The sequence below is a fragment of the Mesoplodon mirus genome (assembly GCF_964341445.2).
Source record: "Mesoplodon mirus genome assembly, chromosome: 5".
Taxonomy (NCBI): domain Eukaryota; kingdom Metazoa; phylum Chordata; class Mammalia; order Artiodactyla; family Ziphiidae; genus Mesoplodon; species Mesoplodon mirus.
The window spans coordinates 23,609,850-23,681,938 of record NC_138980.1 but is presented as its reverse complement, the minus strand read 5'-3'; the positions used below and the strand labels follow the sequence as shown (position 1 = coordinate 23,681,938).

The following is a 72,089-nucleotide window of genomic DNA, read 5'->3' as shown; positions in this document are numbered from 1 at the left end:
ATAGTAATTATATTCATTTTCCATTGTTGCATAACAGATTTCCACCAAATCAGCAGTTTAAAACAACACAAATTTACTATCTTACAGTATTTGTGATCAGAAGTCTAGACACAGATGAACTTGGTTCTCTGCTCAGACTCTCATGAGGCTAAAACTACGACCAGCAAACTACAGTGCTGGACACCCAATGCCAAACAACTAGAAAGACAGGAACACAACCCCCCCATTAGCAGACAGGCTGGCTAAAATCATAATAAGTCCACAGACACCCCAAAACACACCACCAGACTGGACCTGAACACCACAAAGACAAGATCCAGCTTCATCCACCAGAACAAAGGCACTAGTCCCCTCCACCAGGAAGCTTACACAACCTGCTGAACCAACTTTAGCCACTGGGGACAGAACCCAAAACCAACGGGAAATACGAACCTGCAGCCTGCACAAAGGAGACCCCAAACACAGTAAGATAAGCAAAATGAGAAGACAGAAAAACCACAGCAGATGAAGGAGCAAGATAAAAACCCACCAGACCTAACAAATGAAGAGGAAATAGGCAGTCTACCTGAAAAAGAATTCAGAATAATGATAGTATATAAGATCCCAAATCTTGGTAACAGAATAGAGAAAATGCAAGAAGCATTTAACAAGGACCTAGAAGAACTAAAGATGAAACAAGCAATGATGAACAACAAAATAAATGAAATGAAAAATACTCTAGATGGGATCAATAGCAGAATAACTGAGACAGAAGAACGGATAAGTGAGCTGGAAGATAAAAGAGTGGAAATAACTACTTCAGAGCAGAATAAAGAAAAACACAATGAAAAGAACTGAGGACACTGTCAGAGACCTCTGGGACAACACTAAAGGCACCAACATCCGAATTTTAGGGGTTCCAGAAGAAGAAGAGAAAAAGAAAGGGACTGAGAAAATATTTGAAGAGATTATAGTTGAAAACTTCCCTAATATGGGGAAGGAAATAGTTAATCAAGTCCAGGAAGCACAGAGAGTCCCATACAGGATAAATCCAAGGAGAAACCTGCCGAGACATATATTAATCAAACTGTCAAAAATTACATACAAAGAAAACATATTAAAAGCAGCAAGGGAACAACAAATAACACACAAGGGAATCCCCATTAAGTTAACAGCTGTTCTTTCAGCAGAAACTCTGCAAGCCAGAAGGGACTGGCAGGACATATTTAAGGTGATGAAGGAGAAAAAAGTGCAACCAAGATTACTCTACCCAGCAAGGATCTCATTCAGATTTGATGGAGAAATTAAAACCTTTACAGACAAGCAAAAGCTGAGAGAGTTCAGCACCACCAAACCAGCTTCACAACAAATGCTAAAGGATCTTCTCTAGGCAAGAAACACAAGAGAAGGAAAAGACCTATAATAACAAACCCAAAACAATTAAGAAAATGGGAATAGGAACATACATATCGATAATTACCTTAAATGTAAATGGATTAAATGCTCCCACCAAAAGACACAGACTGGCTGAATGGATACAAAAACAAGACCCATATATATGCTGTCTACAAGAGACCCACTTCAGACCCAGAGACACATACAGACTGAAAGTGAGAGAATGGAAAAAAGATATTCCATGCAAATGGAAACCAAAAGAAAGCTGGAGTAGCAATTCTCATATCAGACACAATAGACTTTAAAATAAAGACTATTAGAAGAGACGAAGAAGGACACTACATAATGATCAAGGGATCAATCCAAGAAGAAGATATAAGAATTGTAAATATTTATGCACCCAAAATAGAAGCACCTCAATACATAAGGCAAATACTAACAGCCATAAAAGGGGAAGTCAACAGTAACACATTCATAGTAGGGGACTGTAACACCACACTTTCACCAATGGACAGATCATCCAAAATGAAAATAAATAAGGAAACACAAGCTTTAAATGATACATTAAACAAGGTGGACTTAATTGATATTTATAGGACATTCCATCCAAAAACAACAGAATATACATTTTTCTCAAGTGCTCATGGAACATTCTCCAGGATAGATCATATCTTGGGTCACAAATCAAGCCTTGGTAAATTTAAGAAAATTGAAATTGTATCAAGTATCTTTTCCGACCACAATGCTATAAGACTAGATAACAATTACAGGAAAAACTCTGTAAAAAATACAAACACACACTGGGCTTCCCTGGTGGTGCAGTGGTTGAGAGTCCGCCTGCCGATGCAGGGGATACGGGTTCCTTCCCCGGTCTGGGAAGATCCCACATGCCGCGGAGCGGCTGGGCCCGTGAGCCATGGCCGCTGAGCCTTTGTGTCCGGAGCCTGTGCTCCGCAATGGGAGAGGACACAACAGTGAGAGGCCCCCGTACCGCAAAAAATAAAAAATAAAAAAAATACAAACACATGGAGGCTAAACAATACACTACTTAATAACGAAGTGATCACTGAAGAAGTCAAAGAGGAAATCAAAAAATACCTAGAAACAACTGACAATGGAGACACGACGAGCCAAAACCTATGGGATGCAGCAAAAGCAGCTCTAAGAGGGAAGTTTATAGCAACACAATCCTACCTTAAGAAACAGGAAATATCTCAAATAAACAACCGAAACTTGCACCTAAAGCAATTAGAGAAAGAAGAACAAAAACCCCCAAAGTTAGCAGAAGGAAAGAAATCATAAAAATCAGATCAGAAATAAATGAAAAAGAAATGAAGGAAACGAGAGCAAAGATCAATAAAACTAAAAGCTGGTTCTTTGAGAAGATAAACAAAATTGATAAAGCATTAGCCAGACTCATGAAGAAAAAAAGGGAGAGGACTCAAATCAATAGAATTAGAAATGAAAAGGAGAAGTAAGGACTGACAGTGCAGAAATACAAAAGATCATGAGAGATTACTACAAGCAACTCTATGCTAATAAAATGGACAACCTGGAAGAAATAACAAGTTCTTAGAAATGCACAACCTGCCAAGACTGAATCAGGAAGAAATAGAAAATATGAACAGACGAATCACAAGCACAGAAATTCAAACTGTCATTAAAATCTTCCAACAAACAAAACCCCAGGACCAGATGGCTTCACAGGCGAATTCTATCAAACATTTAGAGAAGAGCTAACAATGATCCTTCTCAAACTCTTTCAAAATATAGAAGAGGGAGGAACACTCCCAAACTCATTCTATGAGGCCACAATCACCCTGATACCAAAACCAGACAAGGATGTCACAAAGAAAGAAAACTATAGGCCAATATCACTGATGAACAGAGATGCAAAAATCCTCAACAAAATACTAGCAAACAGAATCCAACAGCACATTAAAAGGATCATACACCATGATCAAGTGGGGTTTATTCCAGGAATGCAAGGATTCTTCAATATATGCAAATCAATCAACATGATAAACCATATTTACAAATTGAAGGAGAAAAACCATATGATCATCTCAATAGATGCAGAGAAAACATTCGACAAAACTCAACACCTATTTATGATAAAAACCCTGCAGAAAGTAGGCATAGAGGGAACTTTCCTCAATATAATAAAGGGCATATATGACAAATCCACAGCCAACATCGTCGTCAATGGTGAAAAACTGAAAGCATTTCTACTAAGATCAAGAACAAGACGAGGTTGCCCACACTCACCGCTCTTATTCAACATGGTTTTGGAAGTTTTAGCCACAGCAATCAGAGAAGAAAAGGAAATAAAAGGAATCCAAATCAGAAAAGAAGAAGTAAAGCTGTCACTGTTTGCAGATGACATGATACTATACATAGAGAATCCTAAAGATGCTACCAGAAAACGACTAGAGCTAATCAATCAATTTGGTAAAGTAGCAGGATACAAAATTAATGCACAGAAATCTCTGGCATTCCTGTACACTGATGATGAAAAATCTGAAAGTGAAATCAAGAAAACACTCCCATTTACCACTACAACAAAAAGAATAAAATATCTAGGAATAAACCTACCTAAGGAGACAAAAGACCTGTAAGTGGAAAATTATAAGACACTGATGAAAGAAATTAAAGATGATACAAATAGATGGAGAGATATACCATGTTGTTGGATTGGAAGAATCAACATTGTGAAAATGACTCTTCCACCCAAAGCAATCTACAGATTCAATGCAATCCCTATCAAACTACCACTGGCATTTTTCACAGAACTAGAACAAAAAATTTCACAATTTGTATGGAAACACAAAAGACCCCAAATAGCCGAAGCAATCTTGAGAAAGAAAAAGGAACTGGAGGAATAAGGCTCCCTGACTTCAGACTATACTACAAAGCTACAGTAACCAAGACAGTATGGTACTGGCACAAAAACAGAAATCTAGATCAATGAAACAGGATAGAAAGCCCAGAGATAACCCCACGCACATATGGTCACCTTATCTTTGATAAAGGAGGCAGGAATGTACAGTGGAGAAAGGACAGCCTCTTCAATAATTGGTGCTGGGAAAACTGGACAGGTACATGTCAAAGTATGAGATTAGATCACTGCCTAACACCATACACAAAAATAAGCTCAAAATGGATTAAAGACCTAAATGTAAGGCCAGAAACTATCAAACTCTTAGAGGAAAACATAGGCAGAACACTCTATGACATAAATCACAGCAAGATCCTTTTGGACCCACCTCCTAGAGAAATGGAAATAAAACCAAAAATAAACAAATGGGACTGAATGAAACTTCAAAGCTTTTGCACAGCAAAGGAAACCATAAACAAGACCAACACATAACCCTCAGAATGGGAGAAAATATTTGCAAATGAAGCAACTGACAAGGGATTAATCTCCAAAATTTACAAGCAGCTCATGCAACACAATCCAAAAATGGGCAGAAGACCTAAATAGATATTTCTCCAAAGAAGATATACAGACTGCCAACAAACACATGAAAGAATGCTCAACATCATTAATCATTAGAGAAATGCAAATCAAAACTACAATGAGATATCATCTCACACCAGTCAGAATGGCCATCATCAAAACATCTAGAAACAATAAATGCTGGAGAGGGTGTGCAGAAAAGGGAACACTCTTGCACAGCTGGTGGGAATGTAATTTGGTACAGCCACTATGGAGAACAGTATGGAGTTTCCTTTAAAAACTACAAATAGAACTACCATATGACCCAGCAATCCCACTACTGAGCATATACCCTGAGAAAACCATAATTCAAAAAGAGTCATGTACCAAAATGTTCACGGAAGCTCTATTTACAATAGCCCGGAGATGGAAGCAACCTAAGTGTCCATCATCGGATGAATGGATAAAGAAGATGTGGCACATATATACAGTGGAATATTACTCAGCCATAAAAAGAAGTGAAATTGAGTTATTTGTTGTGAGGTGGATGGACCTAGAGTCTGTCATACAGAGTGAAGTAAGTCAGAAAGAGAAAGACAAATACCATATGCTAACACATATATAATGGAATATAAGAAAAAACATGTCATGAAGTACCTAGGGGTAAGAGGGGAATAAAGACACAGACCTACTAGAGAATGGACTTGAGGATATGGGGAGGGGGAAGGGTAAGCTGTAACAAAATGAGAGAGTGGCATGGACATATATGCACTACCAAATGTAAAATAGATAGCTAGTGGGAAGCAGCTGCATGGCACAGAGAGATCAGCTCGGTGCTTTGTGACCACCTGGATGGGTGGGATCGGGAGGGAGATGCAAGAGGGAGGAGATATGGGAACATATGTATATGTATAACTGATTCACTTTGTTATAAAGCAGAAACTAGCGCACCATTGTAAAGCAATTATACTCCAATAAAGATGTTAAGAAAAAAGAAAATAAATGTAAAGTTGTGAGAGGAAAAAAAAACAAAAAAAATAAAAATAAAGTGACAGGGTAAACAAAACAAAACCCCCCCCAAAAAAAAAAAAAGAGAATGGCAGAGAATGACCTGGCACCCAGTTATGGCCAAGTCATTGAACTAACCCAGCATCTGCAGGCTGACTTCCAGGATTCTCAGGTTATGCAAGATAATTCAATGACTGTACTGTTTAAGGACTCACACTTGGGGATTTTGGTACTGACCTTCAAAGACTTACTGACCACCACTTTCCTCTACATTATCTTATTTGCTCATCAGTACACAGGTAGTTGTGACCATCGTATTAGGGAAGAGGAAGCAGGAGCTCAGGAAGTTGAAGAGGTTAGATGCCAGGACTAGTAAATAGTGGGACTGAAACCCCATTTATCATCTACCCCTCTCTGCCTGCTGGTATAAATTCATTCAACTTTCAGATCCCCGAACTTCAGGAGCGATGTTGCAAATCTTCAAAGCTAATGTGTAAAAGTCCAATTCAACAATTCCAAAATATATCTGTGAAAGGAATGTCCCAACAGTTGGCTCATTCGAAACATGCTGCTATTATTATAAAGCTCTCCTAAACTTCTGCCAAATAAAACAAGAAAAAAAAAAAAGAGTGGAGAGATAAAGTGAGCATGCCAGGAAGTAACTATAAACTTCTTTGGTTTGGGAGCCAGGAAATGTCAAGGAAACAAATGTAGCTCTGATTTATACTCCATCTCCAGTTGTGCCATGGGATTCAAAAATTGGCATTTTTATTAAAGCATACACCTTAGAGCAGTCCTGATAAGTGAAAAGCTGCCACAGAGGCCAAAAAAAGCTACATTTGAATCTGGGTTTTATGGTAACTTAACCAATATATATAGTTGATGGTAGGGAAGGAAAGGGCTTGAATTTTACCCTGAGTCTCTGGGTTTTTCTTGTTTTCAAACTGATTGGTCTGGAGAATGGAAGACCAACAGCCAACAATAAATCACTCGTAAGCTGAAAATAGTTTCCTCTGGATACAACTAAATATTTCTTTAATTCTTGCATTAAAATTTTTGCTGTAGTATAGCAGCTATTTTATTTACTCTAAAATTTAAGCTTTTGTAATACTGTAACTATAGGTATAACTAATGGGGGGGTTGATTACCGAGGCAAGCTCTTTAAAGCACTTTAAAAGCATAATATCATATGCTTGTTTTGCATTTATATTTTTGGGTCGTACTGAAGATACTATTGTTAATGACTCTTGCTCAAAAATCTTGCTTTTATTTTCTGAAAACCATTTCTTTATTTTGTACCATGGGAAGGGTCTTTAATAATGATGAGTTATCATGAATATCCCTTTTTTGTAGCTTCTATATCTACATTATCAGGCACATCAGCCAGTCCCAAAGAAGTTATTTCACAGTTCTGTTCCCAAGGGAACAAAGACAGTGGGTCCCATATTAACAGTGGCTTCTGTTGGCTTATTGTTTCCTTATTTTTTTCTGACATTAAAGTTGTGTATGGTTGGTAAGGATTTCTATTCTCTGAAAACAAGCTTGTTGGTAAAAGGACAAGCTGCAGGCATCCTCACATACACAACTACTTCAGCACAGGCTGAAAGGATGCTTCACTGAGAACAAATTAGAACTGAAAAACATGTTCAAGTACAAAGGTTCTTTCTTTAAGAGATTTTCAGTTCATTATTTATTTGTCCTTCATATCGAAGAGTTTTCCTAAATTATCTCCACATCTATTTAAACCCAATTACCAACTCCCACTATGCACCTCCCATGAGTCCCCTCATCTCAGCCAGGGACTCTCAGGATCACTGGCCAGGCCATGCACATTTCCCATCCAGTGACATTTGTAAGAAGAATGGCTAGGAGCAGGAACAGACTGGTGCCCTGGGAAAGAGATGCCTTTTCAGAGGGACACTCAAACAGCCAGAAGCTGAACCCCAACTGCATTCATAGTGTGGCATCTCAGATGCTCCAAGTAGAGACTCCTCAACACCAACTTTGGTTAGCTAGTAGCACGAAGTGTTAAGATGTGTCCTATGCTAATGGTACAGCCTGCAGAATGGTATAGCGAATTTCAAGTGGAAATCCCAGGATTTCAAATTTTCCCTTCCCCTTACTAATGAAGAGGAAAGAAGTGTGGGGGGCGCGGGGGGAGAGTGGTTTGGAGAGAGAGAGAGAGAGAGAGAGAAACAGAGAGGGAGAGGGGCAATACTCTGCCCAATAACTCCTTGGAAGCAGGATGAAGCCTCCTATGATCTGCATAGTTCAGGACTTGAAAATCTCAGCAGTGGCTGCTTTCCCAGGACTCCCCTCCCTATTAATGGACACAATTTGCAAGTTCCTTCTAAAAGGTTTTACTGGGATTTCTGATTTACTCAATCAAAGCTTGCAGTTTATTTTTTATTAAGTAAAAGGGGCCCCGCATTCGAAAGAACAGCCTCAGTTATATCACTAACAGGGAGAAAATGTACTGGCCCTCCATAAATCAATTCTACATCCTTGTCTCTAAGGACTTGCCTAAAGGTAATGGGCTGCAATTATGAAAACATCACCAGGAGTTGCCAGCAGGGCTCCAGAGAGATTTCTAAAGTCTGCAGGCACTTTCAAGAGGAACATAGGAAATCATTTCATGAAGCAGCAATTTTGCCCAAAACCAAATTAGAAGAGATGTGATACTGGCTTCAATTAAAGTGACTAAGAAATAGGTATGGTGAACACAAAGGCATGGTACAGTCTTCTCCCATTCACCTTAAAGAATCCAAATTAACTCAAAAATGGATACACAGCTACAGTAATAAAGATCACAGCTGGGCACAGCTCAGGGGAAATGGTAGTAACAGCCCTGCCCATCCTCTCCTCCACCTTGAAACACTGTGGTGCTATTCATACTACAGTTGAGGATGCCCCTTTGGGGAGTATGCTTGCCACCTTGGGGTAGCTGCCTTTCCTAGGAAGAAGAGGATGGCTCAGGCAAGGGAGGCCAGCACAAACAGGGGCACTCTGGCCAGTCTACCACCACTGTTCTATGGGGAGGTGCCCTGCTGGAGGTTTTGATCAGCATGATGGGTGAGAGATTTGAAGTCCCAAATGTGGCTCCTGCTTTGAAGACACATAGCAGCAACCTTAACAGAAGTGTCCGAGAGTCTCATATGATGCTTCCAGCAAGGAAACTCAGCATCTGCTGGGTCCACAATGCCCAGGTGGCATCGCCTAGGTGGCGTCGACCGAATCCAGAGTCTGTATTTTTTGGCCCGGACTGTTTTTGATTCCCCTCACCCTGCCAAGCTGATGTTGGCACCCCCTCAGGTCTGGGTTGCCCTGGGTGAGTGCTGAGCCCAAGCAACCCCAAGCACAGCACAGCATCTCCAAGATGGAGCTGTTCTGAAACAATTTCCTGAGGGGCCGTAGGCTGGACAGGGCAGGTTGGATTGACCATGTGCCTCCAAGGGCCCCGGCCAGGTTCTGACTGAGGTTTCCTGCCACCAGGAAACCTCCGGTCTGCTGGGGGCCCCACACCTCTGCAGGTATATCAGCGTTGGGAACTATACCTGCTACCAGTGACAGAAGTCACCACACACTTCCCGCAAGAGCTTCTTCATTATCCCGGCACAGGTAGGAAGGCAGGCCCTTAATGCTGGCGGGAAGCCTCCGGTCCGAGTGCACACACCTGTGGAGACTCGCCCCCAGATCTGTTATTTCAAAGCCCGCAGTCTTTCCTCTTCCTCCCCCTGCTCGTCCCCGAAACAGCCCTTCTAGGTTGTTTTTCACGTAGGCCGACCCTGAGGCTGGAGCAGGGACAGCAGGACCCCTCGGCCGCCAGCACCCCAGCCTCCCTCCCCACCCCACCCCACCCCCGACCCCGCGCAGGCTGCTCGGACGGACTCAGGCGCTCACGGCTGGCCGGCGGCCGCTCCGCACCGCGACGGCTCCCGGTGCACGGACAATCCCAGCCCCATGCTCAGCGACTTACCTCGCGCAGCAGGTGCTCCAGTTGCGGCTCGGCCCAGGCGACCAGGGTGTCCGGCGACCCCACGCGCCACAGCAGCTCCCGCTCTTCCTCGAGCGCCGCCACCCGGCCCTGCAGCGTGGCGGCCTGGACGCCCAGCAGCAGGCAGGCGACCGCTGAGCCGGCGGAGAGCGGCAAGCACAACGCGCTCACCGCCCAGGCCCCGGCTGCTGTCGCGGGGAGCTGCGCACCGCCGCCGCCCGTCCGGCAGCCCTTCCGCGCGACGCCACCGGCGCCCTGGCCTGGACTCATGGTGAGCTCATCGCGGGTGGACTCTCAGAGAGGATGGTGCACAGAGCCGGGGTCGCTGGCTGAGCGTGCTGGAGAGCCCGAGGAACGAGTTCGGCCCGGCGCGGGGCTTGGCCTCCAGGCAGCAGCGGACCGCGGCGCACGCCCCCTTCCCTACCGCCAGCTCCTCCACAGCGGCCACTTTGGGCAGTTTCCTCTATGCAAATAGACCCTGCCAGAAGAGGGGCCGGGACCCACCCAGGCGAGGAGCGGCCAGGCCAGAACTGCGTGGCGAGGGGGCGGGGGCGGAAACGGAGCTGGCTCCTCGGAGCCCCACAGCGCGTACCTGGCTGACCCCGCGCGCAGCACGCACCTCCGCCCTCACCTGGACGCCGGGCTGCACTCACTCCCGTGCATGCACCTCTGCGACTCCGCAGCCCGAGTTCCAGCTGCGATCCCAAGAGGTCTGTGGTGCACCCAGAGACTCAGAGCGCCTTCTGCAGCCTACCCCTGGCTGCGGCATCATTCATTTGTTGGGAAAATTCCCCTCGACTTGTGAATTAACCTGACACTTTGAAGTGTCACAAGTTTTGAAGTACGAAACTTCAAACCCTGTGGAAAACTTAGTGAATCCTTTCTAGATGGTGCCCTAGCGCCGCTTGGTGGTGGAAAGCGACCTCTTGTGCATTCATCCTTACAGACGCAGTCAGGGTCGGGATTGAGCCCAGTGGAAGGATGCCTCTTAGAATATTTAATACTCTCACCATTTATTATGTGCCAGACATGCGGTGCTGGAAACAAATTGTAAGACCTTGTTCCTGAGCTAGAGAAGTCTTTCATTTGAGAAAATGTAGGCTTTAACAAATGCAAAAGATAGGGGAAAAGAACTCCAACTTTTGATGAGCGGATGGCTTAATTCTGTAGTGGAAACACAACTTGGCCAAAAATAATCATCTAGTATGCACCACATTTAACCTATACTGCGATTCTGATGCAAATGTACACCCCAGGGGTAAAGTAGGAAAGCCTGAATGAGAATCAAATGGCCGGAACAGTCTTTTTCAAGAAAGGGGGGCAAGGCTGGAAGTCAAGCACATTCTCTGCTGGCTCAGATTCCTACCAGGCATATTGTATCCTAAAATGGGTCCCACATAACTCTCCCACTAACTCCAGTAATAATCAAATAAAAACAACAGACTTGCTTGGACCTTTGTAATTTGGGCAAATCCACAGCCGTTTTTGAAAACAAGACCTGTTATATCTTCCCACTCTCTGGGTATCTTTGGATTTATTAGCGTCTTTGGATAGATTACTTATCACTTAATGCTGTTGAGGACCTTCAGCTGACATATTCCTCCTTAACTCCTGAATTTGGAGGGGAAAGTTACCTCCAAGATTGGAATAAAACAAATGGTTGGCATCTCACCCCTGCAACTTTGTAGCTGTGACCTTAGGTAACTTGGGGTCACAGTTAAGTGGTTATACAGAGATAGGTCTTGCTAAGATCTAGCGTATGCCCAATAAATTGTCTGAAAAGTACTTGCTCAGCAAACTGGATTGTCTTCTTTGAAAAGAGGCCAACACCATGTTACAAGTGGGCACATCATTCTTGCTACAAACACATAGTTAAATTGCCCATCACCTGTAAAGTATTGTTCACCATATTCCAGAAGCTTCTGTGTATTAAACAAGCCAAGCTCCTTGGTCTCTTTGGCCTCTGCCCTTGCCTACAGCCTCACTATCTGGAATATCCTGCTCTCAGATCTTTGAGCAAGATCCTCCTTCAGGTCAAGGTCCTCAGGTCCTTAAACCTCACTATTTCCAAAAGACCTACCCAGACTGTCCAATCTGAGGAGGCTTCACTCGCAGTCCTCAGAAGGATTACTCAGGAAGATCATTTATCACTGTTTGAAGTTACCTTTTTATTAACAAGACAAAGTTATCCATTTGTCTTGTTCACCCCTGTTTTCTCAAAGAGCAGTACAGGATCTGGCAAATATTTGTCAAGTGAATTAAGGAAAGGCGAAAATATGTTTACTGTCTACAGCTTAATTTAAAAGACAAGGCAGAAAATACTCTATTTTGTAAGCTGGGGTCCTGGAAGGAACAGATGGCATCCTCAGACTGAAGACAGTCTGATTGCAGAGACTGTCTACATGGTGGGGCAGATAAAGGGAAGTCAACAGGGGATGTTGAAGAAGCACTCTGGAGTATAAACAGTGGGAGGCCATTACCATCTCTAGCTACAGGGGGGAGAAGAAGGAACTGTGTGGGAACCCTGTGAATGCTCGGAGCTCAACAAAGGTCAGCTCAACAGGAGCTGTGGCCTTTGGTCAAGGGATACCACCTCTGCAAAACCATGGCTTGGAAGGTAAGGAGCTGGGGGATAATCTCTCTCTCCTCTTACTCTCTGATCTGCTGGGCCTCCCACTGACCAAACCTACAGGGCAAGGGAGCCCAGATGATGCAATGCAAAGAGGTCAGCCTCCTAAGGGCAGAGAGCTGAGTCAGAGTGGTGGAGAGCAGATCTGGGAGGTGGGCAGGAATCCACTGCATTCCCTAACATGTATATAGATTACCAGGGTCAATCTAGCTACTGCTGCCTCTGAAATGGCTAACCTGTCAGCGATAGGCACTAGTCCTCAGGGAGACCAACTGGCTACTTGGTGGCAAATCAACTACTTTGGACTCCCTTCATCCCAGAAGGGCCGGCACTTTGTCCCTCACAGGGGTGGATAGCTATACTAGGTATGGGCTTGTCTTCCCTGTTTGCAGAGCCTCAGGCAGCACCACTATCCATACAGATTCCCCATTCCACAGGTGTGGAGTCCTATATAACAGAGCATCTGACCAGGGAACCCACTTTACAGCAGAGGAAGAGGGGGAGTGAGCCCATGACCATGGAATCCACTGGTTGTATTACATCCTGCACCAGCCAGAAGCAGCCAGCCTCACAGAACACTGGAACTGCCTTTTGAAGGCACAGGTGAAGCACCAACTCAGAGTATTCAGAGACAATATGCTAAAAGACTGCAGTGCCATCTTTCAGGATGTGGAATACTCATTAAATGAGGGACCTCGGGCTTCCCTCATGGTGCAGTGGTTGAGAGTCTGCCTGCTGATGCAGGGGATATGGGTTCGTGCCCCGCTCTGGGAAGATCCCACATGCCGCAGAGTGGCTGGGCCCCTGAGCAATGGCTGCTGAGCCTGCACGTCCGGAGCCTGTGCTCCGCAATGGGAGAGGCCAAAGCAGTGAGAGACCCGTGTACCACAAAAAAAAAAAAAAGAAAAAAAAGAGGGACCTCTACATGACCCTTTTTTTCCAATAATGCATGGGTCCAGGAACCAACGGGTAGAAGCAAGAGTAGCTCCACTCACCATCACGTCCCGTGACTCACTGGGGGATTTTGTGCTTGCTGTCCTCACAAAGCTGGGCCCTGCAGGATTGGAGGTCCTACTTCTCAAGAGTGTTACACTTGCAAGGGCACACAGCAGGGATCCATTCAACTACAAGCTATGGCTGCCCCCCAGGGCACTTTGAACTCTGTGTCCAGGGACCTGAAGTCTAAGAGTCACCATTTTGGCAGGAGTACCTGACCCTCAACAGTAGGGAGAGGAGGCTGCTTTTATACAGTGGGGACAGGGAGGAATATGCCAGGCACCGTCTGGCACTCCTTTGCCCATCCTAACTGTAAATAGCAAGTGCAGAAACCCAGCCTGATGTTTCTCAAGGGCTCAGACTCTTCAGAATAAAAGGGCATTATAAAATATCTTATTCAAAAGGGATTACTTGGGTCAGATAGGGTTGATAACCACTGTATAAGATTATAAATAATGTTGATAATGAAGAGGTTCAGATATATTCAAAATGCTCTGTTTAAGAAGGCAGGGGTACTTAAACATTTTTTTTTAAATTTCCAACAAAAATGGTTCAAATTAAGCTTTAAGTCTTAAAAGGATAAGTTTCAATTCCATGAGGAAATTGTTACTTAGAAAAGGCAGTATGATATTGTGGAAAAAGCATCAGGTATTGATGTATAATGCCTAGATTCCAGTTGTGGTTCCACTAATAGCTCACAGCTACTTACTATTTCAGACCCCCAGTTTTCTAGTTTGCAAAATGGATATACCAACAGGGACTAGACTTACTCTATCTGAAACTAGAAAACTAAACAAACTCTATGAAATGGCAGTTTTCAAGATACTGGACATCAGGCAACGAGGGACAGTGACCCTTGGGAGATGGTGGAAAAATGAAGTGAGCCCAAGGATTGTCCCACCTTACTCTATGGAGAGATGTTTTCAGGCCACAGTGCAGGAAGGGGGACCCAGGCAGAGCCACCCTAAGGTGAAGGAGCTGCAAGTCCAAAGAAGCTGAGGCAGTTAGAATTTGCAGGGTAGAGGACTGGAGAGCAGAGCTGCACACAGAAAGAGAACTCTCCGCCTGAGATCATCACATTTGTGAGGAAACTACTGGGGCCAGGACAGAACCACTCAAAAGGATGAGACTCTAATTGGAGAGGAAGCAATCCCCACAGCCCACAGGCCAGGGAGAGCTCTTCTTCCCACCAGCCAGCATGGAAAACCTTCTAATTCAGAGGGCATTGGGTAGAGTACTCAAAAGATTTTGCATCAACAGTGGGCATAAACTAGCCCTAGACTAAATGCTGCTCTCGTCCTGCCTAATAAAGCTTAAACCCCAAACCTGAAAAGATCAAAATGATTCAAGTAATTTAATCATGTTCCATAATAAAGCTCAAGTGAATATAAAAATACCCAATAACCAACAAGGTAAAACAAAAAGCCAAAATTACCAGGCACACAAAACAGCAAGAAAATATGACCCATGATAGGAGAAAAAGCAATCAATCAAAACCACCTCAGAAATGAAACAGATGATAGCATTAGCAGATAAGGATATTAAAGGTTATACCTGTATTCTATATGTTCAAGGAACTAAGAGGAGAGACTGAACATGTTAAGTAGAGACAAAAGATTTTTGTTAAAAGTCTAATCTAGAGGCTAAAATGACAATGTTGAGATGAAAATTAAACTCTATGGGATTAAAGGTAGGTTAGACACGGCAGGAGATGAACATAGTTGCAATAGATGGGACTTCCCTGGTGGCTCAGTGACTAAGAATCCACCTGCCAATGCGGGCAACACAGGTTCAAGCCCTAGTCCGGGAAGATCCCACATGCCATGGAGCAACTAAACCCGTGCATCACAACTCCTGAGCCTGCGCTCTAGAGCCCATGAGCCACAACTACTGAAGCCCGTGCACCTAGAGCCCATGCTCTGCAACAAGAGAAGCCACCGCAATGAGAAGCCCGCACACTGCAACGAAGAGTAACCCCCGCTCATGGCAAATGGAGAAAGCCCGTGCACAGCAATGGAATCCAACACTGCCAAATAAATAAATATATATATTTTAAAAAAGGAAAATATAGCAGTAGAAACTATCTAAAATGAAACAGAAGGAAAAAGCTTGAAAAAAAAGAAAAAAAAGAACATGTATTATCTCTTTAAAAGATAATAGATGGCTTAAGGCAAAAATAACAATGTATTGCAGGGTTTTAACATATGGCTAAGTAAAATGTATGGTAAAATGGTATAAAGCCCAGGAGGGGAAAATGGTAGTGTACTGTTACAAGATTCTTTTACTGTATGTGACATAGTATAATGTCAATTACAAGCATACTGTGATAAGGATGTATACTACAAACTCTAAAGCACATGCTAAACACACACACACACACACACACACACACAAACACATACACACGGTTTAGCTAATAAACCAGCTAATAAAGTAGAATTATGAAAAATACTCAGTTCAAAATAAAGCAGAAAAAGGAAAATGGGAAGAAATGGGAAAAATAAAAAAAATAGGAAGATGGTAATCTAAACCCCCAAATATCAAAAATCCCATTAAATATAAATGGTCTAAACACAACTAACAGGCAAAGATTGTGGCACATATATACAATGGAATATTACTTAGCCATAAAAAGAAATGACATTGAGTTATTTGTAGTGAGGTGGATGGACCTAGAGTCTGTCATACAGAGTGAAGTAAGTCAGAAGGAGAAACCAAATACCATATGCTAACACATATATATGGAATCTAAAAAAAATAAAAAATGGTCATGAAGAACCTATGGGCAAGATGGGAATAAAGATGCAGACCTACTAGAGAATGGACTTGAGGATATGGGGAGGGGGAAGGGTAAGCTGGGACAGAGTGAGAGAGTGGCATGGACATATATACACTACAAAATGTAAAATAGATAGCTAGTGGGAAGCAGCCACATAGCACAGGGAGATCAGATCAGTGCTTTGTGACCACCTAGAGGGGTGGGATAGGGAGGATGGGAGGGAGGGAGACGCAAGAGGGAAGAGATATGGGGATGTATGTATATGTATAACTGATTCACTTTGTTATACAGCAGAAACTAACACACCATTGTAAAGCAATTATACTCCAATAAAGATGTTTTTAAAAAAGATTGTCAGATTAGATAAAAATGCAAGACCCAAATATATACTTCCTACATAAAACACTTCATAGATAAATAAATAAATAAATGGATGGAAAAAAGATGTACCATGGTAACATACAAATGGAAATAGTATCTATTTGTGCTCATTTCATATGGTTCCTACAGGACTAAAACCAAAAGGATAGGAAAATCATTTATAGACTATAGAATACTGTATAAATCAAGAATATAGGGTATACATCAAGAAATGGTGGGCTTCCCTGGTGGCACAGAGGTTGAGAGTCCGCCTGCCGGTGCAGGGGACGCGGGTTCGTGCCCCGATCCCGGAGGATCCCACGTGCTGCCGAGCGGCTGGGCCCGCGAGCCATGGCCGCGGAGCCTGTGTGTTCGGAGCCTGTGCTCCGCAACGGGAGAGGCCACAGCAGTGACAGGCCCGCGTACAGCAAAAAAAAAAAAAAAAAAAAAAAAAAAGAAATGGTGAAAATAACAGCTACTTTATATAAATTCCCTTATTTAATCCTCACAACCACTCTTGGGAAGTTAGGTATTAGTATTTCAACTCATAGATGAGACTACAGAGAATACCTAATTTGTCTACCTATACAGGGAATCCCAGGGTCTAAATTCAATCTGACTCTGCAGGCAAGCATTGTCACACAAGTCATATTGTTCTCACGTGTGCAATTATTGTGAGGACACACAACATAACTTAAATGTTCCTAAAAATAATGGGAAAATATTAAAAAAATAATAGCAAGATCTTTAAAAATTAAACTCCTCTATTAATGACATGCTCTAATCATTTAGGCTGGTTATTATCAATCATTCTCAAAACTGTACCTACCCATGTTGCCTTTAGTTAAGAGTAAATCCAGCAGTGTTTAAAAGCACTGGGTTCTTTTTAAAAAGGTATCTAAATTGGAAGGGAAGAGGGAAAACTGTCATTATATGCAGATGACAATGATACTCTATATAGAAAACCATAAAGACTCCACACAAATGCTATTAGAACTGATAAATGAATTCAGCAAGGTAGCAGGATATAAGATTAACATACAGAAACCTGTTGCACTTCTTTACAGTAATAATGACATATCAGAAAGAGTAAGTAAAAAACCAATTCATTTTATAATCACATCAAAAACAAAAAACAAAAAACCTAGGAATAAATCTGACCAAGGAGGTGAAAAACGTATTTGCTGAGAACTGTGAAACATTGATAAAAGAAACTGAAGATGACTCAAAGAAATGGAAAGATATCCCATGTTCTCAAAGTGGAAGAATTAATATTGTTCAAATGTCCATACTACCCAAACCAATCTACAGATTTAATGCGAGCCCTGTCAAATTACCCATGACATTTTTCACAGAATTAGAATAAATGATCCTACAATTTATACAGAACCACAAAAGACCCAGATTTGCCAAAGCAATCCTGAGGAAAAAGAACAAAGCTGGAGGCATAACCCTCCCAGAATTCAGACAATACTACAAAAGCTACAGTAATCCAAACAGTGTGGTATGGGCACAAAAAAAGACATGGATCAATGGAACAGAATACAGAGCCCAGAAATAAACCCACCCACTTATGGTCAATTAATCTTTGACAAAGGAGGCAAGAATATACAATGGAGAAAAGGCAGTCTCTTCAGCAAGTGGTGTTGGGAAAGCTGGACAGTCAGCTGCATGTAAATCAATGAAGTTAGAACACTCCCTCACACTATACAAAAAAATAAACTCAAAATAGCTTAAAGACTTAAATATAAGACATGACACCATAAAACTCCTACAAGAGAACATAGGCAAAACATTCTCTGACATAAATCATAGCAATGTTTTCTTAGGACAGCCTCCCAAGGCAAAAGAAATAAAAGCAAAAATAAACAAATGGGACCTAATCAAACTTATAAGCTTTTGCACAGCAAAGGAAACCATAAACAAAACAAAACTACAACCTATGGACTAGGAGAAAATATTTGCAAATGATGTGACCAACAAGGGCTTAATTTTCAAAATATACAAACAGCTCGTACAACTCAATAACAAAAAACCCAACTACCCAATCAAAAAATGGACCTACATAGACATTTCTCCAAAGAAGACATCCAGATGGCCAACAGGCACACAAAAAGATGCTCAGCATTGCTAATTATTAGAGAAACGCAAATCAAAACTACTGAGGTATCACCTCCACCAGTCAGAATTGCCATCATCAAAAAGTTTACAAAAAATAAATGCTGGAGAGGGTGTGGAGAAAAGGGAACCCTTCTACACTGTTGGTGGGAACATAATTTGGTGCAACCACTATGGAAATCAGCATGGAGGTTTCTCAAAAAACTAAACTAGAACTACCATATGATCCAGCAATCCCACTCCTGGGCATATACCCAGAAAAGATGAAAAGGAATTCTAATTTGAAAGGATACATGCACCCCAATGTTCACAGCATCACTATTTACAATAGCCAAGACATGGAAGCAACCAAAGTGTCCATCGACAGATGAGTGGATACACACACACACACACACACACACACACACACACACACACACACTAGAATATTACTCAGCCATGAAAAAGGAATGAAAAATGGCATTTGCAGCAACATGGATGGACCTAGAGGTTATCATACTCAGTGAATAAGTCAAAGAAAAATATCTTGATATCACTTATATGTGGAATCTAAAAAGATGATACAAATGAACTTATGTACAAAACAGAAATAGACTCACAGACATAGAAAATAAATGGTTACCAAAGGGGAAGTGGGGTAGGGATAAATTAGGAGTTTGGGATTAACAGATACACACTACTATATATAAAATAAATGACAAAGACCTACTGTATAGCACTGCGAACTATATTCAATATCTTGTAGTAACCTATAATGGAAAAGAATCTGAAAAGGAATATATATATATATATACACACATATATATGTATATATATTACTGAATCACTTTGCTGTATACCTGAAACTAATACTTCAATAAAAATAAAATTCAAAGCTCATGATAAAAAAAAGGAGCACTGTTTTTTTTTTTTTAAGTTAAAAAAACCTTAATTTTCATTTATATTTGTAATGGGAAACATTTTAAGTCACTGGGAGGAGGGGGTGCATGGGAACTCCTCCAAATCTACAATTAATCTTTAATCTCATTACATGTAACTGCTGTTGATAGTATCTAAAGAACTAGACCTATGAGGTGTCTGCTCCTTTGGGATATTTAGGATTTAGGATTAAATATCCCAAAGGGACCACAAATTGTCCCTTTACAATTAAATCTATGCTAAAGTCTTTTAATTATATATAACTTCTCCCCAGAATTGCAACGTTTAAAAACAAACTAAAACCAGGAAAGGAGTGAATATAAGAAAATATATCTGAATAGTTGACCATTCTTGATTGGTTAAAAAAGGAAAAATTCTTTGAAAATTCTTTGAAAATTCTATTCCCCCTTCCAGTTTCAGTGAAATGTCACAATAAAAACTGCTATGATGGGAGTCAAAACTAGAATTCTTGGGCTTCCCTGGTGGTGCAGTAGTTGAGAGTCTGCCTGTCGATGCACGGGACGCGGGTTTGTGCCCCAGTCCGGGAAGATGCCACATGCCGTGGAGCAGCTAGTCCCGTGAGCCATGGCCACTGAGCCTGTGCGTCCGGAGCCTGTGCTCTGCAACGGGAAAGGCCACAACAGTGAGAGTCCCACGTACCGCAAAAAAAAAAAAAAAAAAAAAAAAAAAAAAAAAAAAAAGTAGAATTCTTGATAGTTTTGTAATTCCTGGTGCCCTAAAGAGGAACAACCAACATTACTGGGAAAATTTAAAAAACATGAAGTCACCTGGGTTAAAGCATTTATAGAAAGCAAAGTAACTGCTATTTACTAGGGGTTAAAGCATTTATAGAAAACAAAGTACATAACTGCTATTTACTAGTGGGTCAACTAAAAGCCAGGTAATCTGCTAGATTAAAAAAAAATAAATTTTTGGCTGTGTTGGGTCTTTGTTGCTGAGTGCGGGCTTTCTCTAGTTGTGGTGCACGGTCTTCTCACTGTTGTGGCTTCTCTTGTTGCAGAGCACGGGCTCTAGGTGCATGGGCTTCAGTATTTGCAGTGTGTGGGCTTAGTAGTTGTGGCGCACGGGCTTAGTTGCTCCGTGGCATGTGGGATATTCCCGGACCAGGGGTTGAAACTGTGTCCCCTGCATTGGCTATTAGATAACAGATATTATCCCTCAGTAATTCCAAGTAAGGAAGTACAGTTACTTTAAAGTAACTTACTCCTCCAAACACAGAGAAGACCTAGGACTAAAGTGGAAACCATGCTAGTAAGAAGTCTGAGCTCTTTTAATTCATTGAACTGCTACCCCAAAGAATTAACAGACAGGTAAGAAATGAACAAAAAGGGTCGGGATGCTTCTTTATATTTCAATTTCAATCTACAGGCTTGACTAGATCCAAATTCAATGTTTTTGTTTTAAAGGCAGTGATACCCCACAGGTGCTGTGTATTTCCTATTGCATCACCTCAGACGCATATCAACACATCTATCTGGTTGCCAACCTGAGGTTCAGCCTGATCCCTTCATTTTAAAGTTCTCCATCAGTTTTCCCCTCATGGTTTTAGCATCCACTGATGATTGGTGCCCAAATATAGTATTTCATAAAGAGTAGCAACACAGTGTATTTCTAACATCCCTTCTGTATTTATCAGAAGGAATACTATAAAAAAAACTTCACTAACTCTCAGTTTACAGGATAAGTGGGGACTAGAGGAAAGGACACCACTCCAATGAAATATTGAATATGGGAAACTCTCTAAAGACAAATGACCAAGTTTCAATTAGCAAAGACATAAAAAGAGGAGAAAAAGGCACATAGTGATTAAGAGATCTGAGACAAATTAGCTATGTGTGGACCCTGACTCGGTACTGATTCAAACTAACTTAAAATAACTCTTTAGACAATCATGAAACTTTATAGACCCTACCAGATAAGGAATTATTTTGTTAGGTGTGATACTCGCATTAGAAACTCATGGTAAAAGATATACAGTACAGAAATATGGATGAAATGGTATCTGACATTTGTACTTAAATGCAACAGGAAAATAAGTTGGGGAACTGATGAAACAAAATTTGCAAAATGCTTTTGATTTTTTAAGCTGGGCTATATATATTTAGAGGTTCATTATTCAACTTTTGCATGTTATTTTAAAAAATCACTAACATAAAACTGTCCGCAAAAGCTAGACTGGCCAAGGAGTTGTAAAGCCAACCTGACTTAAAACTTTACCTTCCCTCTATGAAAATATGGAAAAAATAAAACCAATTAACCAACTAATTGGATCAACTCTTTTAAGAATTAAAATTGTTTCTACCTATTTATTTGCAAACGTGCAATCTACTAAGCCAACAATTACTGACGCTATTAATACTGTTAATGACTCATGAATTCTCCTGTTCTATTTGAAAAGGTTGCCTTTTTTTGTTGTTGGCTGCTTGGCATGTGGGATCTTAGTTCCCTGACCAGTGATTGAACCAGTGCCCCCTGCAGTGGAAGCAGAGTCCTAACCACTGGACCACTAGGGAATTCCCAGAAAATGCAGCTTGTTAAACGAAGTACTAGATGTTCAAATTTACAAATTTTTTAAAACTTATTTCTTTTTGTCTGTGTTGGGTCTTCATTGCTGTGTGTGGGCTTGCTCTAGTTGCAGTGAGTGGGGGCTACTCTTCGTTGCGGTGCGCAGGCTTCTCATTGCGGTGGCTTCTCTTGAGGAGCACAGGCTCTAGGCATGCGGTCTTCAGTACTTGCAGCACATGGGCTCAGTAGCTGTGGCTCTCGGGCTCTAGAGCTCAGGCTCAGCAGTTGTGGCACACCAAGTTAGGTGCTTCCGCCATGTGGGATCTTCGCGGACCGGGGCTCAAACCTGCGTCATCTGCATTGGCAGGTGGATTCTTAACCACTGCACCACCCTGGAAGTCCCTGGATGTTTAAATTTAAAATACCTTATTTGCACCAAATTTTGTGGGAATCAGAAATTTCAAACTGGAAATGAGTTAAAAAGCCAGGCCACTAACTGACAAAGTGTTTCTTCATTCCAGGATGTCAAGATAGTTTAAATATAGGTTATCTGCCTATCTACTTAAAACAGAGTATATTTTCAAATTATCATACCATTTTAACCATTTTGATGGTTGAAGCTATGTATCAACTACTAAAGAAAAACGTGAGAAAAATGGAATCCAAGTAATTAAACTATTAGCCATTACATTCATTTCATCCCATTTCACAGAACCATGAACAAGAATCAAACTGAAGTTTTTAACTCAGTAAGGTGTATTATCACAAGAAGGCACAATGCTAGAATCTAGGATACCTGAGTTTAAGTCACAATTCAGCCGCAATTATTAGGAGTCGTGGCTGAGTCATTTCTAATTTCTCTAGCATCAAGCCCTTCAAGATTATTCAGAGGAATAGTTTTCAGCTGTACGAACTACAAAACTCCACTGGGTATTTTTCTACTGTCAACTGCATAAGTCAATTTTATTCGTCTACTCCAAAAATTTTGATGAATGCATGGATGAGAACACCTGAGCAAATAAGCAGTAGCAGAAAACACTGGAAATAACCTATTTAGCTGCACTTTTAAAACTAGGTTTGACGTCAATGGAATTTCTAGAAATAGTAAACTAGGAGACATCAAATCATGAGGGAAAATACCCAGTTACAAACGATCCATATTTATACACTGGCCATTCTAAACCTTTCCTGTTAGTGCTGAAGCTCCCAACACTGTCAAATAAAAACCTGGTGCTTTCAGAAATTGAGTCCAGAAGTACAAGGAAAAAGGCAAGTAAGAGTAGGAACCTGAGAGTTCACAGAAGATGGGAAGGAAGGTTAGCAGGAGACACTCATATGATACCAGAGGTACCATCCTCACCACTAAACTTTTCTTCTATCCTACCTAATTCACTGAAGTTTCACTTTAATTCCTAAACTTCCATGAATTAGGCCTGGGAACTAGCAAATACCCTTAGTGAAGAATGTAAATACTTTTCAGCAGGGAAAGGGGTTAGCAATCATTACCTTCTTAGTAAGAAAGAGTGTGGATATTTTTCTTTCCTCCTATATCCTGAGATCAGCTACCCCAAAGGAATGAGTTTCTGATGGGGGAGAAAGTAAACATTAATTTGGGAACCTGGAGCACTTGTAGGGAAAGGTCAGGAGGCTTCGGTAGTACAGTGGCTCTAGCAGTATGGAAATGGAGAGGAAACTAAAGGATGGCTGACTTCTGAATCTCTATAACGAGATTGCTGTGTTAAGGAAAAACCTTTTCTTTACATCAAATGCTCCTTTTAAAAAAACCTTATAACATATAACATAGTTGAACTATATGTGGACTGCATCAGAGGCCTAAGAATAATTTAGGCAGTGATTCTATGGCAAAACTTCTTTCAGCTCTCTTAAATTCCTAGTCAACGTCAGGAACACAGCTTTACTCTATGTGCAAATGCTACCAGCGGATCGTGTAGAGAAACCCACTTGGTATCACCATTTGTCATACCAAAAAATTACATGCATCTTATGTTCAAAATACAGATGAAACTCAAATCTTTGGTAATGCACTTCAGAAATGGGAATACTTTTAACAAAAATCTTTATCTGGATAAGCAATCATGAATTCTACAACAAAAAATATTTTTACCTGGCAGACTGATCAATAGTTTTGGGGTTTTTTTTACTAAATTAACATTTACCATGTAAATTTGTTTTGTTTGTTTGTTTTTTGTTTTTTTGTGGTACACAGGCCTCTCACTGTTGTGGCCTCTCCCGTTGCGGAGCACAGGTTTCAGACGCGCAGGCTCAGGGGTCATGGCTCACAGGCATAGGCGCTCCGCGGCATGTGGGATCTTCCTGGACCGGCGCACGAACCCGTGTCCCCTGCATCGGCAGGCAGACTCTCAACCACTGTGCCACTAGGGAAGCCCCTACCACTTAGTTTTTCATGTGTAAACAGGTAAGCAGAAAAAAATACCTACAGACAAACAAAAAGTTCATTATGTTAACCAATCAGGGTCTGGAAACTTCTGCAGTTTTCTTCCCAAGTGTTCTCCGATCAAATCATCTTTTTTTTTGTTTTCCAGTAAACAGTAACATAAATACAAATTGTTTAATAATAACCATAAAGTCTCATAGGCTGAGGTTTAAGTATTTATACTTCATATGGTAAGGAGACAGATATTGGACAATTTCTAGACTCCTGAAGATTTGGCATTAAAAACAAAAACCTCAGTCATCAGAATTCCTATTTCTACGTTTGTGACTAACTACATAAATAACCATTGGAAAACAGGACTTTCCAAGCTCACTTTCCAGTTAGACTTTAATCTTAAACGAAGTGTGTATGTGGTTTTATTAATCTATTACAATGCACAAGTTGGATGTCTTTCCATGAATGCTACTTACCACCACTGACATCAACCAATGAAACAGAACACAATACTTACAATTTAATGAAATTCCAACAGCAAACAGTTCCTATGGGTTTTGGTTTCTAATACCTGCCTACCTAAAGTTAATAATACTTATTACCTGTTCAACAATTACAGAAAAATCTTTTAAAGTTAAGGAAAGTTTGAGGTAAATAAAGAATATTCATTTAAGAATGAAATAGTCAAGATTTCCTTTTACTCAAAAAAAACAAAAAACCAAACACAAAAATCACTTCCAAGAGTCAACCTCCATGTACAAAAAGGCAAGATCAATCACTGGACACAAAGGATATTCCAAAGGTCTTTAAAAATGGTAATTAATCTCAAAAAAGGAAAATTAATTTTAGCTTTTATATTTCATTCATTATCAAGACCATATTTGCTTAACAAGATAATTATGCGATTGATACAAAACATACAGCATTTACACTTAACTGTACAAAATAATTTAAGGTTTATAAAAATATTAGAATGTTTAGAGTTGACTGACACAGTCTTAAATCATCTCTTCTAGAGAAGTATAGTAAGGCCACTGATTTCCATTTTATTTCTTTTTTAATAAGTCAAAGAAAGGATGCTGCAATGCTTCATCCAAGGTAATTCTTTTCACTGGATCATATTCTAACATTCTTTGAATCAGGTCAAACAGTTTCTCATGTTCTTCATCATGACAGAGCATAAATTCCTGAGGGGAAAAATGACTTTGTTTAAGAAAGACAATAAAAAATAGTTAAAACAGGTTTTTTTTTGTTTTTTTTTTTGTTTTACCTTTAATGGTTTGCAGTGTCCCGTAACATATCTACCAGCAGAACTACGTTCCTCCCAATCTAGCTGATTATGATGAAAATACATCTGTTTCCTATAGGAAAGAGAAGTCTGGATTAAATTTTAAGAAAAAAAGAAACCCCAAACCCACATTCTTACCCTGCCCCAAACAGGGGATTGGGGGAAAAGATGGAACCATAGACATCTCTCTATATATACATAAACATACAATTTCTAAAAATCTCAGCAATAATTATATCGGATACCTTATATGGTATTTTTCCTAATCTTGTACCCTCTGAAGTTTTAGTATCCCACCTAAGTTGTACCATATGTGAAACAATGCCAGCTTCAAAAACAGAGGTTCCTAGATCCATTCCTGTAAATTCTGATTTCACTAGATCTGGAATGGGGCTAGAAATCATTAACAATTCCCTGGATGACTTCTGCGGTGAAGCTATGTTTTGAAACCACTTATAGTATTCTTGTCCAAAGACGTACATGTGGTTTGCAACAGTCTGGAATTCAAATTTAGATAGGACTCCAAAATCAAGCTCTTTTTACTACTCTATGTATTATTTTTAAATCAACCTAGGAAAACATTTATGCAAAGGTTAACCTGAGTATAAAAACACCACTTTATTTACTGGATCACAAAGTAAATATTGCATTACTTTTCAAAAACTTGACTTCATGAAAAAGAATTCAAAATCTACAGTCTTTGGAATAAGCAATAACAACAAAGATGGGTTTTCTATAGTTTGAATATAGGCCACTGCATGTACCCAATAAGGACTTTAATCTTAAAAAGCATACCTTGTTTTCTGAATCATGTGTGTTGGTATGGGTCCTAATATATGTTCCATCATTGCCAGGTGTTCTTTATTATCATCAGTCTAAAAAAAATAGGAAAAAGAAACTTAGCACTTTCCATTTCCCTACACGCACATAAAAGGATAACACAAGAAAACAGTGTGTCCGGGACTTCCCTGGTGGTCCAGTGGTAGAGAATACACCTTCCAATGCGGGGGACGTGGGTTCGCTCCCTGGTCGGGGAACTAAGATCCCTCACGCTGCGGGGCAACTAAGCCTGCCCACCACAACAAGAGAGCCCGCGAGCCACAAACTACAGAGCCCACACACTCTGGAACCCACACACCACAAGTGGAGAGAGAAAACCCACGTACCGCAACAAGAGAGAAGCCCACGTGCTGGAATGAAGACCCAATGCAACCCCACCAAAAAAGTAAATAAATAAATGTTAAGAAAAAAAAAAGAAAATAGTGTCTCCATAAAAGGACTAGATTAGACAGCTATACAATTTATATTACACTCTACTTCAAAGATGGAATAAAACTGAATGAGCTACACTGATTGTCTGATTTCTGAAATGAATTGGTAAGGTTTGTAGAGCTGATTGAGGAACAACTTTTTAAGTATATTTTACTGAAGTACAGTTGATTTACAATGTTCGAATAATTTGTTTAATGTAAAACAGAACAGTTTTTCCTTATTTGTATTACTTGCACTGTTTAACTGAGGGATGACTGGGAAGATTACCAATAACCTGGCTACTCATTTTATCGGTTGCTTAACTAACCTCCATTACCCAATGGATAGCAACTTTGTAACACTAATCCTAGACAATAAAAATACAGTCCCAATAATTCTTACAACAACCTTGAGCTAGGAATGTGGGAACATCAATTTCAAAGAGGTTAAGATACTAGCTCAAGCTCATATAGCTCATCAATGAGGAAACCTGAGCTGTGAACCCAAGTCAAAACTCATATTCTTAAATTACACAGTAACAGAGCTTTGGCTAAAGTCGAATAAATTGTTAAACTAAATGGTACACTCCTAAGCAGAGGCTGGAAAGCTTCTTCTATAAAGGACCAGATAGTAAATATTTTAGGCTTGGATGGTCACAGATGGTCTCCACCACATATTCTTTTTCATTTTTTAAAGCAGGCATCAGATAGGATATAGTTTGCCAATCCTTGCTCTGAAGAGCAGAGTCTATGTGCAATGCATTTTAAATCCATTAACTACTGTGCCTAGCACACTGCTTTCAAAATGTTCTTAAGTCATGACAGGAATAAATAATACAAGCTCCATTATCTTCAAAAAGTTCCTTAGTTGAAGACTATTTTGGAGGGTGGAATTAAAATATAAACCACATCTCAAACCAAAGTTAATAATCGATGCTTAAGGTCTCAGAATGATTTACAATCATAAAACCATCTGAAGGATTTTATATGTGTCAGAATGAAGAAAGCATGCACTGTGCTCAACTTTTTCCTTGACCCTATAGCTTACTACCACAAAGCCAGACACCACCCCCTAGAAATGTCCGACAGCTATGTTCTAGATATCAAACTTGTCTACAAACTCAGAGTACTTTTAACAGATCTCTACGGAGTAGACAGAAGTTTGGTGAGGTGCCCCAGAGCGGCGAACACATATATTCTGCAACAGCCACCTAAGTGACTTATAATTCATCACAGCTTCCTCCCTCCTCATCCTGCATTGCCATAACCTCAAAGCAACCTTGACAGTATTAGCCAGGAACTTCCTAACCACCCTCACCCCATCCAACAACACACCTTGATCAAATCACAACCCTCTTAAAGTTCTCCAATGCTTACACCACTTGAAGCTTTCAAGACTTTTAGTTTTCCGACATAAGCAAAATTATGAGGAAAACAAGTAGAGACCTAAATAACATTTTCTCCTTTTTGTTCTGCCAAGTAAGCCAATAACTATTATCATTGCATAGAAAGAACATTTTAATACCAAAAAAAACAGGAGAGATAATTTCTAAATGAAAGCCAGAACGGCAACCCTACAAAATCATTTTCATTTTAGACCGGTCTACATTTGGAAACCACTGACTCCTAGGATAAAACAAATACCTTTCTATGGCAAACAAGTCCACTATGAATCAGTACTTGCCTACTGACACCATTTTCCTATTTATCCAAGACACTCCGGCAGCACTATTCATCCTTCCTCAACTAGAGTAGCTTCCTTTATGCCTCTTGCATTTATGAATACCATTTCTTCCTGATATGGCCATCACACACTCTAGTTTTCTGACAAACTCTTACTCTTCCTTATAGCTTGGATTAAACTCCCTATTCCTCAGTGATGCCTTCTCGAAGGAAACTTAACCGTTCACCTTTTCTGGGTTCCCTTCTACATTGTTCCATTATAGCAAGTATCATATTGTACTGTACGTTTTCCCAGGTCTATCCTGTGTATGTCTTCCTTGAGGAGAGAGATGCTGTCTTTTCATTTTTTATACACACAGTGCTTAGAAATGTGCCTAGGGTGTCATACATGCTTAATACAACTTACTGTTTCTGAATTCTTTTAATAAAAGTGCAACATAACCAGAGCTGAATTAAAACTAACCATAGTAACACTAATGTAAATTTATGAAGGAGCATCACAGTAAAATGGATCATATGAAGTCAATATGAACCATGTGTTTAAAAGCTCCACATGCAGAATGAATTATGACCATTCACTGAGAGTAGTTCATTCAACTGTGGTTTTAGAGAAGGATGACTATTTTGCACATGGAAGTTTACATCTTAAGAATAATGACACTATGGCAACTTTCCAATATGGAAACCAAAACTTTAACATGCCTTTAACATTAAAGCTCATTATGAATCAGTAAGTAACATTTACTAAATACATACCTGAAAGACTGTGAAACCAAGGTAATATTCAATAAGAATGCAACCTATGCTCCAAACATCACATGGCTGAGACCAACCTAAAGCTATTTAAAAACAAAACCAAACATTTTATTAGGCAACAATTTTTAATTGCCAATACACAATATCTTTTCCTATGTGGGTGCTCTCTTTATATAGCCCATTTAGGAGAATATGATAGTAAATTCAGGGTTTACATTTTTAGTTTTACACCAAACATGATTCAGTATGCTTTCAGAGTCCTCCATATCCTTGTATCAACTTACAGTATTTTAACCTGGGGGAGGAGGCATTTTATGGAAAGTAAGAGGGGTTAGCAAATAGTCCATAGTCTCTGAATTGCTTGTGCAATGAGGAGCACTGTTATACCCACTTAACGGTTGTTCTATGAAATTTTACATTTTATTAGTGCAAACATAGGTCAATAATTATCCTCAGAGTGTAATTACTAACCCCTTATCAATTACCATCAGCTTGATATCTGAGTTTATTTCTTCCATTAAAAGAAATAGTAGTGTCACCTAAATTATGTAAGAATTATAATGGATATTATAAGCAGTGTCACCCATAAGCAGAATTATACAGATATTTAAAGTTCACATAGAGAGGTATCTATATATGTACTTTCAGGTTGTCTATACATGATCATATATTTTCTCCTTCAGAATTCTCAATAGTAACATTATTCAGAAAAGAAAAAAACACCTAGCCTTAAGTCTCTATCTATTTAGAAAGGAAAAGAGTAAACCTAAACCATACAGATGTTTTAACCTTTTATAGATTGTTTTTAATAAAAAAATAATGTACAAATAAAACCTACTTTAAAAGACATTTCAATTACTTTCAGTAACATTACTGAATTTAAAGACAAAGGAAGAAACAATATATTCAAGGAACTTGACTATGATTTAGCCATTTTTGTTAACCCTCATGGTACTTATCACTTGAACAAAAGGATAATGGAGCATGGTTTCTACTTACAGTAACACATACAAAATCTGCAAATGATAGAGCTTGGATCTAAGATGAAAGTTTTCTTTTCCAGCCACTCCTGTCTCCCAGTCCAGCTTTCTCCCAAGTGACTGTAAACTACCTCATTCTCTTATGGCTCAGCTCTCATACTCTTTGGAATTTCACATCATTCACTTTGACCAACTTCTGTTTACTACCAACACCCAAGACATGAGACCAACTGCCCTCCTCAGTGGTGGCACCTGACAACATCTTCCTCTTCAACCTAATTCTGCCTTAATCCTCAGGAGTAACACTTCACAAACACACAAAGAACCCTTCTAATCTTCCCATCTGTTCATTTCTTTTCCTAAACACCAATAACCCCAATTTCAGATTTATATCAACTATCCCCAGCCTGGCCACACATGGGACTGTATTATTACTAAGAATCACTGTATCTTACGCAATCTAGGAGGAGGCCATTAACTAACTGTAAGATACACCACTGTTTTATGAACCAATAACCAAGAAAAAATGCTGTTTTGTCTTATGTTTCCTCACATGTTAAAATGTGGAGAAAAATCTTCTTCTTAAAATTGATAAAACACAGCAAGTTATCTCTTTTTAAGCTCTGAAAATACCTATCTGTCCACAATCTCCTCCCACACTCTTTTCTTTTACCTTCATTGCAGGCTTCAGTCCTCAACCATGAATACACTTTCTAAACTACTGCAACATAGCAGCTTCTTTCAGACCATACTAAGCAGAAATCCTAGTAACATCAATCTCAAAGATGAGCTCCAAACCTGTGCTATCCTATGTGGTAGCCACTAGCCACATGTGGTTATTTAAATCTAAAAGTTTAATTAATTTAAAATTCAGTTCCTCAGTCACACTGGCTATACTGAAAGTACACAGTAGTCTACATGTGGCTACTAATGGCTACCATGTTGGATAGTGTAGATATACAACATTTCTATCATCACGGAAAGTTCTACTAGCCAGCACTACAAACTATTCTTAATTTCCTGTCCCTTTTACTAATTCTTTACTCTAGGTAAACATCATTAGTTTGCTTTCACACTCATATTCTCAACTACCAAGTCCTCTTCGACAAAAGGTAAAAAGTGGAAAAGACTGATTCCACAAAGATGTTTTACTAGCCAACCTCGGTTGAAACTTACTTTTGGCAAAGTAATATGCTTATACCATTTAACTATCTCCCAATATCACCTGATCTGAATTTTTCCCACTGTCTCCAAGCCCCCAAATCCATCCCTGACTTCCTTGCTCTATCAACATGACTCGGTCTCGAACTTTTAAATTTTGAGGCCTAAGATGTGCTCTCCCTCACTGAGTTCCCTTTTATTAATATTGAAAAACCCTGCACCTTAACTAATTTTCCTTTCCATGCTTTCCCATGTCAAAGATGATCAAAGAAGCTCTCCTCTTAGACTAGCCCCTCTTTCTTCTCCTCTTAACCTCCATCCACCCTACATCTAGACGTCTGCCAGCCAAATCTTTAGCATTTTCACCAGCACCATGCTTTGTGATGAGACCAAAAGAGGTGCCCACATCGCTTCAAAATCACACTGCTGTCATGGACTTAGCCAATACAGCTTGTTCTCTTATGATCTTGTAAGACTGACTTGTTCAAAAAGAACCACCACCTGGAATATCTTTACAGATGATATCACATTTTTCCCACTCAGGAAAATTATTTATAGCAATGTCCAGACAGCTTTTATGAAAACAGAAAACATTTTCTGTACACTGCTAAGAAAATTACAGCTATCCCCCAACTACCTGCCCCCCAATAAAAGCTATAGAGAACAAAAAATCTCTTTTTCAATTAAAATATCAGGAAGTCTGGTATCTACTAACCCAAAATGACCTCTGGAGCTCTGTAATGCCGTGTAGATACCACAGTGCTATGATGTTCATCATCGTATGTTGCACTTCCTAAGTCAACAATTTTGATATCTGTGTTTTTCAGTGTGCGTTCATCACGTTTCTAGAGATACAGTTAAGTAAACACAAAGATCAATAAAGATATGAAATATTTTATAGCACTATCCAAAAGGCTTGCACATGAATTCTCTTTTTGATTTTCAAAATAACCCCATGAGAAAGGCAAAGGATTACCCTTTTGGGGTTAAACGTCAGGATATAATAAGCCTCAAAGGTAAAATTCCTCATCCAAGGATCACCAAGCTAAATTCATTTTAAAGACAACTACCAAAATTAAAACAAGTGTTAACTTACCATTTTTGAATTATACTTGACTACATAGTCAGACTCCACAAATAAAATATTTTCAGGCTTCAGATCTGTATGGGTTAATTTATTATGATGCAAAACTACAAAAGAACAAAAAGACATTATTAGTTTCACTTACAAATTTAATCTGTACCGGGGGAAAGGAGAATTAGTAGTAGAGGTAGGGATCAAAAGTGGTTTCATCTTTACTTGCAACGTGCATTTTTAGTGACAATGGTTTGATATGTTGCTTGTCCAATAAAACCTTTAATTGACTGGTATTTAAAAATTTAACAAGTATACTTACAATTTACTGACTGACAGATCTGATATGCCATTTGCCTGATATGGTCAATTTGAAATGGCAGAAAGCTATTTTCTTTCATGAAATCATAGGTACTAAGTCCCAGGAGTTCGAACACAATACAAATATGACCATGATGATCAAACCATTCTAGCATCTGGACACATCGGCTGAAACAGATCAGAATACAAATAATTCAGTTCACAGAATTCTGATTATTTCATGTAACATAATGGATCACAGTTCCAAGTTTCTTACTTACAAGACATTATTGGGATCAGTACTATTTAAATGCTCCAATACTTTGATTTCTGAATGAGCTGCTTCACGATATGGTCCCACATTTTTTGTGATTTTCACTGCTACATGTATGCCACCCCTTAAAAACAAAATGAAAATGGTAAATGTACAGAAGGGCGTTGAAGACATGTATCCTCTAAAGCAGCTGTCCCCAACCTTTTTGGCACCAGGGACCGGTTTCATGGAAGACAAGTTTTCCATGGTTGAGGGGAGGGTGTGATGGTTCAGGTGGTAATGCAAGCTATGGTGAGCAGCAGATGAAGTTTCACTCGCTCGCCCACTGCTCACCTCCTGCTGTTAGGCCCAGTTCCTACCAGTCCACGGCCCAGGGGTTGGGGACCCCTGCTCTAAAGCATCATCTTGTTAAGTACCAATCACTCTATGCTATTTTCCTAAAATAATCTTTCAGGGTATATTATAGCAGATCTATAAACATTTTTTCAAAACATTTTGACAAAATATACATTATACAGAGTGATGATTTCTCTTAATACTTAAGAACGTTAATGTTTGTTTCCAAAAGTTTAAATTGACCTAGATTTTATAAGTAGTTTTTTTTTAAAAAAGGATAAAAATATAAACCTTGAAGATACTACTGCTGAAAACATTCACTCATTCGCCAGGCTAGACCGAATGTGCCAGATGTTGCATTGGAATCACTGTTAAAAAGAGCTTGTCCCATGTACCTCACAGTCTAATGGAAAAGACAGACACTTGAACAACTTATCATTAGGTTAGAAGTGCCTGGTATAAGGAATAGAGAGAAGAAAGAACCTAACCATCAGAGTTAGGGGAGCTCAGACTTCTTCAGAGAAGAAAGACAACTATCAGTTTGTTAGATAATTCTGGCAAAGGAGACACCAGCAATAAGTCATCAAGCCAAAAAAATGTTTAGTGCATTCACGGATGCGAAGAGGTATAAATAGCAACAACGTAGGGCAGCGTGTTTTAGACCGGGGCATCTGTAGTACTTCCTAAAAAGTACAGAGGGAATTCCCTGGTGGTCCAGTGGCTTAAGACATGAGCTCTCACTGCCGTGGGCCCAGGTTCAATCCCTGGTCGAGGAGCTGAGATCCCGCAAGCCATGTGGTGCGGCCAAAAAAAAAAAAAAGCCATAAATGATTTTGAGGAAAAGGATTTCCAAATCTTCAGCTTCCTTCTGTCCTCTTTTCTAAACCTGATCTTCTTGAATACAAGCCAGCAGTCAACCCTGCATTTTTCACTATGGCCTTCCCACATTACAAAAGAGAACCCCATGCACGTGAAATTAATATGGCAAGGTTTGTGCCCCAGGCTGTTTATAAAAAAGAAAAAAAAATTCTTTGAGGCAAAAATTTTTCTAGTGGCTGGATAGCAAACCTATTCCGAACTCATTTCTTTTGACAAGGTCCCAATGAAGTTGTGGGCTGATATATAATCATCAAACTAAATTTTTAATGATTTATCTCCCTATGATGTATAGCATATATCTCAAGACTTAAAAGAATTACTATAAAACTGCTGTGACAAAACTTCTTCTAGTCTCATCTATTTCATCATATGGACAAGTTTTCTAACTGCTAATAAGCTATAAAAATGAACAGTGCTAATAGCTATAAAAATGAAAAATGGATAATGGTGTTAGCTAATGCTACTATAGTAATCATATTGCAGTATATAAATGTTCAAACCAACGTTATACACCTTAAACTTATAAGCTTTCATATTACTTGTCAATTAAAAAAAAAAGAAAAATGGAAACTTAATGTTAAAACAGTAAGATTTATCTATGGACACATGAACTCATTTTTTTAAAGGCCCCAACCATCTCGATAAAAGATATATTTACAATTACATTGTATGTTTTAGGTCTAATAAGTATCAAAATTTGTAACAGATTTGTACTTGATCAATTGAATACTCTTCATTGGAATATCTCAAATACTCAAGTCTTGGAACCTCAAGAAATTTTTAAAAGACCTCAATGGGACAACTAGTGAAATGTGAATCAGGTTGTAGATAAGCTGGCAAAACTTGAAAATACATATAACATATAAATATAGAGAATGACTAAACACTGTAAAATGTTAACATTTGTGGAATCCGGGTGAAGAATAGATGGGAATTCTTAGCAACTTTCCTAAGTCAAAGTATTTCAAAATATCTTAAAATTTTACTTTATGTTCACATTTTTGTCATAGAGAGGAAAGGGTGATAATAAAAGACACTTAGGATAATATTCTTTATGAAAAGTGAAGTAAAAGTTAAGTTCAAGATAAAGCATTTCTAAGTATTCAAGAAAAGTTTGTTCATGGATGACAGGAGGTATCAAGCTGTTGTATTTAGATTCCCCCAAACATATTTAGAAAGAGAGATATGTTTTTTTTAAAAAAATCACCATTTACAATAAGCTGGAAATTACATCCTCAACTATTTTATGATGAAAAGTAAAGATGTCAATTTAGAAATGTGCAGTTTCCACTAAACTGTTGTAAGACGTTCACTTACAAAAAAATTTGCAACCGCAGAATAGAGATCCTAGAGGAAAACATGAAAACGAAGCAGAGAGGGTCAAAGAACAAAAAGTTTAGTATAACTCATTAAAGAATCTGGACTTTATTCTGTAGGCTTCAAGTAATATAATTTATTTATAGTTTGAGAAGCTAACCCTAACGTGCAAATATTATCCTTTGGAAATAAAAGTTTTTGAACCAAGAAGATTAGACATGCTAATTTATTGTCTCTGCAATTCAAAAGTAGGGTAAAGCACTCCAAATCTCTTATAGAAAGCTAAGGACCTAAGTTCTGGGAAAGTCTTCACTTGAACACTGACATTAATTTCCATGAACTCCATCTGATAAACATTTTCAGCATTCTTGGTCAAAATCCATACTTATGGTAAATAAATCGTACACAGTTCAAGAACTTCTGAATACTTATACCTCCCAGGAAAACACATAGCTACCACTTAAATTCCATTTCATCTAAATTATGGATCCTTCTCCACCAAAAATATCAGAATGTTCAAAAAAGAAAAACAACAAACTTACATGCCATGATCAATGCACTCTACAACTCTGCCAAAGGTCCCTTCTCCCAAAGTGTTCACGATTTCATCTAAAGTGAGGGGGGAGAAAGAAGTGTAAGTACCTGAGTACAAATTATCAGTTATTCAAATAATGAATGCTTAAGTGTGGAATTTTTTCAAATGCTCTCTATTAAAGCATAATTAACGTTCCAGCCCTCAAATTATTTGATTTTCAGATGCTACAAAAATAATGTAGATAGCTATCTTTCTTGCTCTAATCTCAAATTCCACTGATTATTTTGGAACTTTAGAGTAGAAATATTTAAACTCTATAGAAAAGAAGAAATACAAAAGAACAACAAACCCACAAAAAACAAAACAAAAAAGCAATGAAGAGTTCTTTAGCCCCCTGCTGACAAACTATTCTTAAAAAGATTATTCTGTCTGCAAAGTTTAAAAAGTGTTGAAAAATATTCTATACATCTTGCTTTTAGAACGTCTCCACTTTGACAGATAAGGTGACCCTCTTCATCATCTTCTATACTCCTGGATCTTTTCCTTTGGTGGCTCTTCTGGAACGGCAAGTGGGCAGCACCAAGATCGTCCAGCCAATCAATATAGCAGAGTGAATTCAGGGCAGAATACGCAATTCATTCAGCGGGGAGATATTCAGGCATTCAGATAAGAACCAGGCCACGAAGAGTTGGCAGGAGCAAGTTCAAATTCAGTCCCCAGAGATTCACAGGACACAGTTTATGTTACAGAAGAAAAACATGGCAAGATTTTCAGATAAGTTACTTAAAGTGGCAATAGAAAAAACAACACAATTGTCTCTAAAACACTGACTTAATTGAAGTCTGAAATTTAAAGAATGCAACGTCATGATCTATTAATCTCGTTATAAAATAGCCTATGCTGTGAGTTGAGATGTCTAGTTTGTCAGGAAAATGTTTTAAAACGTCAAGATTAGCTCAAATTGATACTTACCAATATTTTTAAACATACTTATTAAAATAAAAGGGGAAAATAAAGGCTAATGTCAATGTTTGATCTAATCAATGATAGTTCTACTGAAGAAAACTTGGGGAGGAAAATAATAATTCATAGTTTACTGCAAACAAGTGAAGATTCATGAGTGTAAAAAAAAAGGCAGGCTTTCTGGACAATAATTTCCCCTTCAGCACCCACTTTCAGAACTCCAATGGAACTAATTGCAGATTGTGCGATACACAGGGTAAGTATCCACCAGTGCAACTTTCTACATTTGTCTCCAAGTACTGGGAAAGGGGTTTCTTTTAAAGTAAAAAATGTTTAAGATGAAAGAAAAGATGGGTGCTTCATCTTTTCGTATGATTATGTTATAAAAGATAAAAATATTTTTAACATTAAAATCAAGAACCTCATGATCTGGTCTGCAGAAAATGAGTAAATGTGGGCAAATGAGGACTAACTAATAAATGCAGATTAGTTGTAAGAATTTGGAAGTTTCCTTTAAGGATTCAAGTAATATAAACACAATTATATTCATATAGTATTATAAACTTTTTCAAACTTATTGGCTCAGTAAGAGCTTTTACACACAAATAAGTATCCACCCAAAATAAAAACAAAATCAATCATACCGAACGTGACTGATTACTTGAACATTGTCTATTACGCTTCCTTTTAGGACTGCTTCTCCAGCTTCGGACTGAAGATTTACTGCAGTGGATTCGATAACTGCTTTCAACGTCTCTGTGATAACGTCTAGGAACACATCTTTTGCAGTAATCATTTCTGTATTCATCAATGTTAGGAACATATATTTTGCAGTAGTCATTTCTGTATTCATCAATGTTAGGAACATATATTTTGCAGTAGTCATTTCTGTATTCATCAATGTTAGGAACATATATTTTGCAGTAGTCATTTCTGTATTCATCAATGTTAGGAACGTATATTTTGCAGTAGTCATTTCTGTATTCATCAATGTTAGGAACATATATTTTGCAGTAGTCATTTCTGTATTCATCAATGTTAAGAACATATATTTTGCAGTAGTCATTTCTGTATTCATCAATGTTAGGAACATATCTTTTGCAGTAGTCATTTCTGTATTCAATGTTAGGAACATATCTTTTGCAGTAGTCATTTCTGTATTCATCAATGTTAGGAACATATCTTTTGCAGTAGTCATTTCTGTATTCATCAATGTTAAGAACATATCTTTTGCAGTAGTCATTTCTGTATTCAGCAATGTATCTCCGGTACTGATAATATCTCTCATTCAAGAACCTTGCTTCTAAATAATGACTGCAAACACATTAAAGGATTTAAAATTACTCTCTTCATTCTAGAACGCTTTAACGTTTAACCACATTTTAACGTGGTTAAAATAAAACATTCTCTCAAGAATTCCTGGTTTCAACAGCTAACTCAATAAAAGAAAAAAATACAAATTGATGAATTAGAACTTATACTTAACTCACAAAACTTAAATAATTTTACTTTAACCAACAAGCAAATGGGTACATATATCTCTATTAATATATACTGCTATGAAGGAACAAACCTTGGGTCAAATCATTCAACATATTCAGTGTTTACTTGATTAAGTGTCCCTTTACCTTCTGGTGAAAGTTAAGACCAAAAATTCACAAAACTGCTCTTCTGAAATTCATCAATCTTATGATATATGCATCTGTAACTAAGCTCTCTTCCTTTTTGCAGAGCCACACACAACATGAGGCAGGCAAAACAGGATTCCTTTCCTTCTTAATGTAAGTTAGGTATCTCTGGCACACAGAGTTCTTGCACGAAGGGTGTATTAGAGCTAAAAGGAATCTTAAATATATTTCAGGCCTTTCATTTTACAGATGACTACACTGAGATCCCTAGAAGGAAAACAATTTGCCATGGTTGTAGAGCACATTCTAAATCCTATTGTATGTGCCAGTATTATTATACACACCACCTATTCCATCTCCTCTCCTCTATTTCGAGCTTCCTGTATCTTTCTGAGAAATAGTCAACACAGTTTTTGAACGCTGCTTCATGTGCCAAAAATATCCAAAATATATGCCCCTCAAATGAGAAAAGGTTCTTGTAATTGCTTGCTTAGGATTTCCCAACCCCCTACTTCCCTTTGCATTTTGAATTTCCTGTCACTCCTGCTTGTGAAATAAACAAGAATTCAGGGAAAACAGCATCATCTGGTGCCATAGTGCTTACCTTCTTTTTTGATTTTTTTATTGTTTTTGCGGTACGCAGGCCTCTCACTGTTGTGGCCTCTCCCGTTGTGGAGCACAGGCTCCAGATGCGCAGGCCCAGCATCCATGGCTCATGGGCCTAGCCGCTCCGTGGCATGTGGGATCCTCCCGGACCGGGACACGAACCTGTGTCCCCTGCATCAGCAGGCGGACTGTCAACCACTGCACCACCAGGTAAGCCCCATAGTGCTTGACTGCTGAATCTACACATCCCTTTGAAAATCTAATTGAGAGGTATGGGCCCTCTCCCCTAAGAAACGCACAAATGCGTAAACAAATCTTGGCAAGGAATTTCAGAGATCATGGACCTCAGGAAGTCAATGGATTCCAGTTAAGCAGCCTTGATTTGATGGAAAGAAAAAGACAGAGCCAACTGACCCAGTTTCCCGTCCCCCTCTCTACCTGGGATGAGTATCCTTTTCAACAGTGTGAAGCTTCAAGAGGGATGCACGTGGAGCACTGAGGGAGAGAGGGGACACCTGCCCAGTCAGACACACCAGCTAAAATAATCCTGACAAGCAATGGAGTGACAGATGTTAACTAGACTGCCCTCACTAACCTCGTTCTTTTTCCCAGAATATGTTGTCATTCTTTTTGCTCAGGAGGCTGGTTTATGCAAAAATAAAGGAGAAGCATCTCTAAAACTGCTACTCAACAGGGCTGGCATCAAATCCAGGCTGGGGAGATGCAGAAGCCCCCTTTCCCCAGTGTCAGCCTTAAGTTCTAGCCATTGGAGAAACAACTCAGGATATTAGGGTCTAAATCTGGGTCTAAGTCAGGGATCTGATCAGTTGCTTGGAACCGTTAAGGGAGAGATCTACAATACGTCAAACTAGAAATTACCATACTCTAAAGGGCATCTGTTTAATTCTGTAAGGCATCCTTCCCATAAAAGTCTAAAATGTATCGGAAAACTCTAACACTAATAATCCTTAGCTGGACTAGTGCATGAAATTAGAGCTGCTGATAATCCATAAATAATCTATAGAATAACAAACATGGAGTGAAGTAATACTATGAGGATAAACTAAAAAGATGAGGACCTCTTCAGCCTACAACAACCGAGCCTTAGAGATTAGATAAACAAAGTCTACAGAATTATAAAGGCTATATGGACAGAGTGAACAGGATGAACAGACTGACTGAATTTCTAAAAAGAGTCACTGAATGTCCAGTGAATATTTCACTGTAGTTCTTTAAAACAGCCAAGACTAATGAGGCTATGGGCATTCGTTTTTATTTCCACACAGGTCCTGTGGAAGATAAAAAATATATGAGGCAAAATCCCTGCCAACAAATAACTGTTCAATTTGAGATTACTCACACAAAAATAAAACAAAACTCAACCATGCAGGAAATGCCAAAAGCCTGGATATGAGTGCTTAGGAGAAAAAACTCATAATGCTTAAAATGGTCAGGGAAGATTTCGTGAAAAAGAAGGGAAGAGTTGCATCTTAGAGGGACATCAGGATTTGGATAAAGTAGGAAGTAGAAGAAGTGCCAGGAAAGAAAAATGGCATATTACCATCTTACATTTATAGAGTACTTTTAGCCAGAATGGTTTAGAGATGAGTTTGTCTACATGTTACTTAGGAACTAGTAAGTAGACAATTTCAGCAAGAGCAATTTTCACATAGGGGAACATAGGCAAATAAATAAGCTGGGAACAGATCATCCAAAATCTTGCATGCCAGGCTAAAGGGCTTAAAACAGTGTTTCTCAAAGGGTGGTCTGTTTATTAACAATATCGAAATACTGAATTGTTAAAAATGAAGATCCCTGGACCCCAGGTCAGACTCACTGAATAATCTGGTACTATGCATTTTAAACATACCTCCAAAGTGATTCTATTCACACTAAAGTTTGAGAATCACTGGTTTAAGGCTTGATACTCTATGTTACAACAAGACATTTAAGGATATAAAATGTGTTCACAGTGTTCACAGCCACATCAGTCTTCCTGTGTAGAATTAATTGATTAAGCTTGTAGGAAGGGAGCAATTCACAGGCTACTTACAAATCAGAAAGAAAAGACACTCTGAAATATATAGGAAAAAAGGTAAGATAATTGATCTACAATAAAAGCGCTGATAAATCATAAGAAAAATATGCTTTAATAGAAAAAATAGGCTAAGAATACAAACATAATGTTCACAATCAACTAGACTTCAATTAAAAAAATATTCAAGTGTTCAATAAGCACATGACAGAGGACAAATTCAGCAGAAATTTAAACATTCAAATGAAAAGAAAACACTATTCTTGGCATTTCAAAATAGACAAGACTGGTGACAGCATGTCGTCGGGAGTGTAACTTGGTACAAACTTTCTAGAAAAATATGTGGAAAAATATGTGAATATGTAGCAAGAGCCTTATAAGAGTTCACACCCTTTCACTTGAAACTGTCCCTTCTTAGAACCTATTTTCAGGAAATATTCAGAGGCAAAGATTTGTATACAAAGATAGTTTTCAGAAGAAATAACTTTACATCCAAATGGGGGACTAGCATCCTACCAAGAGTACCTTCTTTATATGCTTCTGTATTTTTCAGTTTTTTTCCTATAATTTTACAAAAAAACACTCTTATAAAGTTTTGAATCTTGAAAATGACTATTAGATTACTCCAGATTACGGAGAGCAATTACCACCAGACATCTCTGGTGCCAATATCAAAGAAGAAACTATTGGCCTAGTGGTTATTGCACTGACTCAGTATCATCTTTCTGTGGTTAATTATGAATATGAATAACTGTTCATCATTCATATCACTTCCTTTCGACACATACAATGCATAATAAATCCATGAATGGTTAGTACTATATGTTCAGCCTTACAGAGTATTTTGTAGTTACCTTAATATAGGGTACAGATATTCTTGTATAATACATTAATTAGCTCAGGTCATTGAAATCCTGGCATAGATTCTCCCTCTTCCCTCCATATGATAGTGTGTGAAGAATGATTAGTCTGCACTGATTAACAACAAGCTCACTGTTCTACAGAACAAGTCTGTTTTGGCATGGAGAAGGAAAAAAATTGCATACTGTTTTTTAAAGTAACCCCAGTTGGCTAATTTAGAAAGCAATCTGGCAAACAGTCCCAGTGGAACATCTGCACAAAACAAGGAGAAAACATAGAACCAACAAAAACAAATGAGAAAGGGAAATTAATGGAGGACAGAATGAAAGAAACTCTATTCACCTAGGCTTTGTTTAATCATTTAGGAACTTGAAAAATTCCTTCAATTCTATATAAACGTAGTACCTCCAAATTTTACACGGGTAAGAATACAACAGAACAGGACACATGCCATTGGAAATTTTTATTGAGGCCCTTCTTACAACAGCCAAGCTTCTAAAAATCCCAAACATATCCACTGGCCTTATCTACAAATATAACCTGTAGAATACAGTATAGGCAACTAATCCCCAACACACTTTAACATTCTCACACACCACATGCTATTTTTCTCATCTGGATGAACTCTTCCCCACCCTTCATTAGCTCTCATTTGTGGAACCCTAAATAAGTGCCCCAATGTACAGCTCTCCCTACTACATACAAGTTAAAGGCACTCACTGGTCCTTTAATCACTTACTTAACTGTCGTGTGTCTCATTTCCCACAACTATATTACTGGCAGCTGGGACTCCATCAACTGTGTCCTACAGTTCCCAAATGGACACAGATATGTGAGAGCAGGAACTCTGTTCTATTCACAGCAGTGGCTAGCATATAATAGGCACTCAGTAAATATTTTCTGAATGAGTATTTGTTGACTGATTTATAAAACAATCTGACAGATGAAAGTTATATAAGCTAATGACAAGTCATTACAACTATTAGTGTTAAAATGGTACTAGTTCAAGCGTAATTTACCAATAAGATTCTTTAAGCTGGTGATGTGGTTTACAATGTCTGTTCTCTTGTGTACTACTGTGGGATCTCCTCTTCCGTTTGTACCTTCCACTGTAGCTTTCATGTCCCAGGCTTTCTCTGTTATCCCAGTCAGGGCAGTGAGTTCTGTTGGAATGACTCATCTGTTAATGGAAATGAAAAGTGAGTTGTGGAATTTACAGATGGTTATATTTAGTAAATAAAATATTTCACATTACTATTAATTCAATAGAAAAACCCCAGCACATGGGGTCCTACAGGTTCTAAAATCTTCGTAGGTAATGGTTCCCAAGGCATGGAGGCACTGTCCCACTGGTATGTCAGATGATTCTAAGTGGCATACACACCTAACACTAAACGATAACACTGTGAGACCTGAATGCATTTTCTTTCCGTTCTTCTGGATAAATTCTCAGCTTGGTGCATATCTTCAACTAACACTTGCTAACTGCCATTTTTAAAACAAGAGTCAGGATTCAGGCTTACAGCCTTCAGTAGACAACAATATCTAGCTAGAAATTAATAACTTTTTTGGTTTTATTTTTATCATTACCTTCTTTCTATGGTAAATTATTACTAATCTCTTAAGTTATTGATATAATCAAATTATTAAGTTATTGATGTTAACTTTAAATGTGAACTAATTTAAAACAAATATCACAAGTGTCATGCAGCTTTGTTGAAATACTGTGATACAAATAACTGAAGTCAGAGAAACACTTAGGGATAGAATATAGGAGATGACTGTTTATTTTCAGATCATCCTGCAACCATTCTTAAAATTAAACATATTTGTTATAGATCTGGGGTGACTAAAGAAATGAACCTATAAGGATGAATAGGGTCACACGGAAATCAGATAATTGTGACAATTCCTTGACTCCATCTACATCCTCACAGGTTGCATTCAGGATCATGATCTGTGTTCTAACAATGCCATCCCTATCTGCCTCTTCCCATCTTAATTCTTTCACAAAGCAGTTAAGTTTTTAACAGTGATGTCCAAACTGTTGAAGAGGGTGAGGTTCACAACTCAGCAAGGAGCTGAAAACAGGTAAAATGGAGCAAAACCAACTTAGTTAACCTCCTTCAGTTAGCCCAAATGACTCAGTAACAAGCAGACAAATTCAAGTAAAAAATTTAAAAGATTTCAAATGAATTAAAAGACTTTAAAATGAGGCATCTCCTGGGAGGTATTCCCTAAGAAAATGTAGGTATCATGCCATCAGGGACCGAAGCCACCAAATATTTAGATCTTTTAACTCACTTCTCTTGTTGATTCTTAGGTCCAACAAAAATCCTAAAACTCGAGTCAGGGTTCTCACTGGAAATTGATAAGTGAGCATTCTGATTTACATAGTCATTTGAATATGGGAAACTGAAATAAATGACATTACAAATTAACCTGAGCCAAAAGACCATCAGAAAAGCCATCAAAAAAATTATATTTCTAGTGGAATTCTTCTAACCCTTCAATTACCCAAATTATATTTTAACCACATAGGAACTCTTTAAAATTGTTTAGTTAAGCATTCTTAAATCATAGCAAGCAAAATTACAACATCTGATGACTGAGGTTTATTACTATGATTATTATAATGCATTTTTTGCAAAACACGTGTGTCTGCTTCAGTTTTGGTTTTTTCCTTCTACTATCAGTAGGCCATAACTAGCTCACCAAGGCAGAATTCTTAAATAACCACAGTTATCAATATGCAAATATTAAAATAAGCATCTTGGGAGAGCCAAAGGTTTTTATTTCTCTAGCCAAGTTCATTACTTTAAATTTAATTCAGCTGATAGGAAGCCGTCCCCCCCCCACCACTACTGTTCAGAAATATTTTCTCAGGAGGCCAAGAGAAGAATCCCAGATCCAGGTTATACAGATTAGGTTCCTTCGCATACAAAAAAAGAGAAAAACTAGCTAGAATTATCACACTATTTCTTATTAACAAAGAATCCTACATGTTAGAATCATCGGACATCCTTCAATAAAAACATCAGATACAACAAACATCAAATGTTTATATCCATCTTAGAAACCTGATTCTCTACTGCCCTTTAACACCCTATATTACCCGACAATTTGATGTTATCTATATAAAAATATCTATGTAGGTTAAAGTTATGATTAGATGGCTCCAAGAGGACTGTATGGAATGGATAACAAGAAGCCTGTGGGTGTATGTATGGAGCACAATCATACAAAGATAGCTCTAAAATAAGACCAGGTGGTTGACGTGGTCAGTTTGGAGCGCTGTTTCCTAAGAATAGTATAAGCGTTTCATGGTTACTTAAGTAATCAAGGACAGGGTGATCCAAAAGTATCAGAAATGCACATCTGATGCAACAATACTATGCTCCACTTTAGGAAAAAAACAGTTCGCACAAAGGATGAGCCTCTCCGTATTTACCTCTCACAAGCACGAGCTAAATTCCACCACCTGGACTCGCAAACGAGCAGTTCCTCGGACGCCCAGTCCCCACCCCTCGCCTCTCCGCCAGGGCACCTGGCCAGGGCCTTTGGCGCACTCAGAGGCAGAAGTCTGACCTCGGGAAATCCCAGAATGCTACAAACGGCCGAGGCCAGGGACCCAGAGTAAGCCTTGATCTAGGACAACACTTGCCCCAGGAGGCTCTCGCAGGGTCTCACTCTGATCGGCGGGACGGGTCACGGGCCTAAGGAGCCGTGATATGAGTGGCCTGGCCTCTCTGAGACGAGTCAGCGGCAGAGCCGAGGCCTTTCCGCCCTAGGATTTTAAATCTACCATGACACCGGGGCAACTTTAGGTTTCAAATGCCACGAGCAGAGCTGTGTCCCAAAGAAACCCCGGTCGCCGAGGCCCCGAATCCTGTCGTTTTTCTGACACCTGGCTTTCGAGACCTAAAACACTGGGAAACCGCCCAGCCCAGAACACCCTACCCGAAACCTTACCTCCTCAAAAGCAAAAGGCCCTTTGGCCAATAACTGTCACCAAACCGCCGTCTTCAATCCCTGTCGCTGCGACAAACACCCGACAAAATGACAGCAAAACCATCTCCCCAAAACCCCACCATCGGCCTCTAGCGCCACTTATATAGGACGAAGGCGCCTGCGTAACAGAGCTCCCGCGCTCCCGCCCCGCCCCTAAGGGGCGGGGCCCAGTGTGACGTCAGGGCCGCGCCCGGCCCTCCACCACGCTGCTGCGTGGGCGGAGCAGTCCCGGCCCTGAGATGTGCAGTGGCTGAGGCGACTCCTTAGATTGTTTTCATTGCGGGAGAACCTGGGTGAAGTCAGGAGGAGACGACTTAAGCCTGTGGCACGTGTCTGCTGCTACTCGAGGAGTTATGCTGAATGCAGCACCTCTTAGCCGAGCCAACCTTGGCTCCGTTTCCTGCTCTCCCACCCCAGTGGGCCGCAGCACGGCTGAACTGTCAGGCAGAGCCACCGTGCAATAGACAAACCCCAAACCGTCTCGGTGCTAGGCCCAGGCTGGTGCTGGGGTTAGCTCAGTGAATGCGATTGTGTAGTCCAGCCCGCTTGGAACGTCCTGTCTAAAAATGGATTCTGATAAATAAGATGTCTTAGGAAACAAGCTCAGAGGTGCTTATCTTTTTAAGGCCTGTGTTCCTGATAAGAACAAAAAAAATAAGTTTCAGTTGAGACTCCTTACAAAATTTTTCCTGCTGTGATCCCTGCCTCCTGGGCAGATTCGGTAGCTGGAAGTTTCCCTAACAAACTTTTCCCCATTATTTATTCCTGTGAGTCAGTTTTAGTTAACCAATGCAGAGTAATGTCTGAGAGCTAGTGAGCCCCGTTAAGGGGCTTGCTTACCTCAAATAAGGTATTTCGCAGTTCTAAAGATCCCCAGACAGTTTCCCGTTGTGAGCGTGTTCAGTGAGAAGAGAGAAGAGGGCCAAAATCTGAGCCCTGGGGAGCACTTAAGGGACAGAGGAAAAGAGCCTGAGAAGGAATGATCAGAAGGAGAGGAGAACCAAGAGTTTGGTGTCAGAGTAAGTGAGAGAAGGGTTTAAATGAGGGAAAGGCTGACAGTGACAAATGCTGGGAAGGAGTCAGGTAGGGTTGGTCCTGAAAAGTGTCAAGGGGATTTTGTGTTCTGACAAACATTCGATGGATAAAAGAGAAAGTCAGAAATCAGATTTGGGAGGGCACGGTTGGACTCTTGCAGGCATAAATCCAATAACATGTGGGTTTGTACCTTGTACCTTGTTAGGTGAAAGGAGGGCCCTGTCATTTCATGATCTAATAGTGTAGAAAATGTGTGCCACGTACTTTGGATAAATTGAATTGTTATGGAGATTGTACCCCATGTTAAGAAGTGAAGAAGTGAAGTTGAAAAGATACTTGGAAAATTGGAAGTGAAAATTCTTTATGCTGTAGAATGAAACAGACATTATTCTCCTCACCTGGAATAGCCACCATTTATGCATCTACAATTGTAAATCTTACCCATCCTTTGAGGTCTATCTCTAACATGCTATCTCTGACTACATGAGTTCCCACCCATCTCCCTGCTCTTGACTACTCTGGTTAGAGATGAGGTCCTTAATCAGTTGGCCAAGGCACACTGGTGTGCCTGGAACCACCAAAATATGATGACCAATTTTGCCCATAGTGTGAAATGTATTGGTTCTACAATTGATTACACCTACTATTTCAGGGACATCTATCAGTTGGAATGTTTATCTGAGTAGACTGGGCCATCTTGCGAGGTAAAGTGGGACTCAGCTTGAGGCATATAGAGGCATAAATTAAGCTGGCAGCAAAGAAAAGTTCCCCTTTTTTCCTGGCACATGAAGGATCTTTGTCTTGTGAGGCTAAAAGAGAATGTGGTCAGGACAGTGCACAGTTTTGCTCAAACAACAATAGAAAGTTAAAAGACAGCCAAGTGGAAAGGCCCCCTACAGAGGGATTTATAGACATCACAAAACAATGTTACCCAGTAGTGGAGTCTGCTTTGTAGTTGCTGCTATCTTATTTTAGTGTCATTTTGAATATTCAAGTTTGTCTGCCACTTAAATATTAAGGTCTAATATTTGAAAGTGTGTCATGATCAGGAGGAGGTCGACATGTATGGTGCTCCTATTTACTCTCTGTGGCTTATGTGCTTTGACTGGAGACAAGGACCTGATTTATATTATCTTTGGTATCTCAGTGGCTACAACCCAGTACATATTTGTAGGTTGTTTATGGAAGCTGCTTTTGGTTGTTTTGCTCAGTTGGGTTAAGTTGGATTAAATCAAAGGTTGAAATTTACTCCCAGAATCCCTGGGCCAGTTGGCTTAATAATCTTACCTGGCACCTTAACCCTTTCTATTAAGTCAGTTACCTGGAAAATGAATACCTTGTGTCAGAGGACTTAATAAAAAGTCTGTCTAATTTCTCAGAATCTACTACTAACACCAGAAAATCTGTCCAATCTGGTAACTTTGTCTCAACACAAGAACAAGTATGTCTAAGAAATCCTTAAGTTAAACCATATATAAAGAAAATCTTAGCTTTGAAGAGCAACCAGAGGAATATTCTTATCATATATTCTAGCAGAGACATTCTACAAGTTTAACTTCAGATATAGGAAACAGTCATCTCTGAAAGCAGAGTTCCAGAGTAAAAGTCTAAATTGTTGTGTAAATTACGTTTAACAAAAGATTGTCAGCTATATGGAGAAATCTTTACAAAGCTATAAACCTTTATGAGCTTATAATTTCTAAGTTGCTATTACTGATAATTACCAATCTGTATTTAATTAGATTTTTTTGTGTTTTTAGCTATCAATTAAATACTCATTATGTGCTAACTACTTTGTATACATGATCTCATTTAATAATCTAAACAACACTGTAAAGTGATCATTGGTTACTTGCTTGCAGTCAAGTTATCAAGTACCAGAACCGAGATTCAATCTCAGGACTTACTTGCTCCAAAGCTCTTGTGTTTAACCCGTTCTACTGGCTGCTTCAACTCATACAGCAAAGTACAAAGCAACTTACTTTACTTAGTCATTAGGGAAACCAGGCTGAGTTCATCTTTCAGCAAGATCAAAGGAGTTCGTCTTAAAAAAAGCACTTTTCAAGGTGATATATCATCAAGGGCTCCTCATGATGAAACAATGACTCAGTTTATCTCCAGCACATCAAGGTCATCAAAGGTCCCAGGGTGCCTTATTCACTGTTCAACAGCAAGTCACAAAGGGTCTCCCGTGCATCCCATGCTGCCTAAGATGGATAACATCCCAGGTTTCTCCAATATTTCCTGAGACTGGTTGTGAGGAGATTCATACAGCACACCATGAAGCAGGATCCAATCATCAAACAGTGCCAGAAACATTCCCTGATACACAGTGCACTTTGCAGTGTATCAAAGGTGGGGAGTGGAGGGGTGCCAGGAGTGATTTAATTCAGAGGTTCTTTTGGGAATAGGGTAAGCTGATCTTTCCAATCTCCTTGTCAATTTTCACTACCTCTAATGAAAGGGCTTTGGAACTAGGTTAATCAATTAGTTTCTCAACACCTGCTACCAATATTCTCAACTATCAACCATCCAGTGAAACCACTGAAGGGAAAATATATTTGCCTAAGTAAATTCCTAAGTTCTAAATTTCCTATGAATATTGTAGAATCCTACATAAGCATATGAAAACATGTAATATATATTTGTCTCCAAATCTTCTGGGGCTACCTTTTATTTTAATGTATAAATATCAAGCTCCTATTTCATGTAATTGTAGGAAGTACAGTATCCTTCAGAGTATTCTGATGATTTCTATAGAGGTGTTAACTTCTCTGGTGGCTTCCTGTCACCTCTCACTCTAAATTCCCATTCCTGGCTCTATCCCTCAATTCCCTTATACCATCTCATCTGCAGTTGCTGTCTTTGCTTCAGAACATTTTGTACCAAGTATTGACACAGACTTCTCCTTGATTCTCCAAAGACTAGGTACCTTTTATGAGGAATAGGCTTAAAATTTTGAGAATACCAGAGGGTGGGTATAGCACAGAAACAAAAAGAACTGAAATTTTGTATCAGAATTCACAATTCTGAAGGTCCCAATCATTTCTTATCACAGAGAATTTCTTACTGGCTTTCATCTCCTTAGGACTCAACTAGGGGAATGGATATAAGTAAAATGGATATATACTACACATTAGTTAAAAGCAATGAACAATTTTGCTAAATTTATGCTAAATTGACATATAGCAATATAAATAGACCTAAAAAGTTAATGCTGAATGAAGAAGAAAATGTGATTTATAAAACAATATCATTTAGGCAGATATTTAAAAACTGCAACTACACCACATGTTTTCGAGGATACGTATATATTTAAATAAAGGTTAGAGAGTGAATTGGAAAGACAATATATTAAATACACTAGAGATGTGCTTCTCAGAGTTCTGAACTTTAGCCTAGAGACCATTTAGGCTATGCACTCAGTTTACTTTGTAGCTTTGTTGCCCTGGGTCTAATTTTCAACACAGTCTTCCCTGTGGCTACAGGAGACAGCTGAGTCAATAGTGTGCCTTAAGTTGACAGCTGGCTGACCTGATCTTCTCAGTTTCCATTTTCAGAGCTTTTAAAACAACTGACCAAAGGCAGACAACTCAATAACTCTTACAACTGCAATTGTCCCCATACTATTCAAGTGCCTCCAGCTATTGCATAAGCTGATGTTTCACCTCCATCTGAACCTCATCCCAGTTCACCACCAGTGAGAGTTTTTTCCTGGACCCAAAGGGCTATGTTCTTTATTCTGTTTCACCACCTTCTCTCTTAGAAGCAACAATAAGGGACATCCTTGCCTTATTCCTCTTTGTAAAGGGAATGCTTCTAAAGTTTTAGTTAAGTTTCATGTTGTAACTTTTCTTCTCAATGTATTGTGGAAATAGGTCCATACCAGTTAATACTTATATATAACCAATCCTCATTATTGGTGGATTCAGCTACTCATTAAAATTTATTTGTAACCCCTCAAATCAATACTCATAGTGCCTTCATGCTTATTCATGGGCATGAGCAGAGCAGCAAAAAATTTCTCAATGTGTACATTCCCAGCTGAAGTCAAGCAAGGCAATGCTCTGCCTTCTTTTCCAGTTCTCATACTGAAAAGAAGTGCCTTTTTTGCAGTCTATTTAATAGTACATTTTTGTGCTTTTTCTTGGTGACTTCCCTGTTTAAAATGACCCCTAAGTGTAGTGCTGAAGTTCTATGTAGTGTTTCTAAAAGCAAGAAAGTTATCATGCACCTTATGGAGAAAATATGAATGTTAGATAAGCTTCATTCAGACATGAGTAATAGTGCTTTTGGTCATGAGGTGAATGTTAATGAATCAACGAGGTTTATTAGGTAAGGTTTGTTTGTTTTGTTCTTTTTTTGCGGTATGCCAGCCTCTCACTGTTGTGGCCTCTCCCGTTGCGGAGCACAGGCTCTGGACACGCAGAACCAGTGGCCACGGCTCACGGGTCCAGCCACTCCGCAGCATGTGGGATCCTCCTGGACCAGGGCATGAACCCGTGTCCCCAGCATTGGCAGGCAGACTCTCAGCCACTGCGCCACCAGGGAAGCCCTAGATGAGGTATTTGTAAACAGAAAACCACATTTCAAAAATTATGGGCTGATTGGATGATGAAAGTATTGTGAACCAGAGGCTCACAGAAACCCAACCTTATTTCTCCTAGGAGTGATGAGAATCTAGTCACCAATTCAGTGTTTTCAGCAACGTTATAAAACCTAATTCCTGCAAATAATGAGAATCAACTACATATATTAAAATAAAAGAAACATTACATGGGACATACTTCTACTACAAAATAATTTATTATTTATCTGAAACAAACTCTACATATCTAAATTACATCTCTTTAATTATGTTTCCCTGATGGTTTGGATCTCAACAGTTCCTTGTTTTGTAGAATTTGCTTAGACATTTAATGCAGTTATAATCTGTGTTCTATTTAAACTGTACATAAATTTTCATTTTTTTTAAAGTTTTTTTAATGTGGACTATTTTTTAAGTCTTTATTGAATTTGTTACAATACTGCTTCTGTTTTTGTTTTTTTTGGCTGCAAGGCATGTGGGATCATAGCTCCCCAACCAAGGATTGAACTTGCATCCCCTGAATTGCAAGGGGAAGTCTTAACCACTGGATGGCCAGGGAAGTCCCTTATTTCATTCTTTTGTCCACTACTATTCTTTAGTGAAAAAAGACTCTCATAATCAGCATTATGACCCACTCTACTGAACATGTGTTGGCATAAAATTGGTAACTGAGAATTGACCTTCCAATTTGATTTGTTGAAGTGCATAATACTATCTTTCCATTCTTCAGTATTACTTAGCATCTCTTCATCAAACTCTAGGTAAAAAAAAATAAAGTTTTTCAAGTAATAAAATCCATTTCAAAAGATAGTCCTGGCAATTTCATAAAAATTACCTACATCAAATGAGAAATTCTTTTCCATTTTAATGAGGTCCCTCTTAAAAAGTGTCTTGACACTTAACTCTCTAACACCATACACAAAAGTAAGCTCAAAATGGATTAAAGATCTAAATGTAAGGCCAGAAACTATCAAACTCTTAGAGGAAAACATAGGCAGAACACTCTAAGACATAAATCACAGCAAGATCCTTTTTGACCCACCTCCTAGAGAAATGGAAATAAAAACAAAAATAAACAAATGGGACCTAATGGAACTTCAAAGCTTTTGCACAGCAAAGGAAACCATAAACTAGACCAAAAGACAACCCTCAGAAAGGGAGAAAATATTTGCAAATGAAGCAACTGACAAAGGATTAATCTCCAAAATTTATAAGCAGCTCATGCAGATCAATAACAGAAAAACAAACAACCCAATCCAAAAATGGGCAGAAGACCTAAATAGACATTTCTCCAAAGAAGATATACAGATTGCCAACAAACACATGAAGGAATGCTCAACATCATTAATCATTAGAGAAATGCAAGTCAAAACTACAATGAGATATCATCTCACACCAGTCAGAATGGCCATCATCAAAACATCTAGAAACAATAAATGCTGGAGAGGGTGTGGAGAAGAGGGAACACTCTTGCACTGATGGTGGGAATGTGAATTGGTACAGCCACTATGGAGAACAGTATGGAGGTACCTTAAAAAACTACAAATAGAACTACCATATGACCCAGCAATCCCACTACTGGGCATATACCCTGAGAAAACCATAATTCAAAAAGAGTCATGCACCAAAATGTTCATTGCAGCTCTATTTACAGTAGCCCAGAGATGGAAACAACCTAAGTGTCCATCATCCAATGAATGGATAAAGAAGAGGAGGCACATATATACAATGGAATATTACTCAGCCATAAAAAGAAACGAAATTGAGCTATTTGTAATGAGGTGGATAGACCTAGAGTCTGTCATACAGAGTGAAGTAAGTCAGAAAGAGAAAGACAAATACCGTATGCTAACACATATATATGGAATTTAAGAAAAAAAATGTCATGAAGAACCTTATGGGTAAGACAGGAATAAAGACACAGACCTACTTGAGAATTGACTTGAGGATATGTGGAGGGGGAATTGTAAGCTGGGACAAAGCGAGAGAGTGGCATGGACATATATACACTACCAAACGTAAGGTAGATAGCTAGTGGGAAGCAGCCACATAGCACAGGGAGATCAGCTCTGTGCTTTGTGACCGCCTGGAGGGGTGGGATAGGGAGGGTGTGAGGGACGTAGATGCAAGAGGGAAGCGATATGGGAACATGTGTATATGTATAACGGATTCACTTTGTTATAAAGCAGAAACTAATGCACCACTGTGAAGCAATTATACTCCAATAAAGTTGTAAAAAAAAAGAATTCCTGAGTCGAACGTATGACTAATTTGTTTATTGATAATTTTCACTTGAGGTAATCAGTTAGATATCCTATCTTCACTAGGTGACTAGACTCTGCAGGAAACTTCTGCCTGAGCTCTCCTGAAACCAAGTTTCAGCGCATGTACATCAGCACAAATAACAGCAGTTTCATTCAGAGATGATGAATCATGTCTTCAGGCAAATAAGGACATTGTGAAGCTTGTTCCTGGATGTTCCTTTGAATTATCTTGCTCCTGTTGTGTTATATTATTTGCCTTTATTCAAAGCGTTATATGATTATGTTCAAAAAAGTAGAAATAAATATATTTTAAAAATAAAAGTAAAAAATAAAATTAAAAGATAAAAAAAATTTAAAAAGTAAAAATTTCCCTGGTGCCTCCGCTATTATTGTCCTTGCACCCACAGAGAGCTACAGTCAACCCCTGACTCCCAAGGAGGCCCTGCAAGACCTCTAGGTAGGTCTCTGGACCTGCTTTGTCGGACCCACCTCTGCGTGTGTTCCTCTCACCAGCTTCTGCTCCTGAAGCTGGCCTGGAGCATGTGTGCTAGTGTAAGCCATCTGGGGTGCAGGCTTCCATGGGCATGGCACAAACCACTGGGACCTGCATGGCCAAAGGAGGCTTTGGAGGGGGATGGCTCACAGCCCACTGGGGCCTGCATGGCCAAAGGAGGCTTTGTTGGGGGCAGCACGCAGGCCACCAGGACCTGTGCTGCCTGGCGGAGGCTTTGACTGGGGTGGGGGTGGGGTGTTCCTGGTATTTGTTTTGGATATATCTCATATCTTTTTTGGTGCCTCTGTCCTCTTTTACTTTCTTCTTTTGTGTTAAACAGATATTTTCAAGTGAGGAATAAAATATGCATTTTAAGTTAAAAAACAATTTCAGATTAATGTTAACTTAATTCCAATATTACACAGAAACTGTTCAAATATGTTTCTCTTCCTACCCCCTCCTTTGTGCTATTTTACTGTAAAGTATATCTTTAACATTATGAGACCAACAATGTTTTATAATTGTTTCAGGATATGTGCTGCTGAAGTGAGCACTATAATTATTGTTTTATGCAGTTGTTTTTAAAATTATTTGAGGAGAAAAGGGTATGCATCATATCAATAGAATAAAGGATAAAAACCACTTAATCATTTCAGTAGACACAGGCATTTGACAAAATTCAATGTGATAAAAGCACTCAAGAATCTATGAATACGGCTTCCATTGTGGTGCAGTGGTTAAAAATCTGCCTGCCAATGCAGGAGACATGGGTTCCAGTCCTGGTCCAGGAAGATCCCACATGCTGTGGAGCAACTAAGCCCATGCACCGTAACTATTGAGCCAGCGCTCTAGAGCCCGTGAGCCACAACTATTGAAGGTCATGTGCCTAGAGCCCATGCTCCACAACAAGAGAAGCCACCGCAATGCGAAGCCTGCACACCACAATGAAGAGTAGCCCCCACTCGCCACAACTAGAGAAAGCCCGTGACCAGCAATGAAGAACAAATGCAGCCATAAATAAATAAATAAATAAATAAATAAACAAATAAATAAATAGAAGGAAACTACGAATACAGGGAAGCATCCTCAGCCTGATAAAGAGCACCTATGAAAATTCATGTTTAACATGATCCTGAATGGTAAGTGACTGGATGATTTCTACCTAATGTCAGGAACAAGACAAGGATGTCTGTGCACATCATTTTCCTTCAACATTGTACTGAATGTTCTAGTCAGGGCAATTTAGACAGGGAAAAGTTATAAAAGGCATCTGTATTGAATAAGAAGATGTAGGACTATATCCATTCACAGATGACATGAAATTATGTACAGAAAATCTCAAGGAATCCAATAAAGCATTATTAAAACTAATAAATGAGTCCAGCAAGGTCATAGGATACAAGATCAATAAATAAAAATCAATTGTATTTCTATGCACTTTAAATGAATAATCTAACAATGAAAATAAGAAAACAATTCAATTTATGATAACATTGAAAGGAGTCAAATTCTTAGGTGCAATTTTCACAAAAACATTGGAAGACTTCTATGCTGAAAATAACAAAATATCATTGAAAGAAATTAGAGGGTCTAAATAAATGGAAAAATATCCCATGTTCATCAGAAGATGAACAGTATTGTTAAGATGACAGTACTCTCCAAATTAATCTAATGATGCAATGGAATCCGCATCCAAATCCCAGCTGGCTTCTTTGTAGAAACTGACAGGCTGATCCTATAATTCATGTAGAATTGCAAGGGACCTTGAATAGTCAAAACAAGCCTGAAAAAAAAGTTGGAGGATCCATATTTCTCCATATAAAAGCTTACTACAAAGCAATGGTAATGAAGATGGGGGAAGGGTAAAGGCATACAGGTAGATATCTAAAACAGTAGAATAGAACTGAGCATTCAGAAACTCATAGGTCCATACTCAACTGATTTTTGACAAGGGCATCAAGGCCATTCAATAGAGAAAGAGTAATTTTTTCAATAAGTGATGTTGGAACAACTAGATTACCACATGTAAAAGAATAAAATTGGACCTTTACCTCATAACTTATACAAAAATTAACACAAAATGTATCAAAGACCTAAACGCTAAGAGCTAAATCTATAACACTCTTAAAAGAAAACATGGGGGTATAGCTTCAGGATCTCAGATTTGGCAATATATCCTTAGACATGACATCAAAAGAATAAGCAATAAAAGAAAATAAATTGGGCTTCATCAAAACTAAAAGCATTTGTGCTTCAAAGGACACTATCAAGAAAGTGAAAAGGCAATCTCAGAATGGAAGAAAATATTGGTAGATCATATATCTGATAAGGGCATTGTATATAGAATATGTAAAGAACTCTTACAACTCAATAATAAAAAGGCAAAGAACCCAATTTAAAAATGGGTGAAGGATCTGAATAGACATTTTTTCCGAGGAAGATATACAAATGACTGAGAAGCACATCAAAAGATACTCCACATACTTTCAAGATTCTCTCTTTGTCCTTTGGCAGTCTGACTGTGATGTGTCAAAGTGTTGTAACACTGATTATATCCTATTTGAATTTCATTGACTTCTTGGGTGTGTAGATTCATGTTTTTCATCAGATTGAGAAATTTCAACCATTATTTCTTCAAATATTTTTTCTGCCCTTTTTTCTCTTGCTTCTCCTCTGGGACTTTCATTACATGTTGGTTGATATGCTGAATGGTATCCTACAAGTCTCTGAGACTCCATTCATTATTTTTTTTCATCCCTTAACTTTCTGTTCTTTAGACTGAATAATCTACATTGATCTACACCAAATTCAGCTGATCCTTTCTTCTGCAGCCTCAATTGTGCTGTTGAGACCCTCTAGTAAAATTTTCATTTCAGTTATTTTACTTCTCAACTCCAGAATTTCTATTTGGTTGTGTGTGTGTGTGTGTGTGTGAATTTTTGTCAAGCTTTCATTTAACTCTTTAAATATGGTTTCACTTAGTTCACTTAGTTCTTTAAACATATTTCTAATACCTATTTGATGTCTCTATGAATTGCACCCAATATCTGGGCTTCCTTAGGGACAGTTTCTATTGACTGCCTTTTTATCCTGTGTATAGCCACACTTTCCAGTTTATCTGCACGTCTTATTTTTGTTGTTGTTGAAAACTGGACATTTTAGATAATATATTGTTCTGATACCACCTCCTGGGGTTGTTGTCATTTCTGGCTTCCTAGGGATTACCTTGGGTCAGCATAGTTTAGTAGTCAGTCAGATTGAATGCTGCTGAAACCGCACTCCTTCTTGAATGTGACTCGAACTCAGCCAAAACTCAGATTGGGACTTGAACCCATGATCCCTGACTTAGGAGACGACTCACACCCACTGTCTTTTAATTGAAACTGCTCACCTGGTGTCAGGACTTATTGAAGCTCAGGTTCTTTTTTCTCAATGCAGAAAGAATTCAGTGTGAGGCAAAGTGATTGGCAAAGAGTGAGCTTATTAGCATAGGATGCTTGTGAGAGATACAAATGGGCAGGCAAGGGAGCACAGCAGCCCCAAGAACAAAGCAGGCTATGTTTTTATAATCAAAGAAAAAGTGGGGAGGGGAGAAGACCACCTTCTTCCTCATTTTGTGGTAGATATCAAGGCTTACATCATTAGTTCCTCCTTTGGCCCTATATGGTCTAAATGGGACTGTCATGGTACTATTTAAACATACGTATATTAGCAGAGGGGTGGTAACATATACTAAAATATGGTACTTCATATCAGGTTTCAGTATAATGTCCCCTTTCACCTAGTTTTTTTTCCCCTTTCACCTATATCCCTGCCTTGGCCACATGAAGAAATGTTACTCTTCAAGAACCATTAACTCCCTGAATTCATGTAACAAGATTCAGAACCCATATCTACTGTCTTGCATTTTAATTATCAGGACTTGTGGCTTGAGTGTGCCTGGTGCTTGAATGTGACTGGTCTTCCTTCAAGTAGTGTAGATTGTTGCTAGGTTACTGGATTCTTTTCTTGCATGGTCATTAGCTTACAACAGTCTTGCAGACTCCCTTAAAATTCTCTCTCTGTCTTCAATCCTCCAGTGGGATATTCAAATTAACCATTTAATTACCCTACTCTATCACTTTGAGTTGGTTAGGCTTCCCATTCAGTGCAAAGGTGATCTATGTATGGGTTAGGGAATGCATTCAAAATTCAGGGAGTTAACAAGTCTGCCTGGGCTTTCACTTCTTGCTTGCGCAGGGTCTAAATGTCAGTCAGATATGAACAGTAGACTGGGGTCCTCTCTGGTGTTTCCTGTGTGTGAATGTAGGCCTACCCGTGTGCACAGCGTTCCAAATCAGCAGGAAAAAGTCAGAGTTTTCATATCCTTATTTGAACTGTCTTATTCCCTTCATTTTAAACTTTTGGCTGGTCTCTTGCTTGCCCGTATTGTTATTACAGCCTTAGGCAGCTTCCGTGTTGGCCTTTGACTGTTTGCTACCAAGCACTATTGTTTTTAACAGAGCTGTGGACATGGGGCTTTTCCTTGGAACTCCAAATCATATCAATCCCTTCTGGCACCAGCAAGGTCTATAATACCATGTTGCTGAGTCGGGGAAAGTGAGGATGGAACAAGTTCCAAGTTAAAATGTCACAGACCCTATTGTTCTTACCGAGGCTCAGTAGTTTTTCTTGAATAAATGTTTCTCAACTTGTATACCTTTAGTTAATTTCCAGAGTTCTGAAATGGTTGTTTCTAGTAATTCATCAGTTTTTTAGTTGCTTCTTTTGGAGAAAAGATGTGTCAAGGTCTTCTATCTGTTCTTCTGGAAACTCTTCATGAGTATAATTAAAATTTTTCTAATATTTATGTTTAAAACATAAAAAGAACAGGTAAAATTAATATTAAATTGTTTTATTTAATCCAATATATCAAATTATCATTTAAACATGTAACTTATATAGTTTTTCCAGCTTTATTGAGATATAATTGACATATAACATCATGTAAGTTTACGTTGTACAATGGGATGATTGCTACAAGTATATATTGTGAAATGATTGCCACAATAAGGTTAGTTAACACTTTCATCACCTCATATAGTTACCATTATTTTTTGTGCAGTGAGAACATCTAAGATCTACTCTCTTAGCAACTTTCATGTATACAATATGGTATTGTTAACTACAGTCACCATGCTGTACATTAGGTCCAGAGAACTTATGTACCTTATAACTAGAAGCTTGTACCATTTGACAAACATCTCCCCATTTCCCCTACTTCCCAGCCCCTGGCAACCACCAAGCTACCTTTTTTTTTTCTGTGAATTTGGCTTTTGTACAGTCCATATAAGTGAGATCATATAGTGTTTGTTTTTCTCTGTCTGACTTATTTTACTTAGTTAATGCCCTCAAGATTCATCCATGTTGCAAATGGCAGGGTTTTCTCCTTTATTACAGCCAAATAATATTCCACTGTACATATATCAAATTTTCCTTATTCATTTAAATTTTGAAGGACACTTAGGTTGTTTCTATGTCTTGGCTATTTTGAATAATGCTGCAATGAACATGGAGGTGCAGATATCTCTTTGAGACAGTGAATTCATTTTCTCCAGATGTATACACAGAAGTTGGATTTCTGGATTATATGGTAATTCTGTGTTTAATTTTTTGAGGAACATCCATAGTGTTTTCCATAGTGGCTGCACCAACTTACATTCCCACCAACAGGGCACAAGGATTCCCTTTTCTCTATATCCTTGCCAACACTTATCTCTCTCACTCTCTCTTTTTTTGATAACAACCATTCTAACAAGTGTAAGGTGATATCTCATTGTAGTTTTGATTTGCACTTCCATGATTAGTGATGTTGAGTACCTTTTTGTGTACCTGTTGACCATGTATATCTTCTTTGGAAAAAAAAATGTCTATTCAGGCCCTTTTCCAATTTTTAAAGTGGATTATTTGTTTTTGCTTTTTTGCTATTGCATTGTATGACTTCTTATGCATTTTGGACATTAACCCCTCATCAGATATATGGCTTCAAACATTTTCTACCATTCAGTAGGTTGCCTTTTTATTTTGTTAAATTTTGTGTGTCTGGTGCAGAAGCTTTTTAGCTTGATATAGTCTTATGGGTTTACTTTTGCTTCTGTTGCTTGGTGCTTTGGTGTCCAATACAAAAACTCATTGCCAAGCCATGCCAGGAAGATTTTTCCTGTAATTTCGTTTAGAAGTCCTATGATTTCAGATCTTACACTTAAGTCTCTAATTCATTCTGTGTTAACTTTTGTGAGAAGTGTAAGAGGGGGGTCCGATTTTATTCTTTTGCATGTGAATATCCAGTTTTCACAACACCCTATATTGAGGAGACTATCCTTTCCCCATGAGTGTTCTTGGCTCTCTTGTCAAATATTAGTTGATCATATACATGTGGGTTTATTTCTGGGCTCTTGATTCTGTTCCCATGAGTCTCTGTGTCTGTTTTTGTGCCAGTACCATACTGTCATAATTACTATAGCTTTATTAGTATAGTTTGAAGTCAGGAAGTGTGATGTCTCCAGCTTTGTTCTTCTTTCTCAGGATTGCTTTCGCTATTTGGGGTCTTTTGTGGTTCCCTATGAATTTTAGGATTGTTTTTATCTATTTCTGTGAAAAATGCTATTGAAATTTTGATAGAAATTGCATCAAATCTATATGGCTTTAGGTAGTATGGACATTTTAACAATATTAATTCTTCTGATCCATGAACATGGGATATTCTTACATTTATTTGTGTTCTCTTCAATTTCTTTCATCACTGTCTTATAGTTTTCAGTGTAGAGATCTTTCACCTCCTTGGTTAAATTTATTTCTAAGTATTTACTTATTTATTTATTTATTTATTTATTTTGGCTGTGCCTCGTGGCTTGTGGGATCTTAGCTCCCAAACCAGGGATTGAACTCGCACCCTCGACAGTGAAAGCACAGAGTGCTAACCACTGGACCACCAGGGAATTCCCAATATTTTATTGTTTTTGATGCTATTGTAAATGGGAGTGTTTTATTTGATTATTTTTAGCTAGTTTATTGCTAGTGTATAGAAATGCAACTGGTTTTTGTATGTTGACTTGGTTATATAAATATTATTAATAAAATACATTACATTTTTTTAAATGCTGTCTTTGCAATCTGATATATATTTTACACTTACAGCTCATCTTAATTTGGATTAGTCACAATTTAAGTGTCTAACAGACATATTGGCTAGGGGCTACTATACTGAGCATACAGCTCTAACATTTGTTAGAGTAGAGAAAAGCAATTGATTTTTAATATCAATCTTATGTCTGGTCACTTTGTTAAACTCTCTTGTTATGTCTAATTTTCTGTCTTTGGATCCTTTTAGAGTTTCTCTATATAAGACCATATCATCTGCAAATAATAATGGACTTGTTTCACCTGTTCCAACCATTACACCACTTATTTTTCTTCTGTTCCTGTGATGTCTAAGACAGTTATAAATAGAAGCAGTAATAGTGGGCAACACTGTCCTGTCTGATTTTACAGGAACTATTTCTAAGATTTTGCCATTAAGATAGATATGTATAACAGGTTTTTGGTAGCAACTTTTCACTAGATTAAGGTAGTTGCCTTCTATTTCTAATTTGCTTAATTTACAAACACACACACACATTCTTGGTAGGCATTTAATTTGCTCTTTATGCTTCCTCTGACATGGTCATATGCTTTTTATAGTAATATAAAAATTATATTTAGATATTTTCTAACTTAAGCTACCTTTGCATTTCTGATAAAACTTTCATATCTATACATTTTGGTCATTGTTGTGGTTTGCAAACTTCTTTTAAAAGGATTTTTGTATCTGTGTCCATGAAATAAATTGGGTCTCTCTCTACTCTCCTTTAATTCATTATCCACACAGAAGTTCTAGTAATCTTTGAAAAATATTAAACTGATTACTCTATATAAGGCTATCAATAATTTTAAATTTTAATTAAAAACAAATCCAAATTCATTACTATGACCTATAAGGCTTTACAAAATCTGGCTGCATCTTATGCTATTCTCCATTGCCTTAAGCTTTTTTCAACACTACTCAGTATTTTTCTGGAGATCCTAGCACATCAAAGCAAGAAAAAGAAATAAATGAATTTCAAAGGAAGAAACAAACTATCATAATTGTGGATGTTAGTGTATATAGGTAGAAAATGCAATATAACCTATAAATTATGAACAAGTCTGATGGATGTAAAATCATGTAAAAAATCAAATATTTCTATATGCAAGTAACAAATTGTTGGAAAGTTAAATTTGAAGGATGCCATTTTCATTAACATAAAAAATCAGGTAGCTGAGGGACTTCCTGGTGGTCCAGTGGGTAAGACCCCGTGCTCCCAATGCAGGGGGCCCGGGTTTGATCCCTGGTTGGGGAACTAGATTACACATGCCTGCCGCAACTGAGTCCGCATGCTGCAACTACGAGTCGCATGCTGCCACAACTAAGAAGTCTGAATGCCACAACTAAAGATCCTGCATGCCGCAACCAAGACCCGGTGCAGCCTAAATAAATAAAATAAGTAAATATTTTTAAAAAGTCAGATAGCTGAGAGTAAACTTAACACAATATGCATAAAACCTCTATGGCAAAAATGATAAAAACTTTACTAAGATACCTTTGAAAGACCTAAATAAAGATATACCAAATTCACTGGGTGAAGGACTCAATATTTTTTTTAAAAAACTGCCAGTTCTTTAAACATTGACCCATTAGGTTCAAAGCAGTCACAAGCAAAATCAGAATGAGACTTTTTTTGTACACTGACAAGCTGATTCTAAAAGATCTATGAAAGTACAAAGGGCCCAAATAGCCAAGTGACTTGAAGAAGAATAAGGTAGGGGACATGTTCTAATATTATAGTAAGTCTATAGTCATTAACAGAGTATGGTATTAGCACAAAGGGAGGTAAACCAATGGAACAGAATAGAGAGCCCAGAAACAGAAATCTATACGTTGGGTCCCCCAGGAAACAGACCCTGAGACTCTGAGATTTGTGGCAAGAAGTTTATTAAGGAATGTTTTGGGGCATAACACCTCTAAAAATGTAAGAGAAGCAGGGTTGGGTGGAGGTGATCTCCAGCTGATCCTCTTAGGAAATCTAGTTCTGAAGTCACCTTTCACAGTTGTCCCAGTTGAGTCCAGATATTTATCTTCACACATTGACTAGCCATTAGAAGTAGGCTGACACCAGGGAAAGCATGTTACTTCAGATAAGAAGCTTCTTTTGGCTGAAGGCATTTTCTGGAGAGTGAATGAGTTATAAGCCAGCAAAGCCCAGACTTTCTAGCAGCTGGAGGAACGAGTGCCTTGGTCCTGAGGTGGGATCTGGGTAGCACTCTATCCTCTTCTACTACTCAGATCCACCTCCTTCATATAAATCCACTCCATCCAGAACAACTCTTCCAGGATTCTGGTTGTTCTCTTCTCCTGAGGAATAGAGGTAGGCTAGTGGGATGAAGTATATATAGCACCTTCCACTACAGCTGGTTCCCAGGTCACAGCTGGTAACCATGTTCTCCTTCTTCCACAACTGGCTGAAGTGTTTCAGTGCAGCTGACTTTTATGACTCATGTTCACATTGTTCACATACCAGGTAGGAAAATAGAGATTTCACCAAGGGGAAAAGAAAGATTCTCTTCGTCTTTGGCTAGCTCCTTTACTGATCTTGGTGACTCACCTGGTGAAGTAAGTCAGACCTTCAACCCTGTGTGGTCTGAGCCCCTAGTCACTGTGTCCTTCTCAGGTCATCGCTGCTATACTTGTCCATTTACTGTCAAGACTGGAAAATAGAGTCCCAGGAGCACCAAGTGGATCATCTCAGTGTCTAACATGTTCGTCCTGTCTCCATCGTGTAACAGCAATCCTGCCTCCTCCTAATGGTCGGGGTCAGTATTCTGACTCACTCCTTTCCCTCTTGGCACAAGCAGCACAAAGGGAATGGGCAGCAGTCGTAGCTTAAAGTTTTATGGGACTCTTTCTGTGTCCATGTGGGAGCACTCTCCCTCTGAGAATGAAGACCTCTGGAACAACGGAGCATAGAGTTGTGGGGAAATAGAGCACAAATTCCCCTCATAGCATATTTTTCCCCACCACAGATACCTCTAATACCAATAGGTCAGCCAGCTTGTATAGCCCAAGTGGCAGGGCTGTGTACACCGAAGCCTAGACCTACTACATAGCCATTTCCTGCTCTGAGCTCCATTTCTGAATAACTTCTTCTATGGCAGTGCTGTCACTGGAGGATATTCACCACTGAGCTTCTTGGTGATGCTGGTGACCCTCTCAATAGCACTTCTCTTATCACTTTGGTAAATGCAGCATCCTCCAGGCCCTCCTACAACACGTAGTCAGCTGATGAGTTTTCTGGTCTTATAGAATATGTTCCCTCTAGCATGCCCACTTCTGGGTCTTTTGATTCCTTCCTCTACCATTCTCCACAGCATTTCCAGCATTTGTACTTTACATAGTGTGAATGGCACTTTTTCTAAGCTTCTAAGAGCAATTCTAGAAGCATACTAGATTTGTCTCTCAGGGTCCTTGCCAGGATATTAAAATCCTGTGTCACAGGTGAGTTCTCCCATATTGATAAACTCTCCCTCTTCCAAGCTTCTGTTTCACCGACCTGCTCACCCTGGCCTCTTTATCTAGTACCTGGAGGATCCAGGTCCATATATACTCTTTCAGCTCTCACCAGTATTTGTTGGCAAGGCCCTGGAGCTTATTTTTCCCACAGTCCCTTTCTTCACTTAACAGGCCTAGGACTTCCCTGGCCAGGTTAGTTGTTGGTCACCTGAGGGGAGGTGTGGGAGGACCCTGAGTAAGGCGCATGCTGACTTGTGAAGCAGAAGTCTCAGTATCTTCAAGCATGGGGGGCAGCACTGGCCTTTTACAGGGAAGAGTAGGCTACTTCTGCATGCCCAGAAGGCTCAGAGCATTCTAAGAATTCAAGATACTTGAGTGCATCAACTCAGATAGCCTTATTCCAAGTGTCAGGTCCTACCCCTTCCCACATAGGGTCCTGACCACGGCATAGAAGACTTACTGGGGTTGAGAAGTCAACCTCTGAATTTCTACTACTCTTATAATTAAGTCTTGTGAATGTTGGCTATGCACTCTTTCTGGACTTAGTGATTGCTTATGTATTTGCCTTGTGAGTTTTCTTTACCCTGGGTATGGGCAAACTATGGCCAACGTGGCCAAATCCAGCCTGTTTTTTGTAAATAAAGTATTATTGGAACAGTTCCAATGCTTGTTCACTTACATATTTTCTAGAGTGGCTTTTGCACTATAACTGCAGAGTTGAAAAGCTGTGACAGGCTGAATGATCCACAAAGACTAAAATAGTTACTATCTAGCCCTATACTGAAAAAGTTTGTCAACCCTGCTTATACATTTCTTTTTTTTTCCTTCCCAGATCTTACATTTGCTTTTATACTTATTTCATTGATTCTGTGATACATTTTTTTTCCAATTTCGGAATATGATTTTTTAAAAACATAGCAATAATCCCTGTAACTAAATAATTATACATTGGTCAGATTATTTCCTTGGGATAACTTCCTGGAAGTGGAATTCCAGTAGAAGTGTGTACACATTTTTTAAGACTTTCTGATACATACCCCAAAAACCTTATATCACAAGATGATATTTTTTTATGTTTTCCAAGTCAATAGGCAAAAAAATATACCTTGCTTTAAAATGAACATATCTGTTACAACTTAAAAACCCCAAATATTTCAAAAACCTTGCTTCTACTTTTCAATATATTCTTTTCTGTGCATGCATTATATCTCACAATTTAAAATGAAAAAAAAAAACCTTTCCGTTATCTACATAATCTGAGAATGTATATATTACATGCCATTATTATGCTTTCATGTTAATAATTCTTTGTTGTATAAAACCAGCCTAAATATTTACAAATGCCTTTCATGGTGGAGACATCACACAATAGCCTATAATTTGGTCTTGGGAATTACTTGAGTCATACTAGAGAAACCTGGAACTCATAAATCTTGTCTCACTGTCTTACCCCCTTTCACATTGCTGCAGGCTAATTCATCAGTCCAAGGAGCACCACAAGATAGCTGTCTGAGGGCCATCAAAAGTGATCTGAAAAGTTCTTTTCTGTATCTGGGACATGACCTTGGGAATAGGGCAACACTGGGGAGAGTTACCAGAGGTGACTTGTTCAAGGGAAAGGTGATATGTGTTTACCATTCGGGGGCATAATATCTTTTTAACATGGGAGTGTAGGCATGTAAAAGAGCAGATGGGTCACTGGAGATCTTTACCTAGACATGAGAAGATTGAATAGGTTTGTGCATGAACATATTCACTAACACACAATTCTGGTTATGTGTCTAATACAGGGGTGGATTCCTTGGGGAATGATAAAGAGGTGGTAGCTACAGCCCCCTCCTCCGTGTGTGTGTGTGTGTGTGTGTGTGTGTGTGTGTGTTTAATGAAGGGGGAGGGATATGTCATGGTAATGCATGAAGATATTTTACAAGGGTGATGGGAAAACTGGCCTTTTTTTGCATCCTTTTTGCTGTGGTAGATCTATATTCTTTTTTTCTCCCTGCTCCTCTTCCCCCTTCCCTGCTTTGTTATAAGTATTGCCTTTTTAAACAGCTGAGAAGGAGGGTGAGGGTAGTGTCATATTTTGAGCTGAATCACAGGGAGCTCAGGCTCTTAGGTACTTATGGAAGCGGTGGCATTCTGAGAGATTTAGGGATAGGATATTTCAGACGGGGAGTTAAGGAATTCAGTGAATGGAAGCTCCTGAGAGAAGCTTTTGAGCTGGCTGGTGACAACTTTAGGTCTTCTTGGTCTCAATCAGGTTGAAGCTACCTTTTTGAGCCAACAGCTCACTTTTCCTTATTTTTGTTCTCTTTCTTATAGGGTAGAGAGTATTTTGTGGAGAAAAATAGATGACAGAACTGCAAAATATAACCGCAAGAATGAGGTGTAGGCTTCCCAACTAGAATATTAGGAGCCATATCTGCATCTAGTGAAGGGATGGGTCCCATTCTTGGTTAACATCCTTAATGTGAAGTTGCATTATGTCACTTTCATATTATTTTTCTTAAATAAGAAATGTGGCTGCTTTTGGCCAAGAATTCTGTTAATGCTGATTCTTTTGTTCATGTCTTCATGTGTCATGTAGATTGGGATTAGTTGTCTTCAGTGACCATATGTTTCCATAACTTCTGTTTTCTTAAGCCAATCCCAAGCTGGGGAAAGTTTACCAGAGAGACTTTTCAGAAAAATTAGATCAACATAAGAATAATGATTTTTTTTTATTAAAGATACATGTTCTCATTTTATTCCAATGTAAAATGAACCTAGGAATAGTAATATTATATTAATTTTCAGGAGCTATAGTGGAATGTTCTGATGGTAGGGGTTCATTTTCCCTTTTACCTGATATTCATTTTTTAAGTTATTGAGGTATAATTGACATATAATATTATATTAGTTTCAGGTGCACAATGTAATGATTTGATATTTGTATATATTGCAAAATGATCACAAGAAGTCTAGTTAACATCCATCACCATATGTTGTTACACATTTGTGTTTGTGTCATAAAACTTTTAAGATCTATTTTCTTAGCAACTTTCAAATATGCAATACAGTATTAATAACTAGAGTCACCATGCTGTATGTTACATCTCCATGACCTATCTATTTTATAATTGGAAGTTTGTGCCTTTTGACTTCTTCACCTATGTTGGCCTTCCCCCCACACTGTGTTTCCCCCTCCCCACCTCTCACCCCACCTTCACCTCTGGCAACCTCCAATCTGTTCTCTGTATCGATGAACTCTGTTGTTTTTTTTTAAACATTCTACATGTGAGGTCATATAGTACGTGTCTTTCTCCCATAAAAATAGCTTACTGATGAAGGGAATGCTAATTGTCCCTAAATCTACTCTTTCCTACTTCCTCAGTAATAGTTCTCCTCCCCAATATTTAGCAGCTGATAGTCAGACTAAAGACTCTATTTTGCCAACTCTGTTGCAGATTGGTAAGGCCTTGTGAACAAATTTCAGGCAATGATAAGTAGAAATGTTCCTAAATGTTGAAGGTATACATTTCTATTCTCCTTCCTCCTCCTGCTGGCTGTGATGCAGATGTCATCACATCTGCTAGAGCAGGAATCCACAACCCGTGGGCTGGCTGGCTGTTCTAGAAACAAGGTTTTATTGGAAATCAGCCTTGCTTATTTATTTACATATTGTGTATAACTGCTTTTGTATTACAAAGATGGAGTGATAAGTTATGACAGAGACCATATAGCCAGCAAAGCCTAAAATATCGAATATCTGGCTCTTTAAGCAAAGTTTACTGACTCCTGGGCTAGAGCATGAATTGCCTTCTTGGACCACAAAGACACTGAGAAAACAGTACGATACAACTTAATGTTCTTTTATCTGGGGATTTGTTTTAATATATAATGTTATCTATGTACCTATTTTTAACTGATAGCTTGATGAAGGGATCATATCACTAATTATAGTTTATAATATTTTCTGTGCATCTTAGCCATGAACGTTTTATTAATATTTGATTGAACTTTTAATTGGGTTTCTTATTAAAACTAATTTAAAAGTAAATTTGGTATTAAGACCTGGGAAGTATATACATTCCAAAGTTCCATCTGAGTGATGGTTGGAGGCACAGGCAGGGACAGGGTCAGTGGACGGACAATGGAGGGACATGGGCATGGGTGAGGATGGAGTCCTGGGGGGCAGCAGAGTTTATGGGGTGGGTGTAAGAGACAGTGAAGGAGACTGAGAAAAAGAGGCCAGAGATTCAGGAACAGAACCTGGGGTGAGCAGCAGATCTCAGGTACCATATAAGGGGAGAGAACTGAGTTGTGTCAAGAATTGTGTTAAAAGCTAAAGAAAGGACACATTGGATAAAGAATGAGGAAAAAAATGAATTAAAAAGTTAGGAAGTCTTTCATTTTCAAGGAAATGCAAATTAAAACCATAATAAGGTATGATATCACAGCCCCTAGGATGGCTAAAATCAAAAAGTTAGAGAATAACTAGTCTAGTGAGACATGTACAAACTGGAACCCTTGTCCACTGCTGAGAGAATTAAAATGGTACAGTCTGATAGCATCTAAATGTTAAATATGGAGTTACCACATGACCATATGACCTAGTAATTCTACTTCTAGGTATATATCCAAGAGAAATGAACACATGTTCACATAAGAACTTGTTCATGAATGTTCTCACCAGTGTTATTCATAATACCCAGAAGGTGGAAATAATCCAGATGTCCATCAGCTGATGAATAATGAACAAAATGTGGCATATCCATACAATGGAATATTATCTGGCAATAAAAAGCATTGAAGGGGGCATCCCTGGTGGCGCAGTGGTTGTGACTCCGCCTGCCGATGCAGGGGACATGGGTTCGTGCCCCGGTCCGGGAAGATCCCACATGCCGCGGAGCGGCTAGGCCCGTGAGCCATGGCCGCTGAGCCTGCGGGTCCAGAGCCTGTGCTCCACAACGGGAGAGGCCACAACAGTGAGAGGGCCATGTACACCAAAAAAAAAAAAAACACAAAGCATTGAAGTACTAATACACACTGCAACATGGGTGAACCTTGAAAACATTATGCTAAGGAAAGTAGCCAGTCACAAAAGGCCATATATTATAAGATTCCATTCATATGAAAGAAAATAGAGTGACAGAAAGTATATTAATGATGGCTCAGGGCTGGTAGGGGATGGTGGGAAGATGTGGAGTGATTGCTAAAGGGTATGGGGTTTCTTTTTGAGGTGATGAAAATGCTCTAAAATTGAGTGGTGATGAGTGCACATATCTGTGAATATGCTAAAAATGACTGAATTTTGAGCTTTAAGTTGGTGAATTGTATGGTATGTGAACTATATATCAATAAATCTGCTTTAAAAATTAGGATGTCACCAATAGCTTTTGAGGAAGCATTTTAAATAGAGTATAAATAGGTGAGGATAGAAGACTGTGGCATGTGAATGGGAGGTGTGGAGCCATGTAGGGGAAGCAGTTTTGAGAGAAGGTTATTTTAGGTTGGGGACGATGTGAAGCCACTTGGAGAGCAGCAGGAGAATCCTGTAAGTGTAGAGTAAGAGTAATGACCAAGGGAGAGAAGTGATGATTGATGTAGTTAAGGCCAAAGGAAGTTCTTAGGAGATATAGAGATGGCAAGGTGAACTTTCTGAAACCTGTTTTTTTCCAAAATGTGAGAGAAGAATCCTGGGAGCTCATTGAAAAGAGGAACGGCATCAGATTTATTTTTGTAATCTCAGTATCTAGTTAACTTAATGGTAAAGGCACATTTATTCATTCTCTACACATTTAACAAGGGCATACTCTGTGCCTGGTACAGAGCTCATGGCTGGGGATCCAGCAGGGAGGCCTAACAGATAAATCTCTCATAGAAGTCACATTCAAGTTTGTGGGGTAAAACAGTGCATGGGTTGTGGAGGAGACAGTGTTCACTGAATATTCATGTGCTCCTCTCTTTTTCCCAGCATTCCTTGCAGTGAGGTTGGAACCATGTGACTAAATCTGGCCAATGGACTGTGGGCATTCATAGATTTCTGGTTTAGGCTGTATAAAGCCAGTGTGCAGCCTCCATATCTGCTCCTCTGCTATGGTGACCTTGGAAACCACATGCTCATGAAATAATACTTATCCATATTAACTGCAATATGCTCTCATATCTCCTATTTGTTTTGATTCGCTTTCTCTCCATTTCTCTTTCCGTCTCCTGCCATCTCTTCTTCCATCCCCCTGTCCTGATTTTTCTTTCAAGGGCTGGGTCCAACAGCCTAAACTGATTTCATGAGTGATTATTAGGCTCTTTGAAAAAAGTATTGTAGATCAGCTTTTTCAACATTTAATCTGTACATGAATCATAAGGGATCTTGTTAATGCAGATTCTGATTCAGTGGGTCTGAGTTAGAGCCTGAGAGTTTCTAAAAGGCTCCCAGGTGATGATGGTGCTTGCTCAAGGACCACACTTTATATAGCAAGGTTCTAGAGGGTATTCCTCAACTCTGGTAATGAAATTTCTGACAGAAATTTATTTCTCTGGAATAATGCACACATGCACACGCAACAGATTTGTATGTATGCATACAAACATATGCATATGTATATGTGTCCTCA

The 72,089-nt window shown here is 38.9% G+C and overlaps 1 protein-coding gene across 3 annotated transcripts; it reads right to left on the bottom strand.

The window, feature by feature from the left end:
• Positions 1-25,588: 25,588 nt before the first annotated feature.
• LOC309804080 (dual specificity protein kinase CLK4-like) lies at positions 25,589-43,658 on the bottom strand (the record flags this gene model as incomplete). Of its 3 annotated transcripts, XM_082621154.1 has the most annotated exons (14): positions 25,589-25,738; positions 25,822-25,912; positions 26,635-26,714; positions 29,529-29,611; positions 32,385-32,514; positions 32,766-32,860; positions 33,067-33,233; positions 33,326-33,442; positions 36,393-36,459; positions 36,852-36,942; positions 37,993-38,128; positions 38,576-38,662; positions 42,664-42,730; positions 43,498-43,600. In XM_082621154.1, 14 exons carry the CDS (start codon positions 43,598-43,600, stop codon positions 25,598-25,600), a joined length of 1,455 nt encoding a protein of 484 aa, XP_082477280.1. In that variant the 3' UTR covers positions 25,589-25,597. The 3 variants fall into 3 exon arrangements, with proteins under 3 accessions (XP_082477280.1, XP_082477279.1, XP_082477278.1); XM_082621153.1 differs by lacking the exon at positions 42,664-42,730 and having other exon boundaries at positions 43,498-43,658; XM_082621152.1 differs by lacking the exon at positions 42,664-42,730 and having other exon boundaries at positions 37,993-38,191; positions 38,621-38,662; positions 43,498-43,658.
• Positions 43,659-72,089: the final 28,431 nt, after the last annotated feature.